This window comes from Piliocolobus tephrosceles, chromosome 7, assembly GCF_002776525.5.
Source record: "Piliocolobus tephrosceles isolate RC106 chromosome 7, ASM277652v3, whole genome shotgun sequence".
Lineage (NCBI taxonomy): Eukaryota > Metazoa > Chordata > Mammalia > Primates > Cercopithecidae > Piliocolobus > Piliocolobus tephrosceles.
Window position 1 is genome coordinate 132791737 of NC_045440.1, and position 72089 is coordinate 132863825.

Below are 72089 nucleotides of genomic sequence, written 5' to 3' on the forward strand. Positions count from 1 at the left end.
GTCTTCTCTCTTTAAGTAAGTTATAAGATCTTTAATGACAGAGGCACATTTTTCTTTTATGTTTTCTTTCCTTTCTCCTCTTACTTTTAGGGCCAGTATGTGGAAAATACAGAAATTGGAACTTACTTTAAGTAACTAATTCAGAAATCAGGCTGGCAGAAGTGTCATACATTCACTGGAAGAAATTGGTGAATATATGGAGAATATAAATGTTATGTATCCTGGAACTTAAAATAAAAATAAAAATTAATAATAAAAAATGTTCTCTCTCCCAAACACTCATTTGATGCTTGAATCCTCTCTCTGACATCCTTACCAAGGATTTGTTCTTCTTATGCGTGGGTACTTTGACTGATGAGAATCTCACTATCTCAGGATGCAGTTTGCTTCCTTTTAGATAGCTCTGTTAGAGCTGCCTTCTTCCAGGGCTGAACACTTCCATAATTTAAATTCCATTTATTAGTTTTAGCCCTGTCCCTTGGGAACTCATAGCAAAGATACTTACATATTAATGTGACATTTTTCAGGTACTTGAGGTTAGTAATTATGTAGCATATGACATAGATTAAACTCATAGACTCAGGAAACAAACTACTTGCTTTCAAATTCTTATTCTGCCACTTACTTATATGTGACCTCCAGAGAGTTATTTACTATCTCTGTAACTTTATTTCTTTATCTATATAAAAAGATATAATAATAGCAGTACATCAAAGGGCTTTTATAAGGAGCCCATGAATTAATATATGTAAATGCACCTGGAACATGGTAAGTGCTCTAAAAGTTTTAGCTATTATTAATCATCATTATTATACAGATCTTGTCAGATATCGGACCTAGGCCATCTTTCTAATTCTTTACTCATTCAGTAGGTGAGCTCATTCACTCCCATGGTTTTGATCACCATCTATATGATTATGAAAAATCTATTTTCCTCCTGAACCAAGAGCTAAATGTAAGTGACCAGTTATGGCTACATGAATTGTTCTGGCCACTATAATTTGGGCGGAAATGGTGCATGCCACTTCTAGTTCTGGCCCCCTAAAATACCATGAGAAATCTTGCACTCCTTTCTCCTAGTTCAACTGAAGGCAGAGAAACCAGTGCAGGACTCCAAGGAAATTCCAAAGAGTGACTGAGCCATGGGTTGGAAGAAGTCTAGATCTGTGCATCAACATTCGGAGAGGAGCTGCCGAGGAGAGCTACCAGAGAGGGACATGTGAGCAAGAAATAAACATTTCTTCTGTTAAACCATTGAGATTTTATAGCCCATCATGACTAATCCAATGAGACCCTAATGTATACCTTTTGCTTAGTCTTCGCTTCTGAAATCTAGAACTTTGTATTTCATTTGCTAATCAGCATTTCTACATGAACCTCAGATAAGTAATAAGTAAATAAGTAATAAGTAAACTCAGGGCTTCTAAGATTAGACTGTGTTGAAATCCTAGTCCTTCCAGGTACAGCTATATGACTGTGGAACAGGTGGGGGTTAAATAAACTATTCATAACTGTATCTACTTAAAAGTCACAAGAAGATGAAATGAGCATACACATATATATATAAAACAGTTACTGGCACATAATAAATGCTCAGTAAATGTCAGGTAATACAGTTATTATGATCATCCCACTCTAAATTTGCTCTTTCTCTGGGTTTTTCATGTTGATAAATGGTACTACCATCCAATAGTTGTTAAAATTAGAAATTCGCAACTTTATCTTGGATCACATTTTTAATCCTCCCACATGGATAAAATCAATCAATAACTGATCGATTACACTCCCTCAGTATTTTTCAAATTCATTTGCTTAACTCTCTCCTCTTCTGTTCTACACTTTTCATCCTAGTTAAAGCCACCAGCCTATGTGACTTTATATTTGCATCCTTACTAGTCTTTTCAAATCCATCCTTGCACCCTTCAGTTTCATGCTTTATACGGAAATGTAAGCATTCTTTTTAAAATTCAATCAGATCTGGCTGCTCAAAATTTTAAATGCATCAACACCTTCTATTGCTCTTTGGTACCACCACATTCCTGACCCATTACTTCAACATACCCTCAAACCCACCACGTGACTTCATTTCTACAGTTCAGCCACACTGGACTTTTGTTGATGTCATAAAAGTGCCACAGATTGTCCCATCTTTGATGTTTTCATGTGTTGGTTACTTTTGCTTAGAATAAACTTTCTCCCCACCCCAGTTTATCTAATTAATTCCTGACCACCCTTTACACTTCTGCTTAAATGTTATACTCTCCAGAAAGCCCTCTTAGCAATCTCTGTCCACACTTCTTAAAGATATGCCTACATAGGACCCACCTTATTTCTTCATTAAACTCTTTGCACTTGCCAGTATTTGTATAATTGTGTCTTCCTAGCTAACCAGAAGGCTTTGTGAGGGCAGAGACCTCATATGTATGGCTTGCTGCCTAGTATATTGACGGCGTATTGGCTTATATGAAGGAGGAGTTTATTAAATACAGTAAATTTTTTTAAAGTGTGAACATGAGTCTGTTAAATGACTGTGTGTGTTTGTACCCAATGTAAATTTTTATTTAGTTGGGTCTAGAAAAATGTCCTATAGCCAATCCATGTACCTAATTAAATTCACTTACAAATTTAGGAAACTCAGCACCTGCCCTATTTGAGTTTAAAACTAGTTGATTTGATAGATATATAAAATAAAAACTCTCTTATAGCATCATCCATGCTGTCATAATAGAATTATCTCAAAACCTCCATTGATGCACTATTTGGGGTGGTCCAGAAAGTAGTATGTTTCTGGAAACAGAATTATGAATGCTCTGATATCCTAAACATCAAAAATCCCTCCTTTCCATAATTTATAGCATATTGTGATGCCAGTTTAGATGAAGAAATGCAGGAGAGGTGATTAAAAGCAAACTGGAGGCCAGGCACAGTGACTCAGGCCTGTAATCCCAGCACTTTGGGAGGCTGAGGCGGGCAGATCACGAGGTCAGGAGATCGAGACCATCCTGGCTAACATGGTGAAACCTGGTCTCTACTAAAAATACAAAAAAAAAAAAAAATTCGCCGGGCGTGATGGCGGACGCTTGTAGTCCCAGTTACTTGAGAGGCTGAGGCAGGAGAATGGCGTGAACCTGGGAGGCGGAGTTCGCAGTGAACAGAGATTATGCCACTGCACTCCAGCCGGGGCAACAGAGCGAGACTCCATTAAAAAAAAAAAAAAAAGCAAATTGGAGTTCAGAATTAAACTAAGGTTTGTGTTTATATGTTGGTCCAAAATTCGGCAAAGGGCATGACTGGGGAAGGAAGAGCAGGTGAATGTTCTAGAGAAAGTGCAATCTAGCAAATGTATTTTCTGTGGAAGGAAACACTGCAGAGCGAACCGAGTGCATGGTAAGTGAGCCTCGGTGAGCGTCTAGGTCCACACCTGCTCACTCTGCTGTTTGTTCAAAGCATAACATTTCTCTCAGTAACATTTATTTTCTCATCTGTGAAATTAAAATGATGAGCCCTAAGTAATTAGATTGCTTTTGATAATAATTGCTGTCCCAAAACCCACTGGGTAGTTGAGGACTTTTCCTGGGGTAGCATCCCAATAATTGATAAAAGTTAGGCTTATGACTCAGTCTGAATTGTATTCCATTAATTCTTAAGGGATTGTCTTCTCCCCTAAAAAGGACAACAAAAATAAGTGGATATTGCCAAGGAAACAAGTTAAGCTGAGGCTAAGTTCTACTTAGTTCCCATAAGCATCTTGAGTTTGAGATGATGTGTGTCAAATTTAAACTAACAGAAGATGTTCTCTGCTTAGAGAGGTTTGTGATCACATTTTCCAGAAAAGCTGAAAAAATAAAGCCAAAATAGTGGCCCAAATTTGACAATACTGGTACTTTCTTCCGCCTTCAGTCAAAGAGAAAGAAACTAAAAAAGAAAAACCAAAAACAAAAAACCCTGATGCAAGCCTCTGGCTAAAGAAATAGCTTTGCATCAGTACCTGAAGTGTGTGGGTTTTCTCTGACTTCTTTGGAGTCATGACCAATAGTTCTGTCGCCTTTGCTGGTTCTAATAAAACTCTGTGATGGGTTTTGGATTACGCTCATTCCAGAAGAACTCCTCGTCAGTCGTCCAGGGGCCTTTGTTGTCCACAGCCGCTTGCAATGAATTTGGGGGCAAAGGTCTCTGGTTACACCCACAGTGAAATCAGATTCAGCTACACGAGGAACACATTATAGGGTGGAATCCAGCATTTGTCCCCATAGGAGGAAGGCAATCGCCTTGCAGTTATTCCCGGCGTCTCCTTTTGATGATTCTATAACCCACTGCGTCTTACATTGGAGAGAGCAAGGATTTCTTAGCAACTCTGACCTGAGCAGAAAATAAAATAGCTGCAGCAAAGGAGTCTTGGAAATGTTTTCTCCAAAAGAAGAGGTCGAATGCATTTAAATGTAAAGACTTACAAAACTCTCCAAGTATATTTTTCACTTTAATAGTCCCAGCCAGCGCCTTGTTATTATTCACTCCATGTTTGAATAATGGAGAGCTTAGATCACTGTACTCATCAAGGGAAAGAAATGCTGTATATTTTAAAAAGCACTTTGAATAGAGCTCTCTCTCTCTTCGAGACCATACCTCACTGAGTTTTCTTAATTGCTAAATGCACAGCTCTGGCTTGAAATTCAAGAATTTGAAGAATTGAACACACACTGCACCAGTGAAATCAGACCATGTCACATTCCCGGGTCTCCATTACCCAAGCAAACCATTCCAGTCTTAGACTATTGCCAATAGTGTCAAAATTATATACACACACACACACACACACACACACACACACACACATTCCAGATTATTGCAAGTAGTGTCAGTTATACACATACATACATACATACATACATATGAATTAGGAGAGAGAAGGTTCTGGTCCTCAGGCTCTGCTACCCACCAATAGAGTGAATTTGGTAAAGCTCTGAGCCTCAGTTTTCTTATCTGCTAAATGGGGAGAATGAATTTCTCCTACTCACTGGTCAGGCTTATTTTAAAGCCCTGATGAAATACTGTGGGTCCTGGGGATTAATAATACTAGAAAGGATAGGTTCAGTAACTTTTGGGAAAGGGAATTTCCTAGGTTGTGTGTATTATCTATCCTGAAATCAAAATCATTCAGGGTATTGGTTCACTGTTAAATCTGTGCCATCTCTGATACCCTCTGTGGAAGCTTGTCAGTTTGCCCAGTGGAGGGCTGAGAGCCCACTCCTCCCACTTCCTGTGTAGAATCATTCTGAAGTTTAGTCAAATGGGTCAATCAGCCTGTTGTTTTACAGAAGCCCACATTTCTTGAAAATCTAATGTTTTAGGTTGATTCCCCCCAGTGAGTGGTAACATTCATTCACTCCAATGCTTTATGAAAAACAAATTAGGGTTCAACATTACTTGTTCCACTTGGCTTATATATAGTTGTACATGCAATAATTCTGAGCATAAAATGTAAATTATTTGAAACAATCCAAATATCTAATCGCTGGAGAAGCACATTCATTGAGTGGGTCATCATACAGCCATGAAATAGTTATGAAACTTTTCTTGCATATGAGGAAGTACTCACGTTATAATCTTAAATAATAAAGCAAAATCAAAAATTGTATAACCTCTATCATATCAACTCTCTGTGAGCATGTTTTATTGGTCATAATGAACTCCAGAGTGTATAAACAGAAGGCAACTTTCTTTTTTCAGCTGTTCCTTTAAACCTGTGCAATGGAACTCTTGAGGCAGGCCTTTAACTTTTCCAGGTCATCTCAGATTTTATATATGTATATGTATTTTATACATATACATATATATGTATATACATTTTATACATATACATATATATGTATATACACCATCCACTAATGCAATTTAAAATTTTCTTTCTGTACCAACTCAGGGTCCTGCTTCATGCTTAGTGTATTATTCAGGGTTTTCTACAGGGACAGAACTAATACGATGGATGTATACATAAAGAGGAGTTTTTAAAGTAGATTGACTCACAGGATCACAATTTGGGGGCCCACAATAGGCTGTCTGCAAGCTGAGGAGCAAGGAGGTCAGTCCAAGTCCCAAAGCTGAAGACCTTGGAGTTCAATGTTTGAGGGCAGGAAGCATCCAGCATGGCAGAAAGATGTAGGTTGGGAGGCTAAGCCAGTCTAGTGTTTTCATGTTCTTCTGTCTGCTTTTATTCAGCTGAGCTGGCAGCTGATTAGATTGTCCCCACCCAGAATGAGGGTGGATCAATCTTTCCCAGTCCACTGACTCAAATGTTAATCTCCTTTAGCAACACCCTCACAGACACACCCAGGAACAATACTTTGCATCCTTCAATCCAATTAAGTTGACACTCAATATCAACCATCACACTTAGGAAGCTGCAATGAGGGAGAGATACATAGTCAGCTGTTTCTCTGTCCCCTGGTCTTTCTCTTATACTCTTTCTCTCCATGAAGCTGCCCTTGGGCTCCCCTAGAGTTGAGGCAAGTGAAGGCAGAGAGGTAAGAGGGACGCTGGCAGGTGCAGACATAATCTGGTCTTTGTGGCCTCTGGGGAAGCAGATTCCCAATAAGGATGATCTCTCCTGGAGGAGCTTCCTATGAGTCCGCAAGAAGTTTCACATGAGCCTCCATCCACAGCTCTAATTACCCTGCCGTGTCTCTCACCCTACCTTTCCCCTTCAAGCCTCAGCCCCTGAGCTTCCAATGGCCACCTCTCCACTGAGTCACTTAGCTCCTTCAAGCAGTCCTCGTGGGTGATTGATGTAATTTGGATGAGTGTCCCCTCCAAATCTCATGTTGAAATGTGATCCCCAATAGTACAGGTGGGGCCTGGTGGGAGGTGTTTGGGTCAGGGGAGCAGATCCCTCCTGAACGGTTGGCGCCATCTCCTTCATGATGAGTGATTTCTCACTCTACTAGTTCACACGGGAGCTTGTTTTTTAAAGAGCCTGGCACCTCCTCCCTTCTCTCTCTTGTTCCCTCTGTCACTATGTGACTCCCCTGCTCCCCTTCCCCCATGAATAAAAGGTTCCTGATGTCCTGACCAGAAGCCGATGCTCACGCCATGCTTCTTTTGCAGCCTGTGGAACCATGAGCCAAATAAACCTCTTTTCTTTATAAATTACACAGCCTCACATACTTCATTATGGCAATGCAAAGTGGACTAACACAGGTGAAGACACTTTAAAAACAGTCAGACTTACTCCTCATACCGGGAACTCCCCTGAACCTCCAAGAACAGCTCCACTCTCTGCCTCTGAGATGCTGAAAGCTTCAGCCCCATTAGGGTCCTCAGGTGGGCAAGTACCAGACACCTGTTCCCTGTGTCTGCATTCTTAATGCTTCTCTGGAAGCTTCTCTCAAACAACTTGGAACGAAGGACAAACACATGCCTCCCTATCCCAGCATGGGGATGAAGGGTGATGGCACACCACCCCTACCACTCTGTACAATTGAACTCTCATTCTGCCTACTTTAACTCAATACTTTTGTATCCTTGAGTAAGATGCCTTCCCTCTACTCTTTTTTTGTCTTTTTGTGCATTTATCTGGATTCAGATATACCAACAAGAACAATGTGAAAAAATACATAGTTAGTGTTAAAAATAACCTATGAGGTTAGGGTTGTGAGTCATTATTATTTAATTTTCTATAGCGTTTTCTTTCTTCCCCAAATATTATACAATGAGCACTTGTTACTTTCATAAAATAATTTTTACTTGTTTAAATAGTAGATTTAAATTATTATTTTCAAATGTGTCCTAAAATTCAGCTTCATGATTCAACTAAATGCCTGAATTGTAATTCAACTTTTTGTTGTTGCTGTTTAGAAAAATAAGTGATCAGTCTTCCCCATCATTTCTTAGTTTTCTTGACAGTGTCTTAGGAGTGAAATGCTATGGCTTCTATATAACATCACATTCAAATCAGATCTGAAGTATTTTAAAGAGCTACTAAATGAATCACCAAATGTATCACTTTGAGCATCCTAAGGAAAAGTAGAACATATCTATCTCAAGTGATGTTACCAAATAATGTCCACTTGTTTCTGCCTCTCTTCTTATCCCCAGGTGAGACAGTGTACCATGGGAGATTCACCAAAGACGGCTAGTCAGGTGAACCAAATGGGAATTTTTGCAAAGCAGAACTGCCCGAACACTGTTCTTTCCCTTTGCAGCCTAAGCAGGAAAGAAAACACATTGCAAAGGAACAATAGGCACTTGTGTGCTCACACACTCTGTGAAGGTGTTGTCTAAACTGAGGAGAGCAGCCTTGGCTCCCATATCCAGTGAGCCCAAGGCCCGTGAAGTCCAAGTCCAAAAAAATAGGTTTCTCCCCATGCAAACTCATTAGGGCTGATGCCATCACTGCTGCATTAGAAAGGAAACCTTATGTTCAACTCACGGTTGCCAGCTTTCCAGCTGCCATCCTATCAGCAATGGCAAGGAGTGCTCTGAATTTGGACTAGAGAAAACACAGTGAGAGCCAGGCTAGTCAATGAATCTGATCATGATAATGCTAATAATAGCAAACCTTCATTGAGCACTTATCATGAGCCAGTGCTGCTGAGAGCAGTCTGTGTGTGTTACCCCATTTAAACCTCACTACTATAATGAAGCTGGAGCTGTTGTGATGACCATTTTGCATGTAAGAATTGAGGCTCGGAGAGGTTAATTTGCCTACAATCACTCAGCTTGAAAGTGGTAGGTAACTACCAGTCCACAGAATGAAAACACAGGGGAGCAATGCAGCTGAGGTGCCAGGAATGTCTCTGTCTGAATGGCTGAAGCACCTTTAAAGGCTGATCTGGAATTCAATGGAAGAGGAGATTGCCTCTGAGCTCCATCTCTCGGTACTGCTAAATATAGTGGACATTTGAGCAGCTTGACCTGTGGGCAGGGGATCTCTTCAGAAGAGATTTTGGGTTTACTCAAAATGACATTATTCTCAGATGCTTGATGCATTGTTGGAAGTGTGATTATTAATCATGCAAGTAAACTATTTGAATATCAAAAAAAAAAAAAAAGAGAGAGAGAGAGAGAAGAGATGCTAGAGCTGGGATTGCATTCAGGTCTGCCTAATGCTTCAGCCCAAGACCCCACCTCCCACTTTCTCTATCCCCAAAGCCCAGTTTCTCAGCAGGGATTCTGGTCCTCTAGGACGTAGCTCAGAAGCCCCTGCTGGGGTGACCTCTCCCCATCACCCCCATGCCTTTTTTCTCTGGCCTTACCAGTTCAGGCCCCAACCCTGATAATATCTTGTATTTCTATGATTCTTTGCCTTCGCTCATCACTTGTGCCTTAAAGGCACTTTCCCTTCTTCTCCACCAAACAAACTCCATAATCCATCAATTCTCCATGCAAATGTCACCTCTTCTATGATGTCTCTCTCAGCTTCCTCCTCCCAACTGTTGGCCTCCTTAACTCTGCTTTCTTAGCACTAAGTTCATATTTTAGTGCAAGGATTGGCAAACTATAGCTTGTGGGCCAAATCTAGCCTGCTGTCTGGTTTTGCGTGGCCCAAAAACTAAACATTGTTTTCACATTTTTTAATGTTTGGAGAAAAAATCAAAAGAGGAAGAATGTTTTTTACTATGTGAAAATTATATAAAGTTCAAATTTCAGTGGACACGAATAAAATTTCATTGGTACATAGTCACACTCATTTGTCAATGTATTGCCTAAGGTCACTTTTGCACAATGGCAGAGTTGAGTAGTTGCAACCAAGACATAGGGCTCAAAGCCTAAAATATTTACTATTTAGCTCTTTATAAAAAAACAATGCTAACCCCTGCATTGAAGTACCATCACAGGGTGTTTCAGAGGAGTGGGCACTCATGTTTTAGTGATTTTTATATCTCCTGCATGCAGTAAAGGGCCTTATTCTTCATAAATAATATAATGAGCACATGAATAAAATAAAGTGATATGAGGGAAAGATGGTGCACCAAGAACAAAGAGTCTTGGACACCAGTGCCATGTCTATCACTTATTGGATCTATCAGAAATACTCAAAGTGGGATAATTTGATACATGCTTTTCAAAAAAGAATGGTTCAGTAGCTCAGAGCTGTTACTGCGAACTTGCTACCATCTGTAGACTGAAAGGAATCATTCAGGATTCCTAAAAAAGAAAATAATGTATTGTCAGCTGGTTTGAGGGTACGTGTGGGCTTCTGCAGAGAGACACAGCCAACTGATAGGAACCCTCAGGGAAGGAGACAAGAAAATAAATACCCCGACCTTATCTTCTTCCTTCTCTTCTGCTGAGTCACCCTACTGGTGAAACCTGATAAGCACTGGAGCCCTGTCAATGGCATGCATGGAGAGTTTGGCTCCTGGAAAAGAGGGCCAATGGAGCAAATAGGCAATCTGGAGGGGAAGGGGAAGATATCCTACACACAAACTTAGTGACAAGTCACATGTATTCTTCAGCCTTCAATTTCTTCACCTATAAAGCAGGCAAGTTGGGTTAGAAGATCTTTACAATAACAATAACTAAAAGAACAGTAATAATAGTAGGAGTTATTTGTTGAGACCTTGTTACATCCCCATCCACTCGTTTTGTCAAATAGCCTTCAGAATAAACATTATTCACATGAGAAAAATGAGGCACAGAGAGATATTGCAAGATACTCATTCACATAACCAATAAATTGTCCAATATGAAACCATACTTTCCTCCCACCTTTTTGCTTACCATTCCTCAAATCTGGTTGCAATGGCTGGGATAATACCTGCTCAATGTTGCTGCCGTCTTGCAAACTAGACTCAGTCCCAACTACTGACGTTTAGCTTACCTGGTCAGCCCTCTTAGATTTGCTAAATGTACACAGCCCTCCCTAATCTCACACCTAGTTTCCTATGGTCATCAATTTCAGTCAGTGTCTACCCAGTAGATGAATTGAGACATCCTGGAAGATCAGAATGCCAAGGAAACATGGTCCTTCATACCAAATCTCTTTCTTGTTATTATTGTGATATAAGACATGGGCAGGAGTCCCTGTAACAGAGACCTCTGATGACAGATGTACCTGTGTTTTCCAGAAAACATGTTGGAGCCTGGGCCCTGAAACATGTTATAGGTCTGAACCCTGACATGTTTATTTATTTATTCTGAGCAATTTCCCCAACCCTAGAAGCCTTGTACATCATAACATAGATGTGCTTTCTTAATTATTCATGCCATTAATAATTGACACCATTAATAACACTGCAATACCATTAATAATTGAGCGCATAAAATGGAATTCTCTGGAATTAATTTATTATCATTAATTTTCTCTGCCAGCTTGCTCATTAGAATTGTAGTCAGGGTCTGTGCCTCAAATTATTTAACTTCTTCAGGCTTAAAAGACCAAGGAATCATGGAATTCACTTCAACCACTTCCTTTTCTTGCTATTAACAGACCCCCTTTCAACCTTTTCACTTTCCAGGAAAGGGGGAACGCTTTTTGTGAACAACTCCACAGCATTCAGCGTATGCTTACTGCTGGCTTATAAAATGTGGTTTCAAGAATACAAGCAAGGAGGCAAGCTGCCCATGGAGACACACAGCCTTGCAACCAACGTGCTCTCAGGATTAACAGTACTCCCAAGCCAGGTCCAGAATTCACCTTCTTTCTTGCCACGGACCCAATGAGTTGTGATGCTCACCATTCCTATTTAAAACGTTGCCATCTATCTGCTCCTCCAGCATCCCTTTTCCTTAAACTGGACAAGGCAGAATATTCCTTCCTCCCCCAGTCTCTTCTTGATGCTATCTTTAAAAACAGGCCCACTGACCCTTTTAAGAATTTCAGAGCCAATTACAATAGAGAAACTGAAAGGAGTGAACAAGAATTACCTATGTAGATAATACACACAGGCTCAATATGATGTTAGAGATCCCTAATCCTCATGCAAGGCACTGAAATTTATTGAGACTAATCTCTTTTTCTAGAAATGGGTATAATAACTACGGCAAAGGTAAAAGTGGTAGTCCTGGAAATGCACTGCCCCAGCACCACATTCTAGGGAGGGACCTGATTCCCAGGTAAAAGAAAATGTTAGCTGAGAGCTTCCAGCTGTCAGCTTCTTCAAGATCTGAGCAGGTGCGCAGAATAACTTGTGTTAGGTTACACACTTCCCAGGTAGGATGACCAACTCATTTGGTTTGCCTGGGACTTCTCTGGCATCAAGTCCTGCATCCTAGGATGGGTCTCTGTGCTAGAGCTTGACCCTATGGGTACATCTGTAAAAGCAAAGACATTTGTCCTCAACATCTGACAAGGACAATCTTTGTGAAGTTCTGGGTTTATTGTCTGGAACAATAGACAGCAGTGAGTCTGTTCTCCCTACCCCCACTCCCTGCCCACACCAGCTGAGCTGAGTACAGCTGCCCACAAAACCCACCGGGATACTCTGACAAGAAAATTAATGTGTTATATTCCTCCTATGAACTCCCAAAACACACCATAACTTCCTAATGGTGCTCTCTACATTTTGTCTTTTATTATAGCTATTGCTGAACTTGTCTTCCTCTCTCTCGGGGACTGTGAGCCTCAGACCTCATGCCAGTTACTGACACATTTGTGTTTGAAGAAATGAGCAAATGATTGGCACACTGCAACCTACACTTCTCTCTCATATGCCCATTAAAGTTTAAGAGAATTCCCAATATCGAGACATTAAACATATGTGAAAACCTGTGACATTCAAACCCAGGTTCTCTGACCTCCACCTGAAATCCTAAAACCTATTTTGCTTAACTCTTAGGTTTGTGCATAAATGAATCTGATAAATAATAGATGCAAAATCACTTTAGAAATTATTTATGTAAAAGGTTAAACCTAGAAATACTTCTATATCTGTGTTTAAACATAGTCCAATCCAGTCTTTAAAATAAGTCAACCTTTGTCAATTTGGAATTGCTATTCCAAATTGTAATTAGGCTTTCTGATAAAAAGAAATAAAGAAACTGATATTATCTAGTACCAGATACTTATTACTAATCTTCTCTTAATGTATTGCATGGTTCAGTTTGCATTTTAGGAGCTTTGAAAATCTTATCTGTGCATACTGTATTTTCCCTTATGCTTCTGCAGGTATCTATAAATAGATATGATCATGTGCTCTAGAATGCAAATTGTGGCTATTTTTCCATCTCTCTGACCTCATTTAACCTTCCTTCTGGATTTAGTCCTCCTGACTAACCTGAGGAACAAAATTCACAGTATCACCTGGATGCTTTGATGAAGGATACTTAACCCCAGTGATAGAAATCATCTTATCTCCATTGAAACTTATCAACTATTAATTAGTTCACTCACTGACCAGGGCTCCATCTGTACCAGATGATATTAAATGCTGTAAGAAAAGTAAACCTCTGGGATACAGAGGCCCTAGAATTTGAAACTGTTTACTTTCCTGTCATTAAGGTTTGAAATTGTTTAGTATCCCAAATTAAGTATAAAACAAAGCTTCAACAAAAAATGTTACAGTAAATATCATCATCGGACATACTAAATATTGATTCATTTATGTGTTTATTGTATATTATCTCCAATATAAATAATTTCAATGAGGTTAAGTATTTATGTAAAGAGTACCTATCACAGCAATTTTTTACTTGCTGAATGAGTAAATGATGAGTTGTGAATTTTCAAACTCGAAACATCTCAAATGGAAAAAACCTCCAAAGCCATCTAGTTCAACTTGCACTCTGCATCTCTATGAGCAGTCATCATCCTGAATGTGAAGCTTTCCAGGAAAAGGGGCTCATTATCTCCCAGAAAAGCAGCTCAGTCATTTTGCTTCAATTGTGCCTCAGATAAGTTTACTCACAGGTCACTGTTTCCCTAACATCATACTGACTTTTGCATTCATTACAATGCTATGAACCTTACAGCTACCTTTGAGGTATAAGTCAAATAAGGTTTTTCACAGACAACATTTATTGAATTTCTACTGTATTCGAGGTGCTTTGCTCACAATAAGGAAGTAATGTTTTGTGTACCTATTTTCTAAATAAGCCAAATGAACTTTAGAGAGGCTCTTACTAAGGCACGCAGCTAAAAAGTGGCAAAGAATTTAGTTCTGAGGTCAGGACTTCCTAACATTTTTATATTCGTTGTTCAAAATAATAATAATTGCAGAACATGTAGATAGCTTACAAAAGACTCACAGATCTCTCTCACTTGAAATTTATCGGCACTTAATAAGTAAGGAAGGCATAATTCATACTGAAGCTAGAGCTTGGGAGACATGTTTAAGACAATAAATAGTGGAGCTGAGTTAAAACAAGTTAACTGGAAATAAATTTCATGTTGTTTACACTAATACCACACCACTAAAAAAAAAAAAAAAAAAAGTTTCACTTTCTGTAAGTTAACTCCTTCCAAAAAAATTGACATTTATTATAATCACTGAATTAATAAATATATCCTTATTGTATTTCTATCAATCATAAGCCATTATTGGAACTGAAAGGGTAAAGATGAAGAAGGTATCGGCTCTACATGCTATGAGTTCACAATCTTGTTGGAGACAAAAAGACATTCACAAAAGGTTCAGGAATATTACAGAAGAGGGTAAGTGTTAGGAGTCATGCTAGCTCTGAGACATCAACACAGCGAAGATATTTCATCCAGCTAGTCTCTGTAGTTACTTGTGGACACATTTTTCTTCTCTATTAGATTGTAAATATCTTAAGGGCAAGAATGATGTCTTGGACATTTTGATATCCTCTTAGCATGTGACAGGGAACTTTGCACAAAGTAAGTGACAATGATGGTGATGTTGTATAGCACAAGCCATGATTTTACACAATGGCATAGTCATTCATCTGTTCAAATAAATCAATATCCTACATGGATTTATTCTTTTGTCAGAGAAGATGATATACACCTGGCAACGAGAGTAAGTACGGTTGTCGAAGGCAAGAGAAGATTTTAACAATATAGAAATACCAACACCTCATTTGTATCAAAACAAGAACTGGTAGGACCAGGATTCAGCATTGCTAAAATTGAATGAAAATGTTTCATATCCTAGGGATAAGATATTTTTAACTAAAAAAAAAAAAAAAAAAAAAAAAAAAAAAGCTTTTTAGTGGAGGTGGCTTTTGATATGGGCCTTGCATGATAAATAGGTGATCAGCAGCCACAGAGTGGAACACAAGAAGAGGACTTGATATTGTTTTGTATGGCTTTTCTAGTTTCTGACACAAGGCATTTGAAGACAGAATCAACAGGACAATTATGTAAACAGAATTCATTCACCTTTGTGCAAGAAAATCTAGTGTGATCGCTTAATAATATATATTTACTCTGCATGAGTCTCTGGCCCCCATTAAAAGAAAATTGCACTTAAAGCTATCTATACCTGCTATAACTATCTCCTTGGCTATAGAAATGTATGCAGAAAAAAAATGACTGTAACTGCATATATAATGTTAAAAGTGTCAGAATTTGAAGCAGATAATCTAGTAGTACTTACTAAGGCTTAGTATTTTAAATTTAAAGAATAGAATCACATTCTTACCATCCATGTGTAACTCAGCTATCTTTGCATTCTTGTTTGTAAAGAGAATATGTCTTACACCCACCAATACCAAAAAGTTCTATATGCTTGCTTTGAGGCAAACTGTACTACTAGAGCTGTAACTGATTAAATCAATTTCAGAACCTGAAATTTTCATTTTTACTAAAGCCTATGAAACAACAATTCTAAAACAGTCTTTCACCTAAAATCAAATCATCCACTTAGGTGCAGACACCAGCTGTAATACCACCCGCTATAAAATACCAAGAGAGCTGAACTCTTCGAACTTTGTGGGTATTCAATGCCAATCTTTATGTATATTCCTTAGGGTTTTCCTGGTTCTTGTATCTTGTGTTGGCTGTTTAAGGGTGATAAGTAGTCATAGCTCTTTTTCCTCTGAGTTCAGTTCAAATTGAGACAAGAATATTAGATTGAACCTGGGAGGCAGAGGTTCAATCTCAACAACTCAACAAGCAAGGAACAACCCCATTAAAAAGTAGGCAAAGGACATAAATAGACATTTCTCAAAAGAAATATACAAGCAGCCAACAAACATAGGAAAAAATGATCAACATCACTAATTATTAGTCAAATGAAATTAAAACCAGAATGAGATATTACTTGCAACGAGCAGAATGACTATTATTAAAAAGTCAAAAACAACAACAACAGATGTTAGCATGGATGAAAAGGAAATGCTTATATACTGTTGGTGGGAATATAAATTAGTACAACCTCTTTGTAAAACAGTATGAAAATTTTTCAAAGAACTAAAAATAGAACTACCATCTGACCCAGCAATTCCACTACTGGTTATATATCCAAAGGAAAAGAAATTACTTTATCAAAAGACACCTGCATTTGTGTATTTATTATAGTACTATTCACAATAGCAAAGTCATGGAATCAACCTAAATGTCCATCAAGGGTCTATTGGTAACAAATTCCATCAGTGTTTGTTTGTATGAGAAAATCTTTGTTTCTCTTTCATTTTTAAAAAATAATTTCACAGGCTACAAAATACCAGGTTGGTGAGTTTTTTTCCCTGAACCCTTTAAATATTTTCTTTCACTCTTTTCTTACTTGCAGAATTTCTGAGGACAAGTCAAACATGATTCTTATCTTTGTTCCTCTATAGGTAAAGTACTTTCCCCACTGGATTCCTTCAGAATTTCTTCCTTATCTTTAATTTTCTGTAGTTTGAGTGTGATATGGCTAGGTCTAGTTTTCTGCATTTATCCTGCTTAATGTTCCCTGAAATTCATGAATCTGTGGTTTGGTGTTTCTTGTGCCAGGTTCTAATTAGCCTAGTTGTGCTAACTCATGACTCAGTGGCCAGTAAAATACTTACGAATTCACAGTTTATTTCAAGCCTTTCACACATTATGCAAATTATGCAAATATATTCAATATACACAATGGGAGGAGGGTTCTAGGGAAGGAACCACAAAGAGTAGCTCAGCTAGGGAGACCAACATGCTGACAGGACAGCACCAATACACTGGGGGTTGGGAGCAATCCACGGACACGGGGTGTTGCTGCTCTTTTCTCAGAGGAGAGCTCTGGCAACAACAGCAGAAGGAAAGGAGGCCTCAGATTCTGTAAGCATCTTGCCATGGTCAGTCTCTTTGCAGTTTTTATGCCCCCCCCCCCCCCCGCCCCACAGGGGTGTCCATGGCCATTATCTTTAGCTGTATTTTGGCTTCACTTTCTTGTCAGGTCTCAAAGGTGTCTGGCCACAGCAGGTGACATCTGATTACCTCAATCCACCATACATACATTCATCATTCTGAGGGTTCAGCAATGTCACTATAAGCTGAATCACTTGTCATAAGTACTCCATTTTGAGATATTTAGCATCGCAAAACATTACCATACATGAGTGTCTGACATTAATTAAGAAATTCTCAGTCATTTTTGTTTCAAATATTTATTATCTTCCTTTCTCTCTTCTCTTTCTGTTACTGCCATTTCATGTATTTACACTTTTTTAAGTTATCCCACAGTTCTTGAATATTCTGTTCCCTTTTTTAGTTTAGTTTAGTTTAGTTTAGTTTAATTTTCTTTGTTTTCCAGTTTGGGAGGTTTCTGTTAATATATCTTCAAGCACAGTTATTATTTCTTTAGCCATGTCTAGCCTACTAGTGAGGGCGTCAAAGCCATTCTTTATTTCTGTTACACTGTTTTTTATCTCCAGCATTTCTTTCTTAGTTCTTTCTTAGGATTTTCATCTCTCTGCTTACACTGCCCATCTGTTCTTGCAATGCTGTCTACTTTATCCATTAAAGCCCTTAGCACATTAAGCATAGTTGTTTTAAATCCCTGGTCTGATAATTCCAACATTCCTACCAAGCCTGGTTCTGATATTTCTTCTGTCTTTTCAAATTGTGTTTTTGCTTTTTAGTGTGTCTTGTAATTTTTTTATTGATAACCAGACATGAGATATTGGTAAAAGGAACTGTTATAACATGGCCTTTAGTGGTGGTAAAATGTAGGGGCATGGGCAGTGTTTATAGTCTTAGAACCAAGTCTCAGTCTTTTAGTGAACCCACACCTCTGGCCCACGAACTTCATAAATGCCTCTCAGGTTTGTTTGTTTTTTTTTTTTTTTTCTTTATTTTCTTTCTTTTTTTTACTTCAGGTATTTCCGTTCCTACGTGGAAAGCTAGAGCTCGCTGCAATTAGATATTTCCCTTCCTGCTGGTCAGTGTGGCTGAGATAAAACTCTGGCAGGCTCCAGTTAGCTAATTTCTCTTAGGACAGACTTTGTTAAGAACAGAGCGCACTGATATATTTCAAAATAGTTCCTTTTCCCCCACCCTGCCAGAATAAGAGGGGACTTTTCTCTCATATTTGCTATGAAAGCCTGGTTGAGTTCCTGGAGATAAAACTCACAAAAGTATGGGGCCCCCCTGTGACTAGGTCCCTCTGGAGTTTTTAAGTCTCACACTTGTCTACTTTGAACTATCAGCAATTTGTCAGTTATGATTCTGGGTTCCCAACTCCAGCACTGGTTCCCATGGAGATTTCTGCTCCTGAGTTTCTGCTCCAGTGAGTTGTGATTCTCTGTATTCATCTGTCTTTCTCTCCAGATTGAGGCAGTAGTTTGCCCTGTGACCTACTTCTCTTACAGATCCAAGAAGAATTGATCCATGTTGATTTTTCAGCTGCTCAGCTTTTCCCTTATTGTTAGGATGGAATGGTGACTTTCAAGCTCCTTACATGCAGAACCAGAAACCAAAGTTCCACGGTAATTTTTAAAGCAACAAAAATTACTAAATATTAAACATACAGTTTTTGATTATAAAAGCATCAACCTTTAAGGAAAATGTACCAGTGAAAAATTTGTATCCACCTAATAACATGGCTTCAAAATACTTTATAAAGCAAGTACTAACAGAGCTAAGAGCAGAAATAGCCAAATTCACAGTCACTTGGCAGAGGTTAATGCAAATGTCTATCAAGTTCCGATTAAAGTAAACAGATACAAATTCAGGAAGGGTTTGGGATATTTAAATAGTATGAATAATAAACATGAATTACTCCACACAGAGAACTATTGATATGGTTTGACTCTGTGTCCCCATCTAAATCTCATCTTGTAACTCCCCTAATTCCCACATGTTATAGGAGGGACCTGGTGGGAGATGTTTGAATCATGGGGGCCGGTCTTTCCCATGCTATTCTCATGATAGTGAATACATATCATGAGATTTGATGGTTTTAAAAACAGGAGTTTCCCTGCACAAGCTCTCTCTCTTTGATTGCCACTATCCGTGCGATATGTGACTTGCTCCTCCTTGCCTTTCACCTTCTGCCATGATTATGAGTCCTCTCCAGCCATGTGAAACTGTAAGTCCAATAAACCTCTTTCTTTTGTAAATTGCCCAGTCTCAGGCATGAAAACAGACTAATACAACTATGAATCTAATAACTGCAGAAAATAATAATTCACAAGGGAATTTGAGGAATGTATAGAAAACATACTTTTGTTACTGTTGATGGTGAATTAGAGAAAGTGCTTTACCCTTTGTCAAAGTAAGCCTTTCAACTACTTCTACCACCACCACCTCCATCACATTAAACTTATCTTCCTGTATTAAGTAGCTGGACAACTGTAGACCTGCCAATGAGGAGGAAGAAGAGAAAAGAAAACCAAAGTTGTATACTTGCGGATATGATTTTCCAAATTCCACATTCAGATCAGGTGCTTCTTTTGTGAGGAGGGTGGCACAAAAAGTCAGAACTGTTTCTGTCCTAATTAATTTCTCTCCTGGTAGAGGAAGTTTCCTCCTGGAAACATGTTAATTAGAAATTGGGTTTCCTTCGGATTCATTCATGTTATCATAAATGACAGGATTCCCCTCATTTTAAAGGCTGAAGAGTATTTCATTGTTTGTATCCACTCATCCGTTGATGGACACCTAGGTAGTTTTCATAGTTGGCTATTGGGAATAGCGCTGCAAAGAACATGGAGGTACAAATATCCCTTCGACATACTAATTTCAGTTCCTTTGGCTATACTCAGAAGTGAGATTACTGGTCCTATGGTAGTTCCATTTCACTTTCTTGAGGAGCCTCCATGTTGCTTTCCATAATGGTTATACTAATTTACATTTCCACCAACAATGTGTGAGTTATGAGTTTTGTTTTCCCCACATTCTCTCCAACACTTGTTATCTTCTCTCCAACACTTGTTATCTTTTATCTTTTTGATAAAAGGCATTCTTAAAGGTGGGAGGTGACATCTCACTGTGGTTTTAATTTGCATTTTTCTCATGATTTGTGATGCTAAGCATTTTTTCATGTACCTATTGTCCATTTTTATATTTTCTTTTGAGAAATCTCATTATACTGAGTGAGGTAAGTCCAGCACAGAAAGAAAGACAAATACCACATGAACTCACTTAACATGTGAATTCTAGTACAGTTGAACTCAAAGAAGTAGAATGATTGTTATCAGAGGGTATGCAAGGGTGGCACCAATAGGGAGTTGTTGATCAAAGGATACGAAGTTTCAGATAAACAGAAGGAGTAGTTTTTGAGATATATGGCACACCAGGGTAACAGTCAATAATAACCTATTACATATTTCAAAATAACTATGAGAGTATATTTCTAATGTTTCATGCTAATAAATGATAGGCAAGCGAGGTGATAGATATGTTAGTTAGCTCGATTTAATCATACCACATTATATAGATGTATCAAAACATCACATTGTCCCCCATAAATGTATACAATGTGATTAAAAAAAGGAAATTGGGTTTCCCCCTAACAGTATCTGAAGGAGATACTGTGATTCAGAAAATGACACAAAAAATATTATTTATAATACTGTTTTAGCACTGACCATACTTTTATTTGTACAAAATGTCTGTATGCCTGGCACCTCATCTCCAGAAACCAGATCTTATTAACATGTGTATTCCCAACAGCTCACATAGTGCTTGGCATATCATAGATGTTCCATAAGAATTTGTTGAATAAATTATGAGTCCCTCAAAATTTGGAACAAGGTGAGGAAAGGCACTTGGCAGAGACTAAAATCAATCTATGAGTAATAAACAGACCTTTACAGAAGTAGTCCTTCCTAAATCACGACACGTAAATGTCTTCCTAAGGAAACTTGATAATCATCCAAACTCAATCGGAGTAGCTGTGTACATCCTCACATCTAAAATGTAACAGAACAGTCATGGTTTCATCTATTGAATTTAAACTGGACAGTCTGAGGCACGATATATTAATAGATCCTTGTGTTATATATGGGAATAGGGATTGAGTCAGGGTCATTAATATAGCACAGGAAGAAACAGCAGCTCTCATTGGCCAATCTGAGGCTTTTGATGAACTAAAGATGGGGACTCAGCATTTAGAGTGCCAGGAAATCCTATTCAATCCCCCATTACAACCCTTAAAGCAGGAATCATTAGCCCTTCGTAACGGAATGAAACACTAAGGTCCAAAGAGAATGAATAATTTACTCATTATTGCTGTTTGAGAATCAAATCTTAATCTTTCTAATCCCCAAACCCTGGACTCTTTCAACTTTCCTAGACAAGTTCCCCAAAATTGCCTTTAAAAGAGGTTTTGGCCGGGCAGGGTGGCTCAAGCCTGTAATCCCAGCACTTTGGGAGGCCGAGACGGGCGGATCACGAGGTCAGGAGATCGAGACCATCCTGGCTAACACGGTGAAACCCCGTCTCTACTAAAAATACAAAAACTAGCCGGGCAAGGTGGCGGGCGCCTGTAGTCTCAGCCACTCGGGAGGCTGAGGCAGGAGAATGGCGTAAACCCGGGAGGCGGAGCTTGCAGTGAGCTGAGATCCGGCCACTGCACTCCAGTCCGGGCGACAGAGCAAGACTCCGCCTCAAAAAAAAAAAAAAAAAAAGAGGTTTTGTGTCTACTCCCTTTGCTTGTTAAGCAAGGTACCCATATGGATTTTACTGTCTTTGGAAATTTCCCACACAGGGGGAAAATGTGATGACACACAAGAACAATTTCATTTCTATTATATTTATATTCTCTTTAATTTATAAAATGGAACCTGGCTTAATAATCAATATCTGATGATATTGCTTAGTCATTGACTGTATTCACTTTTTTTAATAATTTCAGTTTTTATTTTAGATTCAAGGGGAACATGCTCTTTTAGTTCCTCCTTTCTCACTCTCATCTATCTGTTGCCCCTCCTCTGTTGTTGACCCTTATCTTTTTACCACTGCGGAGTTTTTAATTTTAGTAAACCTTACATATCTTTCCACTCAGTCTTTAACCCACATTATTATGGCTTCTATTTCTGCTTCTTTCAAAGTTCACAAGTTGACTCCTGCTTTATCTGACACTGTAATTTAAACTCTGTCCTTTCTCAGTTTCTCTGGCTGTAATCTCTTCTTATCCTTCTAACTATCCATTCTCAGTCTTCTTTATGACTTCTCTTTCTATTTCCTCTGTTTGAACGAGTATTTTCCAGTGATCAGTCCTCTGCATTCTTGCCAATTTTATCTTTGTTCCATTTCTGAATAGTTTCTAGGAGTCCAAGGATTCACCAAGGAGATGTGATGGTATGAAAGAAAATAATGAGGACAAAGGGGGAATATGGCACATCTTCTTTGAACAGTTATTTTTACTAAGGTTTGGCGATAAATTGATAGTTTTTTTTTTTTTTAGGTCTTTCAATTTTTTTAATGAACATATAGTAATTGTACATATTTATAAGGTACATAGTGATGTTGTGATACATGCAATGTATAGTGATCAGATCAGAGTGATCAGCATATCCATCATTTCAAAGTTTTATCATTTATTTGATTTCGGAATATTCGATATCACCTTTCTAGCCATTTGAAACCATATATTGTTAACTACAGTCATCTTATAGTGTTATAGAACACTATAATTTATTTTTTCTTTCTAGTTGTAACTTTCAATCCTTTAACAAATTTCTCTCTATCTCTCCCTCTTCCGCCTGCCTTTCCAAGCCTCTAGTGTCTTCTGTTACAGTTTTTTCTTTCATGAGATCAACTTTTTAAAGATTCCACATATGAATGTGAGCATACAGTGTTAAACTTTCTGTTCCTGGCTTATTTCACTAAACATAATGTCCTCCAGTTCCATCTATGTCGAGGCAACATAGCCTCAAAAGATAGAATTTCATTGTTTTTGATGGATGAATAGTACTCTATTGTTGAAAACATTGGTCGATTCTGTATCTTGGCTGTTGTGAATAGTGCTTCAATAAACATGGGGTGCAGATGTTTCTTTGATACACCAATTCATTGTTCTTTGGATAAATAACCAGTAGTGGGATTGCTGCATCACAAGGTAATTCTACTTGTAGTATTTTGAGGAACCTCTGTAGTGGCTACACTTGTTTTCATTCTCACCAACAGTGTATGAATTCCCTTTTCCCAACATCCTCACCAGCATTTTTTATTATTTGCCTTTAGTAATAGCCATCCTAATTGGTAAAATGATACTTCATTGTGGTTTTTTTTTCTTTTTTTTTTTTAATTATACTTTAAGTTCTAGGGTACATGTGCATAACGTGCAGGTTTGTTACATATGTATATATGTGCCATGTTGGTGTGCTGCACCCACCAACTCGTCAGCACCCATCAATTCATCATTTATATCAGGTATAACTCCCCAATGCAATCCCTCCCCCCCTCCCCCCTCCCCATGATAGGCCCCATTGTGTGATGTTCCCCTTCCCGAGTCCAAGTGAGCTCATTGTTCAGCTCCCACCTATGAGTGAGAACATGCGGTGTTTGGTTTTCTCTTCTTGTGATAGTTTGCTAAGAATGATGGTTTCCAGCTGCATCCATGTCCCTACAAAGGACGCAAACTCATTGTTTTTTATGGCTGCATAGTATTCCATGGTGTATATGTGCCACATTTTCTTAATCCAGTCTGTCACTGATGGACATTTAAATTGATAGTTTTATAACAAGACATAAATGGATATATTATAAAATAAAAAGACACAATTTACATAAAATTTTAAAATGAGACATGAGGCATGAAGAAAAGTCAAAGTCATTGCATATCATTTTAAGTCATGTCTCCAAAATCCCTGGGCATGTTTTTTTCAATATTGTCCATTATCACAAGTACATTTACAGAAAAACAAGTGTGCACAGAACTCATCTAAGATCTTGTTTTATGACTGATAAATTATGTCAATAAATCTAATGAATTTTGAGTCCTGACTTCAAATCCCCAAATGTTTCCTAAATTTTGATGATTACTATTATTTTTCTAATCATTCCTAAGCTGTTGATGCTAATTTGATAGGCACTATTGCACAGAATAGTATAGAATTGTCCTCTGGTAGGAGCAGGGCATTAAAATAGGGGTGACTATCTATCTCCTTGTCCAAAAACTTGCTCTAGAGAGCTAGGAAAACCAGACCCCTGGATCAGGAATGCCTAGTATGTATTTATGAACCAATAGTGGTAAAATAGTGCCACAAATTGTGCCATGGGACTGAGAGGTGTCACCCAGGAGAATGCACTGTTGCTCAACACAGCCAGAACACCTCCAGCCCTCCTTTGCTATAAAGTAGGTCTGCTGGGTTGATACAACGTTAGGAATCCCACACTAGTAGGTCATGATGTAAGCTCTCAAATAGTGGTGATTGCTTAAATTCCAAAAGTAATAAACTCAAATACTAACCCAAAATATTGTGTCTGTTCCTGTGAGAATGAACCACTGGTTTATCTAGAATGGAATGGGCCTGATATGGCCAAATCATTTTCTTAAGGATTGGTGCTATGTCAAGAATTCATTGTTTTATTTCTTTTGCTGGAACATCCAATATCCATTCCCATGCCATTTCAGCAGCTCGTCAGCCTTGGTCAGTGGGAGTCCATGCTGTAGGACTTGTGTGTAATCTCCATCTTTGACACCTTGGCCACATCACTCATGTGCCTATCACACCAATGCTGGGGTTGATGTGATGAAAGAAGCTGGTTGATATCAACTAACTAATCATTTTGTCTCCTTGGCTGGTTAGTGCCTTTCTGATAGTAGGTACTCTCAGGTGGTTGTTCACCTGTGATACAATCGTACATTGGGCCTACTTCCAAATGCACATTCACATGCCTATAGCCCAAACTCCTGCCTCTGGTCTTCCAATACCTTTCTTTCCACATCACTGAACAGCCTGCCAGGCCATTTACACCTGTCCATGTGTCCATATATATTCTAACGTTGGCCAATTATCTTTTCTCACAAAATGGATAACCAGGGGCAATGCTCAAAGCTCTGGTCAGGAGTTTTCTTCCTTGCTATTGCCTTTCAAGATCACTAATGCAATGCCCACCCAACCAAGTCTCAGTCAGCTTGCTGGGGAGTTCTGGAGTTAGTATTACCTGTCAGAGTATCCCTCAGTGACCCCACCTGACTGGTTTTTATGCCTTTACCTCACTTTGTTATAAGATGTAGTCTGCCCAAGGAAGAATGAGACCTCAGATCAGGTGGTTCCTTGATACTGAGGTAGATCCTAAAGAAGCTGATGGCTGGAGGATGTCTGCTGATTCCTGTCCCCTGTAGTCGGTAGCAAGTCCTTCTTGACTTGCTGGACAGTGTATCTGTCTGTCTACCAGTCCTTTTCTTAACACAGTGCCTGGAATATAGTATATCTTGAATGTATATTTCTTTTCTAAGAAACAAAAAAACATGACCACAGTGACTTCTTCTATTTTCTTAGTATGAAAAGATGTCTAAAGTTAGGTGGTTACTTGTGTTGGTTCAATATATCATTAATGTCTACAACTTTCTTGCCATTATCCTCATGGTTGCAAAGTGGCAACTATCACATTCCAGGCAAGAATGAGAAAGTGATTACTTATGTTGGTTCAATACATCAATAGTGTCTTTAACTTTCTTGCCGTTATCCTCATGGTCACAAGTTGGCAACTATCACACTCCAGACAAGAATGAGAAAGGGCATTGCAGTAGGTTGTCCTTCTTTATCAGAAAATCAAAACCTTTTTAAGAATTCTGCAGGAAAACTTCTTTTTCTTAGGCCTCTTTGGGCAGAACTAAGATACACTAGCGCTTCCAAGAATGCTGAGAATAGGATTATCAAGATTAATTTTACACCAATAAAAATTTATTGCTTGGATGTGGACATAACACTTCCTCTCAAGATGAAAAACATCACATGGGCCGGGCGCGGTGGCTCAAGCCTGTAATCCCAGCACTTTGGGAGGCCGAGACGGGCGGATCATGAGGTCAGGAGATCGAGACCAAACTGGCTAACACGGTGAAACCCCGTCTCTACTAAAAAATACAAAAAACTAGCCAGGCGAGGTGGCGGGTGCCTGTAGTCCCAGCTACTCCGGAGGCTGAGGCGGGAGAATGGCGTAAACCAGGGGGGCGGAGCTTGCAGTGAGCTGAGATCCGGCCACTGCACTCCAGCCTGGGTGACAGAGCGAGACTCCGTCTCAAAAAAAAAAAAAAAAAAAGAAAGAAAGAAAAACATCACATGATAGGGCTGCTAACCTGAAAAAAGGAAAGGAAGTTGAACATTAGGTTCCTAACATTACTAACATTATCTGCCCACTTAATAATTATTTATTGAATAGGGAATGATTTTTTGTTGCTGTTACACAACTAATTCCTCCAACAGGAACAAGTTTGACTAAATCATTTCTGAAGTCATTCTTGACCTCATTCTTGAACTAAAGGAAAAATTAAAGGGCATCCATAATTAATAAAAATAAATATCTTAATTATAGCAAACCATCAAGACAGCCAGAAAAAAATAGAGAAAAATTCTTTAGCATCATAGCCAGACTCATTTGGTATCCCCAAAGGAAACTTCAGGCAGCCATTGACTTTCAGAGCAGAGCTGCTGAGGCAAGGGTAAGCCAAAGAGGAATAATAATCACTCTGTCTTTCCAGTGGATCAGGGAAATAATGATCAGCTGTAGGGTCTATGAAACGCCTCAATCTTACCACCTTTAACGACCCACCTCCGCCTTCCTCCCCACCCCTGACGGATTCCCCTGCTCAAAATCTGACGTAAATTGTTTCCTTACCATGGCAAGCTGCCCAAGATTTCTGGGAAGTTTGTTTAAACAGGAGTCCTGCCAGGGCTGAAATCAGCGGTGCTTCTGTGTAGCCTGCAATGTAAGCTGTAATTAGGGATATTGAGATCCCTGAACTTGTAGGCCAAGTAAGTGTGTATATATAGGGTGGGTGTATATACTTGTGTATATAAAATTGTATATGTGTGTGTGTGTATATATATAATTACATAATTATATAAATATATAATTATATATATAATTTTCTATTTATTTATCAACTTAGAATATGAAAAAAAAAAACAAAAGAATTTGTTAGTTTGATGGAGTGTGGCAATCCTCCCAAGTCTGTTTTCTCTCTCCTGTATTTTCAATCGTTCATTAGCTCATTTATGCATTCTTTCCATTAAAGAACTATCCTTGGGTCAAGAGAGGCTAGCAAGATAAATACACACTGCATCCTCACAGAGCTTATGGTGAAAGGATAACTTTAACCCAATATTTAAAATCATTTTTCAATAACATCTACTCTTTTACCTCCTTCTGCTTTTCCTATTCTTCACTATTTCAGGGTTGAAGTAAAATATTGCCTGCTGGGATGATATAGTTGAAGAAGTAGGAGCTAGGGAATAAAAAGATTTTGATCTGAATTCCAGCTGAACCACTTGCAAACTGTTGGACCTTCAGCAATTTACTGAACCCACATCAGTTCCTTTTTATTTTTCATCTGAGCAGGTGCCCAGGTGTCTATTCACATACTGATATACCTCTTTTTCATTCTTCATTTTCTTAGCTATACTTTCTTAAGTCACGCCAAACCTTGTTGGTAATTTCTCATGAAGTCATCTCTCTTCTTGGCATACAGAGATATTTGTTGTGTCCTAATGACTCCAGTTCTTTATTTGTTAAACTTAGTAAAATTGTATTGAGGAATAACATACATACAGAAAAGTATACAAATCACATATGTGCAGTTTTATGGATTTTCATAAACTTGAAAAAACCTGTATAACCAGCATCCATACCATGAAATTTAGTATTATCAGCTTCCCAGAATCCTTTGTACCCTCATCTGGCCTCAGCACCCAAAAAGTAACTATTATTCTAATTTCTAACAACAAGATAACTTCTAATTCTTGCTAAACTCTGTATTAACGGGATTATACTGTAGGCACTCTTTTGCTTAGGGCTTCTTTCACTAACTCAATGTTTATAAGATAAATTAATGTTGCTGACTACAGTTGCACATTTCATTCTCATTGCTATATGTTTTATTATATAAACATATCACAATTTGTCTGTCTTCCTGTGGATAAATATTTAGATTATTCTACTTTGTGACCATTATAGTGTTGCTGTAAATATTCTCAAAGATGATTTTCTTTTGTTGATATATGTCAACAAGTTGCAGGCAGTGTGCAAGAGTTTCTGTTGCTCAACATGGTCACTAACTTTAGATATGTTTGCCTTTTTCATTTGAACCATTCTGATTAATGCATAGTGACATTGTATTGTGATTTTAACTTTCACTTCCCTGACGACTAATGGAGTTGAACAACTTTTCTCTTGCTTCTCTAGTTCTTTTAATTGTGATGTTAGGATGTCAATTTTGGATCTTTCCAGCTTTCTCTTGTGGGCATTTAGTGCTATAAATTTCCCTCTACACAATGCTTTCAATGTGTCCCAGAGATTCTGGTAAGTTGTATCTTTGTTCTCATTGGTTTCAAAGAACATCTTTATTTCTGCCTTCATTTTGTTATGTACCCAGTAGTCATTCAGGAGCAGGTTGTTCAGTTTCCATGTAGTTGAACAGTTTTGATTGAGTTTCTTAATCCTGAGTTCTAGTTTGATTGCACTGTGGTCTGAGAGACAGTTTGTTATAATTTCTGTTCTTGTACATTTGCTGAGGAGTGCTTTACTTCCAACTATGTGGTCAATTTTGGAATAAGTGCGATGTGGTGCTGAGAAGAATGTATATTCTGTTGATTTGGGGTGGAGAGTTCTGTAGATGTCTATTAGGTCCGCTTGGTGCAGAGTTGAGTTCAATTCCTGGATATCCTTGTTAACTTTCTGTCTCGTTGATCTGTCTAATGTTGACAGTGGGGTGTTGAAGTCTCCCATTATTATTGTATGGGAGTCTAAGTCTCTTTGTAAATCTCTAAGGACTTGCTTTATGAATCTGGGTGCTCCTGTATTGGGTGCATATATATTTAGGATAGTTAGCCCTTCCTGTTGAATTGATCCCTTTACCATTATGTAATGGCCTTCTTTGTCTCTTTTGATCTTTGATAGTTTAATGTCTGTTTTATCAGAGACTAGGATTGCAACCCCTGCTTTTTTTTTTTGTTCTCCATTTGCTTGGTAGATCTTCCTCCATCCCTTTATTTTGAGCCTATGTGTGTCTCTGCATGTGAGACGGGTCTCCTAATACAGCAAACTGATGGGTCTTGACTCTCTATCCAATTTGCCAGTCTGTGTCTTTTAATTGGACCATTTAGTCCATTTACATTTAAAGTTAATATTGTTATGTGTGAACTTGATCCTGTCATTGTGATATTAGTTGGTTATTTTGCTCATTAGTTGATGCGGTTTCTTCCTAGCATCAATGGTCTTTACATTTTGGCATGTTTTTGCAATGGCTTGTACCGGTTGTTCCTTTCCAGGTTCAGTGCTTCCTTCAGGGTCTCTTGTAAGGCAGGCCTGGTGGTGACAAAATCTCTAAGCATTTGCTTGTCTGTAAAGGATTTTATTTCTCCTCCACTTATGAAACTTAGTTTGGCTGGATATGAAATTCTGGGTTTAAAATTCTTTTCTTTAAGAATGTTGAATATTGGCCCCCACTCTCTTCTGGCTTGTAGAGTTTCTGCCGAGAGATCTGCTGTTAGTCTGATGGGCTTCCCTTTGTGGGTAACCTGACCTTTCTCTCTGGCTGCCCTTAACATTTTTTCCTTCATTTCAACTTTGGTGAATCTGACAATTATGTGTCTTGGAGTTGGTCTTCTCGAGGAGTATCTTTGTGGCATTCTCTGTATTTCCTGGATTGGAATGTTGGCCTGCCTTACTAGGTTGGGGAAGTTCTCCTGGATATATCCTCCAGAGTGTTTTCCAACTTGGTTCCATTTTCCCCCTCACTTTCAGGCACCCCAATCAGACATAGATTTGGTCTTTTCACATAATTCCATACTTCTTGGAGGCTTTGTTCATTTCTTTTTCCTCTTTTTTCTTAGACTTCTCTTCTTGCTTCATTTCATTCATTTGATGTTCAATCGCTGATACTCTTTCTTCTAGTTGATTGAGTCGGTTACTGAAGCTTGTGCATTTGTCACATATTTCTCGTGTCATGGTTTTTATCTCTGTCAGTTCATTTATGGCCTTCTCTGCATTGATTATTCTAGTTATCCATTCTTCCATTTTTTTTTTTTTTCAAGATTTTTAGTTTCTTTGCGCTAGGTACATAGTTCCTCCTTTAGCTCTGAGAAGTTTGATGGACTGAAGCCTTCTTCTCTCAACTCATCAAAGTCATTCTCCATCCAGCTTTGATCTGTTGCTGGCAATGAGCTGCATTCCTTTGGAGGAGGAGATTCGCTCTTATTTTTTGAATTCCCAGCTTTTCTGCCCTGCTTTTTCCCCATCTTTGTGGTTTTATCTGCCTTTGGTCTTTGATGATGGTGATGTACTGATGGGGTTTCAGTGTGGATATCCTTACTGTTTGTTAGTTTTCTTTCTAACAGTCAAGACCCTCAGCTGTAGGTGTGTTGGAGATTGCTTGAGGTTCACTCCAGACCCTGTTTGCCTGGGTATCAGCTGCGGAGGCTGCAGAAGATTGAATATTGCTGAACAGCGAGTGTTCCTGTCTGGTTCTTGCTTCATCTCAGGGGTGTACCCCACCGTGTGAGGTGGGGGTGTTGGTCTGCACCTAGTGGGGGATGTCTCCCAGTTAGGCTACTCAGGGGTCAGGGACCCACTTGAGCAGGCAATCTGTCCGTTCTCAGATCTCAACCTCCATGTTGGGAGATCCATTGCTCTCTTCAAAGCTGTCAGACAGTGTCTTTTACATCTGCAGAGGTTTCTGCTGCTTTTTGTTTAGCTTTGCCCTGTCCCCAGAGGTGGAGTCTACAGAGACAGGCAGGCCTCCTTGAGCTGCTGTGGGGTCCACCCAGTTCTAGCTTCCTGGAGGCTTTATTTACTTAAGCCTCAGCAATGGCAGGCGCCCATCCCCCAGCCTCGCTGCTGCCTTACAGTTAGATCTCAGACTGCCCTGCTAGCAATGAGGGAGGCTCCATGAGTGTGGGACCCTCCCAGCCAGGTGTGGGATATAATCTCCTGGTGTGCTGTTTGCTAACAGCTTTGGTAAATCACAGTATTAGGGTGGGAGTTACCTGATTTTCCAGGTGTTGTGTGTCTCAGATTCCCTTGGCTAGGAAAAGGGATTCCCTTCCCCCTTGCGCTTCCCAGGTGAGGCGATGCCTCGCCCTGCTTCAACTCTCGCTGATTGGGCTGCACCAGCTGACCAGCACCGATTGTCCGGCACTCCCCAGTGATATGAACCCTGTACCTCAATTGAAAATGCAGAAATCACCCGTCTTCTGTGTCACTTGTGCTGGGAGCTGGAGGCTGGAGCTGTTTCTATTCGGCCATCTTGCTACAACTTTTCTTAAGTTTATCGGTGATTTAAATATACTCTTATGAAGTTTCTATTCAGGCTTTTTGCCCAAGTTTTGCTATTGAGTTGTCTTGTACTTATTGACTAGTAGCAGTTCTTTATATATTTTGAATATAAATCCTTTCTTAGCATGTGTTTTATAATTATCTACCCTTACCCTGTGGCTTACCTTTGGTTTTGACTCATTTTATTCATTACTGAATATTTTGCAATATCCTGATGTTGTGAAAACATCAGTAAAATCATGCCTCTGCAACTTCTTTATTGTGGAAATTCAAATGTGTTCATTATCTTCTCTAAATCTCAGCTTCCTATCCACAAAATGAAAATAATGACCTCTGCGTAACCTACCTCATACTGTTTTTGGGAGGAACAAGTAGATACTACATGTGCAATAGTGTGAGAATTTATCCAGTATTTAGGTTACAAATTATAACTATGCTTTAATCACCTTTATGGATTACTTTTCTTACTATTAGTAGTCATTAAGTTGTCTCCAGAGAAAGAAATAATCAAGTTTTGTGCTGCATAGAAAAATAGAATAGGTAGAAATCCCCTGTGAGAGTGATATCCTTGTTCGTAGCTGTGGGATGAGAACTTTTAGTTATGCCACCTATACAGGAATAGAATCTCGTAAGACTGATATAAATTCCCCCAGATATGAGGCTCAGCACTTACATAATAAATATTTTTAGAACCTGACATTCTTTATGTCTCATTTCTTCTAAGTTCTCTTACTTTCAAATTAATATATCCAATCAGGCAAGAATATCTTCCCCAGGAAAGTGGTGCCATTCTCCAGGAATCTGGAATGAACCTGTATCAGAATGAGGTTTTTAATCTATTTTATTCCCACAAAGCAAGTAGCAATTGACTTTTCTTGAGAACTTAGTGATTTAGGACTGTGGGAGATAAAAGAAATATGTAATTAATAAGAGGTCAGATGCTGACGCTTTGAGATCATCTCATCCTACCTCCTACTTTCATACCTGGGAAAACAGAGGCTATGAGAGAGAATTACATACCTAAGGAGGTACCTGAAGTAAGGGAAGGACTAAAGACTAGAACTGTGCTTTAGAGATTCTGGAGGCAGTCTGTGCATCTGGAGGCAGTGTCTGTATCTGTTTTATTCACAGCTATGGGATGTGGTGCACCAACACAATACCTGTCCATCAGCCTGCCTGCTACTTTTTATTTTTTTAATTTATTTTATTTTATTTTATTTATTTATTTATTTATTTTTTTGAGACAGAGTCTCACTCTGTTGCCCAGGCTGGAGTGCAGTGGCCAGATCTCAGCTCACTGCAAGCTCCGCCTCCCGGGTTCATGCCATTCTCCTGCCTCAGCCTCCCGAGTAGCTGGGACTACAGGCACCTGCCACCTCGCCCAGCTAGTTTTTTGTATTTTTTTTAGTAGAGACGGGGTTTCACCGTGTTAGCCAGGATGGTCTCGATCTCCTGACCTTGTGATCCACCCGTCTCGGCCTCCCAAAGTGCCTGCTACTTTTTAAACACAAAACTCATTCCCATCTTCAAGGAGAACTAACTTAATAAACACTTAGCTATTAAAAATATATAACAAAACAACTAATTGTACAGGAAACGTACACAGCTGGGAACATTTGTACAAATGATTACTTATGAGATCCCACTCATGTTCCTCAGAGAATCCTTCCAAAACCACCCACACCTTAAGACAAGAGTTAATCTGTATTATCTTAGCAATGTTCTTAATTTGATCACGGTAGTGTGTGTTGTACTACCTCATATTATACATAGCTATTCATGTTTTTAAATCCACTGGACCGTGACTAATACAGACCTTGGTAAAATAACGTACATTTTAGTAAATAGCATTTCCACTTCTTATTCTGAGTCTTTAGGGAAAAAAAAAAATGTCAGACTTTGGTATGGCCTGGTTGTGGCCAAGTGAACTAGGTACCTGGTAGGTGGTCCATAAAGAGCTGTTACAGGAGTGATTTAATCAACCAACAAACATTTAATGATTGATTTGTATACTATTCTAGTATCTCAACCTATATTACCAGTGCTACTCAAACAAGGAAAAGTTTACCCCTTCCCCCAGGAGAGATTTAGATATTTTTGGTTTCCACAGTTGTGGGGGAGTGGTTGGTGGTACTGAGTTCATACAGGCATCTAGTGGATAGAGATCAGCGATGCTGCTGGGCACCCTACAAAGCACAGGATAGTCCCTACAGCAAGGACTTATTGGGCCCAAAATGTCAATAGCGCCAAGGTTGAAAAACCCTGCTATGTATCCATTGTGACTAAAGTATTATCTAATGGCCTGCATAGTCCAGAAGAAAGACTATAATTGGTTTAATTAGGAGATACATCTCCTTTATGGGGAAGAAGTTTGCAATTATGCAGCTCTCTTTCTTTAAACCTTGAAGTAAATGAGCCAGCCTTGTTCATCTGTGGAGATTCAACAATGAGTGTTCTGATCCAATTGAAAGGTTACCTTTGAATCATTGAAGTCATTGAACAATTACTTACTGTATGGCTAACAGTTGCCTGTAGCACTGTACTAAACTAAAAGACAAGGCAAAATAGAAACAATTCCCATGGAATTACTGCTTTCCACTTTTCAAAACATTTTTACTTTTTGACCTCACAACTCCACTTTAAGATAAGGAGGACATGTATTATTGGCCCAATCTGACAGGTGAAGAAACTAAGACACACAGCTGTGTATAGATGGAGCCCCTATCTGCCAAAGATTAGAATTCTTTCACTAATGTAAATGTGAAACCATTGCTTGTATAAAATTGGCAACAAGCAACACAATGAAACCTATTACAATGGCATGGACACTTTGTAGTTGCCTATTTGGAGTCAAAAAAGTGGTAAAGGAAAGCAATACTAACTCTTCCCCGGGCACCTCTTTGGTAAAACCACCCATTGCAATCAGGATTAAGAAGCTCAGCTGAACTAACTAGTCCTAGAAGGTTCTCCCTATCTGGGTGGATCCGATGGTCCCATTAAGATCAGCACACCTCATCATAATTGAACTAGTTTCTGTGAGCTATCTTATAAGACTTTATCATTTAAAATAAGTACAAACATACATAAAAATAATAAATGCACATTTTGTCAAATAACAGGACTTATTTTTCTGAATTTATTGATGAAGATACTAACGCTGTTAGTAGTTAGATGACTTGCCCAAGGCCACATGTTGGCATGGTGGTGATTACATGACATGGCCTTTTGAAACTGACACTTTCGTTCCTGAACTCTCTCCTCTTTTTAAATCATCATTACCACTTCTCTACCCACCACCCTAAATTTTCTTTAGCAAAAAAAAAAAAAAAAAAAAAAAATATGCTGGTAGAGGGAAGCACAAACTCAGAAAAGTATGATGCCTCTAGGGGTTTTTTTTATGACTCACTAAAATAACTGAATGCATCCTCTGGGAAACAGAGTCAGAGTAAAGAATGTGGGAAGATATTCTCCTTCCTCTGAACCAACTGGATATGACATTCTCTGATTGACGTTTTTAGATTCCCAAGGGGAGAACAGAACTCTGTGTTCCCTAAGTATGAAGCCCTGAGATGACAGGCATCTTTATCTTTTCCAAGAAAAAATGGGATCACCGTGACCAAAAAAATAGCCTTTCCTCTACCAAGAGGCACAATTGAGACAAGGAAATGTTCCCTGCAAAGGAAGCCAACACCCACAGATTCCAAGCCTGGCTACGGTCAAGTGGACCAGGCACACTGAATTCTGGTCATTGCATCTGCTAGGGTAGATGGTCCTTGATTTAATTTCAAACCATGTCTATCAGTCTCAACAATAATTTGATATATGAGACACATATAATTACACAGTAAATTTTATGTTTTTAATAGAGTTACTCATAATATGTATTCCCTAATGGTGTTTTGAGCATACAGAATATTAACAAGTAGAATCATGGCTATTCTTCTCAGGATCATCTCTGATAAAGGAGCATTATTACACTCCTATAGCTTGGGGGATAGTGTGTGATCAATAACGGTGTTATGTTTATGGAGCAAGGAAATTTTTCATTTTGTATAATAATATCAACAACAGTTGAGAGCCTTTCATGAAACTACATTAGTACTAGAGAGAGGAGAAAAATCAGATACAATTTCACTCTCATAAGATAACTGACTATTTGATTCTATTAAAGTAATCATTGTAATTACTTATCATGTATGTGGTTCTGTGCTACACACAGGAGGTATAAAGAGGAATTTGAGAAGCAATCTCTATGCTCAAAGAGAGACAAACCTACTCCTAAGTAACTTCATACCATGGTGATAACACCATAGTAATTGTTTGCATAAAGTGCTATGTTAGTGCAAATGTAGGAGTGACCAGTCACAAAAGTTATTAAACAAAGGTTGTGAAAAAAATGTAACAAATGTTTGAGGCTGTTGGGACTTCCAGTAAGACCAATCAGTCTTATTCCTATAAGATGGTCATCCAAACCCTAACTCAATGACCAGTGGTTGATTCAGTGACCACACACACAGACTTATTTAACTACCACCCCATCAAGGCACAAGATTTGTTTCACTGGGAAAGTTTCTTTGTAGGGCTATTGTATTCAGTTCTCTGCTTTCATTTCATAAACTGAGGTCAGGAAGCCAGTCCAGAATATGAGTAACTCTTAAGTCTTACAAAATTTCATAAGAAGGAAAGATAATTGCATGTGTGTGCAGGGCCAGATTCCAGGGAGGCGATAGTCTTACTAGTCTCAATGGAGACAATGACCGAAACTATTACTACTCAGTCTCTGCTTCTTCCAGAACAGCTGAGCAAAAGCGTTCTGACATTTAGTCTTTTAAGCCTAGATCGGCATTATTTCATCTAACTGATCAAGAAGTGTATAAGTGTATAAAATGATGTGTATACTTATGTAGTAAACCTTTAGTCTCTGGCCTCTTAAGACCAGTTAAACCTTCCCAATATCCCATGATCCATCAATAAACTGCCCGGCCTTAACTTACATTAAGCCCTGGGGAATCAATAACAAATAAGCCATAATCCCTGTCTTCCAGCATTGCACACTTCAGGGAAGAGAAAAGTACCTAAACTGGCAATTAAAAGTCTGATTCCAGGGTGCTTCATGAACTGAGGAAGGGTTCAGAGTGCAGGCCCTGGAGAGCTGAGAGGTGGAAGGAAGACTTCCTAGATGAAGTATTATCTAAGCTAAGTCCTGAAATACACGAAGGAGAATCTAAGTGAAAAAGGATTAGGGAAGGGCACATTTCAGGCAAAGGAAGCAATAAAAACTAAGGCCTAAGAAGGAGAAAAAGGCAAGGTACTGTCAGGACCCTAAAGAAGTTCTTAATAGATGGAATATAGCAGGGAAGACATGAACGATTGGGAGTGGAGAGAGATACTGCTAGAATTGTATGCTAGTCAGTTTCTGTAAGTTCAGATTTATTTCAAAGGCAGTAAAATTTTGAAGGTTTTTAATAGGGTAGTATATGAGTGTGGTGTGGTGTGTGTGTGTGTGTGTGTGTGTGTCGGTGTGTGTGTAAAGAGTACCCCAAAGGCTGGGGAAAAGTGGATTAGTGGGGATCAAGACTAAAATTAGTAGACAAACTAGGAGGCTGTTTTGTGTCCCAGAAAGGAAACGATGGAACATTGAAATAAGAAGAATGGCAGTGTATTAGAGACACATTAGTGTAATAAAGAATGTTCAAGGACTTGAAAAGGAGAATTGGCAGTTGATTGGATGTTGAAACTGAAGGAAAGGGAAGGCTCAAGGATATTTAAGTTTAGATTTAGAAATTGGATATATAATGGTCCTATTTACTGACAGCAGTAATACTTTTAATTTTTTTTGCTTTTTTCCACCCAGAAGCAGATTGTTACTGGAGTAATTTGGCAAACAAATTAAATGATTTTTCTACAAAAGTGATTTATTAAATACTGGTTTTCTCTCTATTACTAATTAGATTTATTATATATGAGGCTGCTCAGGAGAGTGTAGTTTGATCTAAAATTGTAAATTGTACACTTATGCTGTTTAGCAAAGATAAAAACATGCAGGAGAATCTATGAGTACTGAATAAACAACTGTTAATTGACATATGCAAGACTATTGGCAAGTCCTTCCACACATACATACTTAACCCAGAGTAATGCAAGGTGCTGTGAAAAATAGATCAAGTAGAAGAGCTTTGGCTGCCTGTGCTTTTTGGGCCCCAAGAAATTATTGCCGAGACCAATGTCATAGAGATTTTCCCCTTTTTTCCCCCTTTCTAGTAGTTTGATAATTTTAGGTCTTACATTTAAGTCTTTAATTCATTTTGAGTTGATTTCTGTATATGGTGTTGAGATAAATATAAAAATCTCTTTCTTCTTCAGATATCCAATTTTCCCATAGCAATTTATCAAGGACACTTTTCTTTTCCCATTGTGTGTTTTTGGTGACTTTGTTAACAATCAAGTGATCATAAATATGTGAATTTTCTTCTGGGCTTTCTATTGGTCTATGTGTCTGTTTTTAATGCCAGTATCATGCTGTTTTCATTACTATAGCTTTGTAGTATATTTATAATGTTTGTTTCCATATTTTCAGTACCTATCTCAAATAAGTGCCCATCTGGGGTTCCTAGAACAACAGTTCTGGAACCAAGTTATCTTTTCACCTGATGTTATGTTACCTAATTCTGGTTTCTTTATTGTATACAGGAAAGAAGCTGGACACAGTCACACAGTATATCATTTCATTTATATGAAATATCTAGAATAGGTAAATCCATACAAACAGAAAGCAGATTAGTGATTGCCACAGGGTATGGGAAAGGGGGAAAGGGAGTAACTGCTTAACCGTTTTGACGTTTTCTTTTGGAGTAACAAAAATATTTTTGAGCTAGAGAGACATGGTGTTTGTACAACGTTATGAATGTACTAAATGTCACTGAATTGTTCACTTTAAAATGGTTAATTTTATGTTACGTGAATGCCACCTCAACATACCTTTTTAAAAATATGCACAGGGGAGAAATAATAATGTCAAGGACAAAAGCTCCAACTTCCCTTGGCTACAGTTCTCATCTAAACCTGAGGGATATTTGATTTCTGGTCTTCCTCCACCCTTTCAGGAGATCATCATTTCCTTACACAAACATAATGTTAAGCCTGATAAGTCGCTGTGACAATTAGAGAAATAGTTGAAAGTCTGAAGTATGTATAGAGTTATGTAAATAACTTTAAACTTATAAAGTAAATAGCAGGCTCCTTTTTAACCTTTAGTCTTCATGCTATAAAATCTCTTTGACAAGTTAGTGATTTAACGTGGGGAGGGGCATCCGTAAATATGTCGATGTTCCTGACTGTCTGGAAGTTTCGTTTTCTTTCTCTTAAAGTCATGTTTTCCATTGTCTTGTGGATCTTTTAGCCAAAGCTAGAGCATTTGTTGTGGGGATCACCTTATGGCCTCCCCTCCCATAGTAAGCTGTCTCAGTGGCTCTCCAAGGACATGCTGCATTTACAGCGTATCCATTTCAAAGATTGACTAATTGCTCCACAGGCTGCAAAAAGTGCACTCTCAAATCATAAAAGGGAAACATTCTGGCTTTTCCCAGGCCACAAAGCATGACCAAGTTGATTAGGACCCATAATTCACACTGCCGATACCTGAGCTTGATCCTCCAAGAAACAGCTGCCTTATAAAAGCAAAGATAGAGAATGTATATCACACTGTTCAGGCAGCCATAGTCACAGCTTTGCATTCACAAAAAATGGCTTCAAGACTGTCTGGCCAGGGCTGCACTGGAAATGAAACAATAAGAGTGGGAAATAGTCTTTATTGAGTTCACTACCCTAAACATCAAATCAAAGCCCAGCCTACACAGTTCACAGAATCCAAAGAACTGAAGATGAAAAACACTTTGGTGGACAAGTGATCTATTCCCAGAAGCTGGCACTGAACATTCTCCCCACAGGATATTTGTCAGTGTCCAGATCTCCAATATTTGAGTGAGGAAGCAATCAGTACTCTGCTGTGACACACATCATTTAGGGATGATGGGCCTCGCCAATGCCTGTTTGAGTTCTCGTGGCTCAAAAAGGAGCTACTGCTTGCAATTAGAAGGTAATAAAAAGAGGCATCATGATAAACATTACAAAAAGGAACATTTTGTGGCCATATGTGCCAAGCTGGGAGATACAGAGTGAAAGAAACCATTTCATAGCTTAGGGGATAGTCATATTCTGTGGGAAAATCCGGTGAGTGAATGCTCTTCTGGAGAAGATACAGCCGGTCTTGGAATTTATATGTTGTGATAAATCAATCTCTTGCTGACAAGGAGCTCTAAAGTGACACTGTGTATCAGGAGGTCGGACAAACAAGCTTTAGAATTACCCAGATGTTGCTTTGAATCATAGCGCTATACTTCATTCATTCAGTCAATCATCCAACATGTATTTCCAAGTGGCTACTGTGTGCTTAAGGATCAAGCAGTGGATGAGCTAGGACCCTCCTCTCAAGCTTGTCACCCAGGGTATATTGAACAAGAAAGCTGGCATCATAATACAGCTGAGAAGTGCTTTGATGAGATGTGACACAAGGTGGGACTATAAAGGAGAAGGAATTGACACTAGGGAAGGCCAGGATTCCTAGAGAAACTGACATCTAAGCAGAGGCCTGAAAGCCAAATGGAAATTAGCAAATGGAAATTAGCATACATGGAGATGTAAGATGGGAAACAAAGTGTGTATGAAAAGACCCAGAATATAACAAGTATCACGGGTTCAGAGAAAAACAAAATGGGCCTGGACTCGGTAGCATCGTGAGAAAGAGTTCTTACAGGCAGAAGGTAAAGAAAAGAGACTTAAGAATTATATGCAGAGATGTGACACAGGAACATAAACTGTAGGAAAATGTTACTAATCGGATAACTTTTAATAAACCACTTAATCCCACTAAGCCTCAGTTTTCAATATGGATAAAACTACCTACTTTGCTTTGCAAATTAAATGAGATAATGTATATAAATTCCTCAGTGCCTGAATCCTAGAAACTAATTACTCAGCAATAGCCATAACAAAATATACGAACTGAATGTTGAAATAACTTTTAACCTTTATTTTCGTACAACTTCTACTGTTTTATAAAATGTTTTTTGTAAATTCAGGTCCTAAGTGGTTAATTTAATATTTCAGCTTTTGGAGAGTTGGAGAGATTCATTTCTTCAATCAATTATTCAATATATTTAGTAAGCATGTTTTCTGTGCTGTTCACTGAACTTGTCATTGGAGTTGTAATGATGAAAATGTTGATTGAATGATGTTTTCGTTAGAAGAAGAAGCAGTTGCTTAAATTAAGTATCAAGCAAATTAGTGGGGCAGTGTGGTTTGAGGTTTATTGCAGAGGCTACTGGTTGCTGCCAAGTATCTATTCTCCTTTCTTTATGAAAATAATTCTCATTTTTGGTGTTGATACTGTTCTGTTTCATGACCTGGGTGTTGTTTACACAGATGGACTTCCTTTGAGAAAATTTGTAAATATATACACTTATCTGGGCATATTTATCTGGCTAAAAAGATTACATTTGTAAGACTCCCTTGCAGCTAGGAATGTAATATTACTGAGTTCTAGCCAATAAAGAATAAAGGCCGGGCGCGGTGGCTCACGCCTGTAATCCCAGCACTTTGGGAGGCCAAGGTGGGCGGATTACAAGGTCAGGAGATCGAGACCACAGTGAAACCCCGTCTCTACTAAAAATACAAAAAAAAAATAGCTGGGCGCGGTGGCGGGTGCCTGCAGTCCCAGTTACTCAGGAGGCTGAGGCAGGAGAATGGCATGAACCCGGAAGGCGGAGCTTGCAGTGAGCTGAGATCTGGCCACTGCACTCCAGCCTGGGCGACAGAGCGAGACTCTGTCTCAAAAAAAAAAAAAAAGAATAAACACAGGCCAGGCGTGGTGGCTCACACCTGTAATCCCATCACTTTAGGAGACTGAGGTGGGCGAATCATGAGGTCAGGAGTTTGAGACCAGCCTGATCAACATGGTGAAACCCCATCTTTACTAAAAATACAAAACTTAGCCACGCCTGGTGGCGCACATCTGTAATCCCAGTTACTCAGGAGGCTGAGGTAGGAGAATTGCTCGAACCCAGGAGGAAGAGGTTTCAGTGAGCCGAGATAGTGCCATTGCACTCCAGTCAGGGTGAGAGTGATACTCTGTCTCAAAAAGAATAAAAATAAATAAATAAACACAGATGTTGAGTGGTATTGCTGGTAAGTCTTCTTAAAGGAATATGGAAGTGATTGTCCCCAATTTCCTCCTAAATACTGAGTCCAAGAAACACATATGATGTGTATGTAGACTATCTTGAATCATGAGGACAAAAATCATACCCTAAGGATATTTGAGAGGTTAGCTAGAAAAATCCTTGGCCCTGCCTAACAACTTTTCACAACTGCTATGCCTCCAGATTTACTTTACATGAGAAAGAATGGGAAAAAGTAATCTTTTTTTGTGAAATGAAGTCTCGCTCTGTCGCCCAGTTGGAGTACAGTGGTGTGATCTCAGCTCACTGCAACCTCCGTCTCCTGGGTTCAAGCAATTCTCCTACCTCAACCTCCTGAGTAGATGGGATACAGGTGCCCACCACCATGCCCAGCTAATTTTTGCATTTTTAGTAGAGATAGGGTTTCACCATGTTGGCCAGGCTGGTCTTGAACTCCTGACCTCAGGTGATCCACCAATCTGGGCCTCCCAAAGTGCTGGGATTACAGGTGTGAGCCACCACACCTGACCAAAAGTGTTCTTTTTAAAAGCAGTTACTTCGGGTTTTCCTGTTAATTCGGCTGAAATTAATACTAACCCATACAGGGTTCAAAGTTGAATTCTGTTCAACCCTTGCTTTCACAGCCAAGAAAACCCAGGTGACTTTTTAAAAATTACCTGAAAGAGCACCTAGAAACAGCAGAACACTCAGAGTCTTATTTTAAATTCTGGCTTTTTTTTTTTTTTTTTTTTTTTTTGAGACAGAGTCTCACTCTGTCGCCCAGGCTGGAGTTCATTGGTGGCAATTTCAGTTCACTGCAACCTCCGCCTCCCAGGTTCAAGCAATTCTCATGCCTCAGCCACCTGAGTAGGCAGGATCACAGGTGCATGCCACCATGCCTGGCTAATATTTTGTGTTTTTAGTAGAGACGGAGTTTTGGCATATTGGCCAAGCTAGTCTTGAACCTCTAACTTAAAGTGATCCATCTGCCTCAGTCTCCCAAAGTGCTGAGATTACAGGCATGAGCCATGGCACCGGGCATGTCTGGCTTTTTTATTGTTTAATTGCAACTCCATATTCTCAAACATAATATGGTGATGAAAAGTCTATGTTTTCTTCATTATTAGCTCTCTTTCCTGGCAGTAGCCCAGTCTGAATCTAGTTAACTTAAAAAAAAAAAAAAAAAAGGAATGTATTGGAGTGCTGACAAAGATCTCACAAAATAAATTGATAGGCTAGTATCCAAGCTTAGAAACAAAGCAAAAATCAGAGTCAAAAATCAAACTAGGATCCCCGCAACAAGAGCCAGTCTATCATCTCATTAGAGTGCCATACCTAAAGTGAAAGACTCCATTTTTCTTTGTTGTGAGTCACTTGATTCCACATGCAAAGTTCTGGGAGAAAGAGTGTGATTGACTCAGCATAGATAAAAAACCCCTGGACTTCTTTGAAGCAGTGAGAGAAAGAGTCTGGAGGGAGGAGAGTATACTAGCCTTCAGGGACCTCTAGTTCTCTATTGGAAGGGCAGTGGACATTGATTTATAGTCCCACCGAGAATGTACAAAACGGGGGCTAGTTAGGTCCCTCAAATTAATGGATGCTAGATAGTCATAAATTAACAAATATCCATTCTTTCTACCTCACAAGGCTGTCGAGAATGGAATAAATTAGACAAAAACTCTGAAAACTGAAACCCACTATGCAGATATTCATTGTTGTCATTATTATTGTTGTTGCTATTAATATCAGAATTTATGAAAAAGAAAATATTTTTCAAATTATGGTCATTTTAAATTTTAAGGAATTCCCCCCTTTATTAAAGAAATCATTTTATTAAGTATTAAGCACTAAAGTAGTGACCTGTCTCTCAAATTAATAGCAGACAATGGGTGTAAATAATGTTGACAACCAGTAAGCAAAAAACAATTCTCATTTTTACACCAGTTTGGAAGGTCATATTTCATATTATTTGGGCTTTAAAGAGGATCATGGAGAATGAGCCAATGTAAATTTCTAGACAGAAATCATCACTTAGAAAGGAATTCTTAGCAGAGAGCTTTGAGTGAATGCATAGCTTCAGAGAGAATTACAAAATCTTGAAATTTCATGTAAATATTTGGTTTGCTGCATGTAAAAGTATATGTATAGACACACACAGAGAGAGAGAGAGAGAGAGAGTCAATACCTTTCTCAGATTCAGTTGTTGAAAGATGCATGACCCTAAAAACACCAAGAATCATTAATTTTTAATGCAAAGGGAATTCCTACAATATGAAATCAGAAATATCTGGGTTCAAATTCTGGATATCTGCCATAAGTTCAAAACTGTGCCAATCAATGTAAACCATTGTATACCAATGTAAACTCATAAACCCTTCCTTATTCTTCAGGAACTTAGACTCTCACATGAAAGATAAGAATAGGTATATCAATTAAAATACCTTGGGCTACAAATAGCCCAAATAACCAAACTGAAGTTAGCTTAAATAATACAGAAATGGTTTGTGAAGCTCCCGGTAATAGACATTGAGAGGTAAGGTGGATTTCAGAGATGGCTGAATGCAATGGCCTTCCTTGCATTACTCCGCGCTGCTCTTGGCTCGGCCTTCCTCTCTGTTTTGGCTTCTTATTTAGGCTAACATCTCTTGTGGTTACAAAATAACTACGAATGTCCCAAACTGAGTGGACAAAAATAATATCCAACCAAGTGCATATCATTCATAGTTCAGCTTTTCCCCACTCAGAGAACCCTGCACAATTAAGTAATCAATACATATCTTTTAATAAAGAAGTGATTGGATAAATGCATGAAGAGTTAAATAATCATCCATGGCGGGCATGAGGAAATAAGCATTTTAGAAAAAATACATAATAGATCAAAGAAAGAAATTATAAATTGAGGGAACACAGAAAACATCTAAAGAATCTCATGCTTTGAATAGATAAAGGGTAGCAGACATAGCATTCCAGGTATATACAGCTGGTACTTTGTTTAAAGTAAATAAATTCATAAATGAAAAAAAAAGATATGCAATTTCAGGAAAACTTTCCATCCATTCCAAGTGGTTTCATATTTTGAGTTGCAACATTAAGAAGTTACTAGGACATTGGAAGTTTCCATGGAAACTTGTATCCTGCAGAAGCTCAAATTACCTCATGCAATAATGATCGTGACCAACTAAGGTAGTAAGATTAATACATATGATGAAATTGAGGCTTAAAATTTTTCACACAATGAAACCTCATTATATTTCTTATTCTCCACTATTTTTATAGTTCTTTTAAATATTCATTGAGTGCTTTCCATATGTTGAGCTCTGTGTTAGGTACTTTCAAATGATGTTTTTTTTAAAAAAAAAAAAAACTCAGAATGAGGTTATTTTCATTATTTTTACTTTTTACCATTTAACTAACAAGTAACCAACTAATAAGTATCAGAGCTGGAATTATAATATATGAATGAATATATATGAGTTAATTTTAACTATTTATATTCTATGTAAAAGACTAAACTACTTTTAACTATACTAAAAGTAACACTTTATACAGGAGCAAATGTTATAATGATTAAAAATAACTTTAGGCTAGTTATGTGGGAAAATCTACTAGCTATTCCCAGTACCCTTCTTCTAGGCAATTTTTGGATAACAGAAAAATACTTAAAGAATATATGGGCATACTTTGTTTTATTGTGCTTTGCTTTATTGTGCTTCACAGGTATCAGATGTTTTACAAATTGAAAGATTGTGGCAACCCTGTGCCAAGCGAGTCTATGGGCACCATTTTCCAACAACATGTGTTTGCATTATGTCTCTGTGTCACATTGTGGTAATTCTCACAATATTTCAAACTTGTATTACTATTATATCTGTTATGGTGCATTAGTTTATTATCACATTGCTATGAAGGAATACCTGAGACTGAGTAATTTATAAAGAAAAGGGGTTTAGTTTGCTCACAGTTTTGCAGGCTTTACAGAAAGCATGATGCTGGCATCTGCTGGGCTTCTGGGGAAAACTCATGAAACTTACAATCATGGCAAAAGTCAAAGGGGAAGCAGGCATATCTTACATGGCCAGAGCAGGGGGAAGGGGGCGGTGCCAAACACTTTTAAACAACCAGATCTCTCAATAACTCCCTCACTCACTATTGTCATGACAACACCAAGGGGAATAGTGTTAAACTATCTTACATGGCCAGAGCAGGGGGAAGGGGGCGGTGCCAAACACTTTTAAACAACCAGATCTCTCAATAACTCCCTCACTCACTATTGTCATGACAACACCAAGGGGAATAGTGTTAAACCATGAGAAACTGCCCCACAATTGGATCACTTCCCACCAGGCCCCATCTCCAACGCCGGGGATTACAATTCAACATGAGATTTAGGAGGGACACAGATCCAAACCATATCATATGGTGATCTATGATCAGCTATCTTTGATATTACTCTTACAATTGTTTGGAGCACCACAAATCACTTCCATATAAGAGAGTGAACTTATTGATAAGTACTGTTTGTGTTCTGGCTGCTCCACCATCTCTCTCCCTCTCCTTGGGCCTCCCTATTCCCTGAGACACAGCAATATTGAAATTAGACCAATTAATAACCCTACAATGAAGTCTAAGTGTTCAGGTAAAAGGAAGAGTCATGCATCTCTCACCGTAAATAAAAACCTAGAAATGATTAAGGTTAGTGAGGAAAGCTGAGATAAGTCAAAAGCTAGGGCTTTTGTGTCAAACAGCCAAATGGTGAATGCATAGAAAAAGTTTTTGAAGAAAATCAAAAGTGCTATCCAGTGATCACATGATTGATAAGAAAGCAAAACAGCCTTATTGCTAATATGGAGAAAGTTTTAGTAGTCTGGATGGAAGATCAAACCAGCCACAACATACCCTTAAGCCAAAGCCTTATCCAGAGCAAAGGCCAAATGCTCTTCAGTTCTACAAAGAATAAGAAGGGTGACAAAGCTGCAGGAGAAAAGTTTGAAGCTAGCAGAGGTTGGCTGATGAGGTTTAAGGAAAGAAGCTGTCTCCATAGCATAAAAATGCAAATTGAAGCCACAAGGGCTAATGAAGAAGGTGCAGCAAGTGATCCAGAAGATCCAGCTAAGCTAATAGATAAAAGTGGCTACATTAACAGATTTACAATGTAGACATAACAGCCTTCTATCAAAAGAAGATGCCATCTAGGACGTTCATAGGTAGAGAGAAAAAATAGTGCCTGGCTTCAAAACTTCCAAGGATGGGCTGACTCTCTCATTAGCAAATAATGCAGCTGGTGACTTTGACTTGAAGCCACTGCTCATTTACCATTCTGAAAATCCTAGAGCCCTTAAGAATTATGCTAAATTTGCTCCACCTAACTGTATATATAGATGGACCAATGAAGCCTGGATGACTCCACATCTGTTTCAGCATGGTTTACTGGATATTTTAAGCCCACTGTTCAGACCTACTGTTAATTTTAAAAGATTCCTTCCAAAATATTACTTTGTAATGACAATGCATCTTATCCTCCAAGAACACTGATGGAGATGTACAAGGAGATTAATGTTGTTTTCATGCCTACTAACATAATGTCCGTTCTTCAGCCCATGGATCAAGGAATAATTTTGACTTTCAAATCTTATTATTGAAGAAATTCACTTCAAAAGGCTATAGCTGCCATAAATAGTGATTCCTCTCATGGATCTGGGCAAAGTAAGTTGAAAATCTTCTGGAAAGGATTTAGTATTCAATATGCCATCAAGTACATTGGTGATTCATGGGAAAAGGTCAAAATATCAATATTAATAGGAGTTTCGAAGAAGTAGATTCCAACCCTCATGGATGAATTTAAGGGGTTCAAGACTTCAGTGGAGAAAGTCACTGCAGATTTGATGAAAATAGCAAGAGAACTAGAATTAGAATTGGAGTCTGAAGATGTGACTGAATTGCTGCAACCTCATGATAAAAATTTCATGAATGAGAAGTTACTTCTTATGAATAAGCAAAGAAAGTGATTTTTTTTTGAGAGGGAATCTACTCTTGATGAAAATGCTACGAGTGTGTCAAAATGACAACAGAGTTTAGAATATTACCTCAATTTAGTTGATAAAGCAGCATCAGGGTTTCAGAGGATTGACCAGTTTTGAGAGAAGTTCTACTATGGATAAAATGCTATCAAAAAGCATCACATGCTTCAGATAAGTCTTTTGTGAAAAGAAGAATAAATTAATGCAGCAGACATCATTGTTTTGATATTTTAAGAAATTGCTACAGCCACTTCAAACTTCAGCAAGCACCATTCTGATCAGTCATCAGCTATCAACAGTGAGGCAAGACCCTCCACCAGCAAAAAGATTATGACTTGCTGAAGGCTCCGATGATTGTTAGCATTTTTAGGAACAAAATATTTTAAAATAAAGGTACCTCCATTATTTTTAGACATAATGTTATTGCACACTTAGTAGACTACAATGTAGTGTAAATATAACTTTTGTATGCACTGGAAAATCAAAAAAATTTGTGTGACTCACTTTATTACAATGTTCACTTTATTGTGGTAGTTTGGGTATACCTGTAATTATTTTCTTGGAGACTATTGACAGGTCACATTCTCCTCTCTTAATCAAAAACAAATGTGGTATACCAGGAAGGATTTTGGTTGTGGTGCAAAGAGAAACACAAGTCCAATCTTGAATTTTGCAAAAATTACGTAATTTATTTGAGCCACAGTTTTCGTATTTGTAAAATAGAAGTTTTAATTGCCACTATAGAGGATTGTTGTGGCAATAAAAGGAGATGGGATTAAAGTGACTTTTATGCCCTCATAGGTGCCTAAGAATTATTACCTCCCCTGTTTTTCTTCAACTTGGCTTGTTTGCCGAATATTTCAAATTATAGAGAAGGCAAAGAAAATAAAACAATTAAGAGATGACTTTGTGTCAGGCTCATGATTCTTATTTATTCTTAATGAATATCCAGCTTATGAATTTAGAATATTTCATTGTGGCATTCTGGAAATGATGAAATTAACAGTATTGTAGGGGTAGCTCATTTTATAAAACCACTGAATTGAGACATTTGTTGGCCTGTGTGTTGGGCTTCTAACTTTTCTGTTATGTTTGTCATAACTCTTTTTGTTTGAAAAGAGAAAAAAAACCTCAAACTGACTTAAAACATACAGGAAATTTTATTTGATTCACATAATTAAAAGTCCAGAAATAAGATTTAGGGCTATTTTTTAATACTGGGATTCTTTTTTCATTTTAAATATTTAATTGACAAGTGAAAATTAATTATATATATTCGAGGTATACAATGTGATGATTGATACATGTGTGCATCATGTCCTGATAATGACAATCCAATTAATCAACACATCTATCATCATTCATAGTCACCATTTTGTATATGTGTTGATGAGGACACTTAAAATACCCTCTCATCAAAGTTCAACTAAACAGCACAGTATTATTAACTATAGTCACCATGATGTACATTAAATGCTCAGAACTTAACTGAAACTTTGCACCCTTGGACAGCACCCCTTTTCCCCATTTCCACCCCTGGTCACCATCCTTCTATTCTCTGCTTCTATGAATTTCACCTTTTTAGACTCAACATATGTAAATGAGATCCTACAGTGGATGTCTTTCTGGGTCTATCTTATTTTAGTTAGCAAAATTTCCTCCAGTTCCATCCATATTGTCACAAATGAAAGGATTTCCTTCTTTTCATGACTGAATAATATTATATTGTACACATACACACACACACACCACATTTTCTTTATCCATTCTTAGATGATCAATGGATACTTAGGCTATTTTTATATCTTGGCTGTTGTGAATAATGCTGCAAAATATATGGGGGTGCAGACCTCTCTTTGACCTACTGATTCCATTTCCTTTGGATATAAACCCGTAAGTGGGATTATTCAATTGTATGGTAATTTTATTTTTAATTTTTAAAGGAATCTTTATACTGTTTTTTGTAATGGCTTCACTGATTTACAGTTCTCATTTCTCCACACTCGCAATTGATTCAGGGTTGGTTTGACTGAGAGATTTAACAATATCACCAAGGACATGCATGTATGTGCATGTGTGCATGTGTGTGTGTCTATTACTGTACTCTCACCTTTGCTGTGGGTTCAGTTTCATCCAAAGGCAGATAAACCCCCATGAATTGCCTATAGCAATTCCAAGGTGTTCACATTCAGACACCATGTCTTCTGTTTTCTTACCTGAGAATAATAAGCAAGATTCTTACCTCAGTGACCCTGATAAATCCTCAGTTTTCAACTAACTGGCTTAAATTGAGTCATGTATGCCCAATTGGGACCCAAATCCTGTGTATCATAATTCCAAGAGCTAGCTGCCTTTGGTCTACATTACCTGAACCAATAACTCCACAAGACTGAATGGATTACCCTGACTGACTTTGACCATCAAAACTTCCCCATGGAGCTTGGGGATGGGTTTAACTTCCCCAGTGATAAATGGACTAATTAAGAAATACGTGGATCTCTTAAATTAAGAGATATATGGATTCATAATAAAATGTCAAAACATGATACATGTTGGAATGGTTTGGTAAAAACAGGAATGCTTACACACTGCTGGTGGGAATGTAAATTAGTACAATCCCTATTCTACCTCTAGGGCAACAGTATGGAGAGTTCTTAAAGAACTAAAAGTAGATCTACCATTAGATCCAGCAATCCCACTACTGGGTATCTACTCAAAGGAAAAGAAGTCTTTATATCAAAAACACACCTGTACATGTGTATTCATCACTTCACAATTCACAATTGCAAAGCTATGGAACTGAGGCAGAAGAATAAGATCTAGCATAGGGAATCTAAGGACTTCCTAGAACTAAATCAAACAGAAAAACCCCAATTTTCCATGACTAAGTAAATAAGTCTATAACTGTGCTTCATCTATGACAGGAAAATGTCCTCTTCATTTGCACAGGGTATACACCAAGTAAATAACTTCATAACTTCAGCTTCTTCATTTACATAAGGCATATACCAAGTAAACAATGGGAAGTCTCTATAGGATATTTAAACCCCAGAAAATTCTGTAACTGAGTTCTTGAGCCACTTGCTCAGGCCCACTCCCACCCTGTGGAATGTGCCTTTGTTTTCAAGAACACTCTGCCTTTGTTGTTTCATTATTTCTTTGCTTTATTTATGCATTTTGTCCAATTCTTTGTTCAAAACGCCAAGAACCTGGACACCTTCCATCGGTAACAGAACCAACTTAAGTGCCCATTGACAGATGAGTAGATAAAGAAAATTTGGCATATATACACCGTGGAATACTACTCAGCCATAAAAAACATGAAATAATGTCTTTTGCAGCAACTTGGATGGAGCTGGAGGTCATTATTCTAAATGAAGTAACTCAGGAATGGAAAACCAAATACTGTATGTTCTCACTTATAAGTGGGAGCTAAGCTGTGGGTACACGAAGGCATGCAGAGTAATATAATGAACTGTAGAGACTCAGAAGAGGGTGGGAGGGGGGGGGGGCATGAGGGATAAAACACTATGTATTGAGTACAATATGTTGTGCACCCACTACTCAGGTGACAGGTACACTAAAATCTCAGACTTCACTATACAATTCATCCATGTAACCAAAACCCACTTGTACCCCAAAAGCTATTGAAATTAATAAAAAATATATTTTTTTAAAAGGTGAAACTTAAAAAAAGAGACAGATGGATCCAAATACTATAAAAAGCAGGGAAAGGAAAATGGTTCCAGATAGATAAGAAAAAATGTTCACCTCCGTAGTCAGAGAGTTGATGAACTAGATAAGACAGAGATATGGTCATGGACATAAATGTGCATTAGTTATGTACATAGATATAGACACATGAAAAACAGTTTATCCAATTACAAAAATGTATGTAAGTTTAAGTATGGTAACTACAGAAAAGCATCAATAAAAATGACCCAGAATATTGCCATTCAGACATAATTACTCTTAATATTTTGGTGTATACACTATACTAGTATTTTTCACATACACAAGTTATGTATAACACATGTGATTATTTTTTAAAATTGAAATCACACTACACATTTTGTCTCCATTCTGCTTTTTTCACTTATCAACACATTATGAACATTTTCATATGCCTGGTATTATAAATCCATGGTATTTATATTCTTATTTTTATTACTCTAAAATATAAGTTTTAATAGCTACATAGTAATACATACTATGGATGTATTATAATTTGTTTAAGCATTTATTTATCATCATACAGCCATTCTTTGGTGTCCATGAGGTATTCCAGTACCCCTTGTGGATAACAAACTCTGCAGATGTTCAAGTTCCTTATATAAAATAGCATAGTATTTGCATATAACCTGTGCATATTCTCCTGCATATTTTAAATCATCCCTAGATGACTTTTAATGTATCTAGTACAATGTAAATGCTATGTAAATAGTTGTACACTGTTTTTTATTTTTATTAGTTTTTATTGCTGTATTATTATTTTTATTGTTCTTAATAATATTTTTTAACCTTGGTTGATTGAATCTATGGATGCAAAACCCATGGATACAAAGGGCCAACAGCACTTTCTAAAATCACCTCCTAATTTTCTCTCTCTTAAAGTATTCATCAATAAACACTAAGTTCATTAACTGAATTCTTATCCAAAGTTTGAGACCCTAAAGTCAGACAAACCTAGACTAAAATTATGACTTTACCACTTATTAGCCATGTGATCAGAGGAGGTAAGTTGTTTACCTTCTCTGACCTCAGTTTCCTAGGAATAATAATAGTACTGTCCACATAGACCTGTGGTGGTAACTAAATGAAGTAATGCATCTAAAGTATCTGACACATAAAAGGAACTCAGGGGTTACATCCTCAATCAGAATAGAGAGTTCCTATATAACAAGAAAAAATAGTTCCTCCCCTAAGCTAATCTCATCTATGGGAGATTGCTAGTGGAACTGACTTTATATACTAAGTATGTCTTTGTTCTCTGAATCTATCTTCATGCCAATGAGCAATAGGTAACCTAATAATTGACGTATTTGCAAAGTCAAGAACTTTTGACAATATTACTTCTTAAAGATTATTGGCCATTTAAAATATTACGAATCTAATGTGATGTGGAAAGACAATGCTGATATTGCTGAATTTTTAAATACAGTAATTGAAAGTGACATTATTTCTAAAACTAGAAATTCACTGACTTCAAGAACTAAAAGGAAGCTCGAGATTGACTAACCTTTTGCCCATTTTTATATATGGAGGCAACAGAACACATGCCCATGGTGGGAGATAACAGGTGGCTCTGACTCCTAAAGGTTATTTCTTAGTGGTCTCTACAAAGGATATGAAGGTAAAACACTAAAATGATTCAATAGCTAAAAAATCTCAACTTAGTAGAGAAGCATTTGAAATTCTTTTTCATAGCCATTGTGAAGGGTACAATCACATACCTAGGCCAGGTTTTCTTAGTTTTACCACTACTGACTTTTTGGGCTAGATGATCCTTTGTTGTGCTGTACATTGCAGAGTATTTAGCAGCATCCCTGTCCTATACCACTAGATACATCCCTCCCTCATTTGTGACAACCAAATTAGCTCTAGGCATACCCATATGTCCTTCAGGGAATAAAATCAACTCCGATGAAAAACCACTGAATTAGGTTGCAAAGAATACACAGTGGTGATTCTGTTCCTCATTTATCTTATATACACAGATAATATAAAGTAGTAAGTATGTGGCAAGAAATGTTCTCCACCTTTCTCCCCTGTCCAAACTAGAATTATAGAAGGGGGCCATGTAAATCAAGACAGAGAAAGAATGGAGACATGTGTGTTATATTAATTCGCTAGAAATTTTCTGACAGAAAGTCAATATGGTCAGTAACATGTCCTCTTGTCCACCTCAAATAATACTTTATTCTTTTTATCTCTCCTTTTGTAGGACTCATTGTCTATTTCCTTATCCTATTTAGTATAAGCTCCAGTGACTTAATAATCTAACTCTAGGATGTGAGAGTTATCTGGCTCTGACATCTGTCACTCCACTGATTGCCAGGATTGATTTGGCCACCTGATCTGGCTGGCCAGGATGTGTCTGCTTTCTCCCTCACTGCTCCATGTGTGTCTTTCCAGAAGCTGCAAGCTCAGTCAAAGAGGACAACCTTCTCCAAGAGCGGAGGACTGTGCCTCTGTCAAGGTGTATGAGTAGCTGTGCTCCCCTGCTAGAAGCTCCAAACAAGCTCTCTACGTCTAAGGACAGGGAGGGCAAGGGGAACTAGGAGAGAGATCAAATGGGTACAATGGATCCCACACCCATGACAGTATAAGGTGATGATAGAGAGTCCAAAGAGATGTGGTTTCTTTTTGACAGAGACGGGCAGTATTATGGGTTAAATTGTGGCACCCCAAAAAATGTATATGTTAAGGTCCTAGCCCTAGTACCTCAGAATATAGTATTATTTGATTAGGGGGTCATTGTAGATATAATTAGTTGAGATAGGAAAAGGTGGGCCCCTAATCCAATATGACTAGTGTCCATATAAGAAAGAGAAGTTTGGATACAAATGCACTCCCAGGGAATAGAACACCATGTAAAGATAGGAGTTTCCTGCCACAAGCCAGGGAACCACCAGAAGCTCAGAGAGACGCCTCCAGGAGATCCTTAGCTAGCACCTTAAGAGGGAGCACGGTCCTGCCAACACCCATCACAGACTTCCAGTCCCCAAAACTACGAGACAATAAAGTTCTGTTGCCTACACCATTCAGTCTGTGGTGCTCTGTTAGGGGAGATCTCACAAAGACAGATGGCCATGACTAAAGAAATGTAGTCACACCAGGTGAGGATTTGCTGAGGGAAGCCAAATGAAATAAAGGGGTCCATCACAGGTTCCCACTTTCTCTGACGTGATATGGGTATATATTTGGGTTGCAATATATAATGAGTATTTATTTTTACATTCTTCTGGAATCAATGTCTGGCAGAACATAAAATGTATTTGTTAATGGATGTTTGCTATCTTCCTTTCTACTGATTGTTGATTTTTAGTAGTCACTATAATTTTAGGGATATAGTACCATATCTGAATATTCTGGGTTTCTGAATTCTGTGCCTCCTTCTTCAAAGATCAAGAAACTCAAGTTTAAGTTCCAAATCAGTCACCTCCAAGAGAGAAGCCCATCAGGTTTAGGAATATAATGAACTAAGAGTTGAAAAGAAAATATAATTTCCTCTTATTTTCCTAATTGCAGCCCACCCCTCCAATAGTACTTTCACCTCACAAACTGCAAAGTGTTTTCACATACAAAGATTCACCTGTTTCTGTCAACAACTCAAAGAAGTAAAAGAGAAGGCTATTACCATTGCACAGATGCAGAAATGGAGGCCTAGAGAAATTATGACTTTCTCAAGGGGACTGACACAGCTAGTTGAAATGGTCTGGTATCCTTTTCTTTATACCAGAATGGTTTTTTTGTTTTTTGTTTTTTGTTTTTTTTTTTTTTTTTTTTTGTCATGAGAGAAATATTCCAGCACACATAGATAAAAGATTCACTCTGCCCATTCTCTTTAAGAAAACAACACTTGATTTACTGTTATATGCTCTTAGGGATGGGGGCCAGTTTTGGGATTTGGTCCAGACTTATGATCTTGATTCCCAACCATGGCCTTTTGGCTTCTTGACCCTCCTATTAACTTACCAGACTTGAGTCATAATTCTGGACGATCTTGCACAGGATCTTTGACTCAAGAGAGTCTCATAAAAGCTCTTCTGGGAAACTACACACTAATGCCAGAGTTTCACACAATTGAGGTATCTTTATAGAGTCCCGGATAAATGTTACAAAATGTTACTTCCCCACCACCTCCTGCCTAAAGGCCCTAACATAAAAAGATTCATTTCTCATTGAGATGCAGTAGTTTTCATATCTCCATTTGTCTTTGCCAAACCAGGTCAGGAAACCAGTCCAGAATGTAAGGTTGTGGTTTGCTTTTTTAGACTCATAAAATGTTAATGCTGCAAGTAAGTGATCTAAGAGATAGTCTGTTTTAACATCGTCTTGCTAAGAACACTGAGACCCTTAGATCACAGCAAATTTGGCCAGTGACATTTAAGAAGTTAATAACACGGCTGTTATTCTAATCTAGGGTTCTTAATTCCTAATTCAGTATTCTTTGCAATATGTTATCCTGTATCTATTGACACAAATATTTCCAAAACATCATTATTGACCTTCTACTCCCATTTCATGGATAAAAGGAGTCACCAATGTTTGGTATGATTTGTCAAGCATGGTTGAAAACTTCAAACTGATCCCAGGTCCAACTCTGTTGTCTGAAGTGGTGCCTGCTTCTTCAGCATGAATTACTAAATAATCTATTTCTATATTCAACAAACATTTATTTAGAAATGACTGGTCTTACTTATCTTGGTCACCTCTGATAATATGAAGGTCACAGTACAGTAGGAAATGTGTATTTCTATAGAATTAAGAAAATACAATTTGGTAGAAATAATCACATAAGAAGTGAGATTTGGAGCATAAAGGAAGGAGTGACTCACTGTTCTAGGAGTAAATTATGGGGATAGGGAGAAGCTTTGCAACATAGGTGATACTGGAGTTGAGCCTGAAAAGCTAAGGAGTTTGTTAGATGGAGAAGATAAAGAATATGCCAGATAGGGGAAACAGAGTAATCAAATTTTAACAGTCTGAGATCGCCTAAACAGAGTCACAGAGTCCATAGAAGAGGGAGAAAAGGGACATGACTAAAAACTTGGGGTAGGGCGGCCAGGCGCGGTGGCTCATGCCTGTAATCCCAGCACTTTGGGAGGCTGAGGCAGGTGGATCACCAGGTCAGGAGATCGAGACCATCCTGGCTAACATGGTGAAACCCCCGTCAAAAAATTAGCCAGCCGTGGTGGCAGGCACCTGTAGTCCCAGCTACTTGGGAGGCTGAGGTAGGAGAATGGCATGAACCTGGGAGGTGGAGCTTGCAGTGAGCCGAGATGGTGCCACTGCGCTCCAACCTGCGCAACAGACCGAGACTCCTTCTCAAAACAAAAAAAAGTTGGGGTAGGGCTAGGCAGTTCAGGGGTTTTGAAGTCCATGAAATAAAGCATAATGAGGTTGAGCTTTGCAGTGAAGATGCTAGGGAGCCAATTTAAGCAGAGTAATAACAGGTTAGACATGTGCTTTTAAAGGTCACTGAGATTCTACTGAAGGCTCAGATGTAGCAAGAATAGGGTCAGGAAGACCATTTCAAACATTTTAATCCTCTTGGCAATAGATGATGAAAGTCTAAATAGAAGTGAGCTTAGAAGGCAATTAAAGTTTAGAAGATATCAGAAGATAGATTCAGTTATATATGGGACACTGATGATGAGAGAGGGAAGAGACCTAGATGTAACTGGTGATTCTAACTTAGGTGGCTGCTACATGGTCATGAAACTACTTTCCTAGAGTACATTTTTGACTCTTCAGAGTCACTGGGTTTTTCTAAAATCTGATAGAAACTCTGGGGACTCTACCCAGAAAAAGGCACACATGCACATATACAAACAATTTTTCATGCAATTTTAGATGTTTCATGAGCTCCCTGAAACCCATGAATGAATGAGACTGCAGATTACAAAGCTCTGTTTTACTGGAGGAATTGAAATAGGAAAACACTGGGAAACCTAGATTGTCAGTTGCTAATGTCATAGAATGAATCCATTTCCTTCTGACATTGTTAGTTGGATATTTGTATGCTAATGTGGCAACTGGGGATAAGATTGAAAGCACTTGCTAGGTGGTGACCAGGGGTGGGAGTTGGGGGAGGGAGCCCCAGACTAGGAACAAAGCCCAGTGGGGGATGAGAGAGACAATCATCACCATCACCTCCCAGGTTTCCTGAGTCAGAGCAGAGTCATGGTGCTGAATGAATCAATTACATCCTTCCACGTCTGAGATTTTATTTAATATTCACAATAACCTTGTGACGTTAGCAAAGGAACACTAGTAGATCCATGTCACAGGATGAAGCAATTGAAGCTCAGAGAAATTGAGTCACTTTCTTTCCCAAGGTCACACACAGTTAATGGCAGAGATTGAACCAGGTCTGTTTCCTCCCTTTTCAAGGCTGGTTCTTTTACGGACAAGCAGGTCTGAGACATCAAGATGAAAATCTCCCTTCTAGTCTGAGTGCTAATCCAGGCTTTCTAGCTTACACTGATAATGCTGTTAAGAGCATAACATGAATATCCAGAGCACCGTTGAGCACACAGCTTCCAGGAGACAGTGGGGAGGACTTAGGTTGGAGTCATTAAAGACATTGTTTTCAGTTTTAGACAGTTCAAATGTCAACCCTGCCACTTATATCTCCATGATCCTGCCTACACTACATAGTCTCATTGGCCTTGAGTTTCCTTGTCTTTAAATCAGGGATAATAATATTAATCTTCATCCTTGCCAGGCTTCAATGAGACTGAGTTAAAATGCCCTCTGTAAGTGCTAGCTCCTCTTGTGAGGGCTTCAGCAGGCACAGTCATTTCTCTGAGATTATGGATTCTGTCTCCAAGCTCCCGACATCAATCCGTTTCTCTTATTTCACTCACTGGTGAAAACCAGCCTGCCAGAATGGTCTACTGACTGACCTGCCTGGAACACACAGTTCTTGTCTATTATCAATGGAATAATAGGTGCCAAGAACATCTGAGACCTTAATACTTAAAGGAACAGTCTTTACAGACTTAGTGATGGTCTATTTTTAAGCACACAGGATCAGAAATAGTGAACAATATGTTTGTGATATGGAACATTTCTGATGAAGAGTGTTTTTGCAAGGTCTGTGTCATGGAACATTCCAGCTATGTTTTCCATTCTTATAGAGCTTAAACCTATTCACATGTTTATATGGTCACTTGTAAGATTTGAAGGCCAACCATCTATCAAGAAATAAAACTAATGCATGTATCATTCCAATAAACAACCTAGCTAATGCAAAATTGCCAACAATGATTTTTCTTCATTTATGTAGTTGATGATTCATCCAGCATGAGTACATCTTGCCACAATAAAGGAGAGTGTTTGTCCACACCATTTATTACAGAGAGGAAAAGAAAAAATGGGTAAGTCAAAACAAAACTAAACTAAAACATAGTCTTTGATTTGTGATGCCCATCTACTTGCTAACTTTGTGACTAGACAAACTGGTTAACTTCTTTGAGCTTCCAGTTCTTTCTTTCTCCACTGGGGATGTAATGCAGTGTATTAGTTTGTTTTCACATGACTACAAAGGACTACCTGAGACTGGGTAATTTGTCAAGAAAAGAGGCTTAATTGACTCACAGTTCACATGGCTGGGGAAGCCTCAGCAAACTTACAATCATGGCAGAAGGTGAAGGAGAGGAAGGCACCTTCACAAGGTGGCAGGAGAGAGGGAGCAAGGGGGAAGTGCCACACTTTAAAACCATCAGATCTCATGAGAACTCACTCACTATCATGAGAACAGCAAGGGAGAAGTTGGCCCCCATTATCCAATCACCTGCCACTCAGCCCCTCCATCGACACATGGGAATTAAAATTCAACATGAGATTTAGATGGGGACACAGAGCCAAACCATATCATGCAGGTTCAACACCCTTACAAACTCTTATGAAGAAGACTGTAAATCCCCATGTTTAACTGAGGGATTGTTATTCCCATTCTGAGCTTCTTTCTTGCATTCCATTGCTTACTATCAAAGTGCTCAAGATTCATTATATTCAAGGACACACACTATGGTTGCATTCCTGGGCAGCACTTGCTATTCTGGATTCTACTGTTATTCCTCGTTTCCATTAAATGTGAACAATGGGATCTGTGTATGACCCACTTCCACAGATGGGTAATATGGTGGCAAAACATGGGTTTTGTAATCAGGTAGGGTCTTGTAATCCTAGTTTGATCAACCCTGTGTTTTATGTGGACTTACTTACTTCATCATTAAATAATATGGATAATAATTTTTTAGGGTTGTAGTTTAAGAGCTTTGTTGAGACATTAATTTATACATCATACATTTGTCTCACTTAAAGTGTAAAACTAAATTATTTTTCATATACCAACAGAACTGTGCCACCATCACTACAAACTAACTTTAAAACATTTCATCACACTGATAAAAGAAACACCATTACTTACTTCTCCTGACAACTTTATGAAACAACTAATCTATTTTCTGTCTTTACAGACTTGTTTATTCTTGCTATTTTATACAACTGGAAACATACAATATGTGATCTTTTGTGACTAGCTTCTTTCACTCAGCATAACATTTTCAAGATTCACCAGTGCTTTAGTATCAAAATTTCATTCTTTTTCATTGCTAAATAATATTCTATTGCATAAATATATCACATTGTTTTTACCCATTTATCAGATGATGAATATTTGAGTTGTTTCAGCTTTTAACTATGATGAGAAATGCTTCCATAAATATGCATACAAGTTTTTGTGTGGACATGTTTTCATTTCGCTTGGGTTATATATCTAGAAGTAGAATTACAGGGTCATATGCTAACTCTATGTTTAACTTTTTGAGGAGCTGCCAAAATGTTTTCAAAGGAGCAATATATTCCACCAGCAATATATCACTGTTCCAGTTTCTCTACTTTCTTACCAATATTTGTTATTTTAGTAGAAATGAAGTGGTATCCTATTTAAATTTTCATTTGCATTTACCTAATGACTAAGCATTTTTCATATGCTTATTGTCTATTTATATCCCTCTCTTTGAGAAATGTCTATACAGGTCCTTTGCTCATTAAAAAAATAGGCTATCTTTTTATTATTGAATATTAGTATTTTGTATATTCTGGATACAAGTCTCTTAGCAGATATATGATTTGCAAATAATTTCTCTTATATAGATTGTTCTTTTCACTTTTTCGATGGTAGATTTTACAACACAAAATATTACACTTTTATGGTTCAATTTATAGTTTTTTCTTCTTTGCTTGCTTTTTGAATTGTAACTTCAAAAAAAATTGTATAACCTGAGTTCACAAAAAGTTATTTGTAGGTTTTCTTTTAGTAAGTGAATACTTTAAGCTGTCACATTTAGACCTGACATCCATTTAGTTTTCTTGTTTAGTTAGTTGGTTGGATTTTTGTTATTTCTATTTGCTACAGAGCTAGAACCTTTAATTTTATACTTTTTAAAAATAATTTCAACTTTTATTTTAGATTCAGGGGGTATATGTACAGTTTTGTTATAGAGGAATATGGGCAATGCCAAGGTTTGGGGTATGATTGATCACATCAGCCATTTACTGAGCAAGATAGCCAATAGTTAGTTTTACAACCCTTACCCTCTTCTTTAGGAGCTCCCATTGTCTGTTATCGCCATCTGTATCTCCAGGAGTATACACTTCTAAGTGAGAGCAAACATGCAGTACTTGGTTTTCTGTTCCTTTTGTTAGTTTGCTTAAGATAAAGGCCTCCAGCTGCATCCATGTTGTTACAAAGGACATAATTTCCTTCTTTCTTGTGGCTGCATAGTATTTCATGGGTATATGTACCACATTTTCTTTATTCATTCCACCACTGATGAGCGCATAGGTTGATTCCATGTCTTTGCCATTGTGAATAGGGCTGGGATGGACATATCAGTGTGTGTGTGTTGTGGGAAGTCAGGGACCCCAAATGGAGGGACCAGCTGAAGCCATGGCAGAAGAACATAAATTGTGAAGATTTCATGGATATTTATTAGTTCCCCAAATTAATACTTTTATAATTTCTTACGCCTGTCTTTACTGCAGTCTCTGAACATAAACTGTGAAGATTTCATGGACATTTATCACTTCCCCAATCAATACTCTTGTGATTTCCTATGCCTGTCTTTGCTTTAATCTCCTAATCCCATCATCTTCATAAACTGAGGATGTATGTTGCTACAGGACCCTGTGATGATTGTGTTAACTGCACAAATTGTTCATAAAGCATGTGTGTTTAAACAATATGAAATCTGGGCACCTTGAAGAAAGAACAGGATAACAGTGATGTTCAGGGGACAAGGGAGCTAACCATTATGTCTGGCTGCCTGAGAGCCGGGCAGAGCAGAGCCATATTTCTCTTCTTTCAAAATCAAATAGGAGACCTATCACTGAATTCTTTTTCTCAGCAAGGAATGGCCCTGAGAAAGAGAATGCATTCCTAAGGGGAGGTCTCTGAAATGGCCGCTCTGGGAATGTCTGTCTTATACAGTTGCAGATAAGTGATGAAATAAGCCCCAGTCTCCCATAATGCTCCCAGGCCTATTAGGACAAGGAAATTCCTGCCTAATAAATTTTGGTCAGACCGGTTGTCTGCTCTCAAACCCTGTCTCCTCATAAGATGTTATCAATGACAATGCGTGCCCAGTGGGACATGAAACTTCATTAGCATTTTTTTTTTTTTTTTTTTTTTGTATTTTTTAGTAGAGACGGGGTTTCACCGTGTTCGCCAGGATGGTCTCGATCTCCTGACCTCGTGATCCGCCCGTCTTGGCCTCCCAAAGTGCTGGGATTACAGGCTTGAGCCACCACGCCTGGCCTTCATTAGCATTTTTAATTTTGCCTCGGTCCTGTGATCTCACCCTGCCTCCATTTGCCTTTTGATATTTTATTACTTTGTGAAGCATGTGATCTCTTGACCCACAACCTGTTCATACACTCCCTCCCCTTTCGAAAATAATAAAAACTTGCTGGTTTTGTGGTTTAGGGGGCATCACGGAACCTGCCGACATGTGATGTCTCCCCCGGACACCCAGCTTTAAATTTCTTTTTTGTACTCTTTCCCTTTATTTCTCAGACCAGCCGACACTTAGGGAAATAGAAAAGATCCTATGTTGAATTATTGGGGGTGGGTTCCCCAATATGTGTGTGTGTGTTTTGAGAAGAACAATTTTTTTTCTTTAGATATGTATCCAGTAATGGCATTGCTGGGTCAAATGGTAGCGCTGCTTTCAGTTCTTTGAGATATCTCCAAACTGCTTTCCACAGTAACTGAAGTAATTTACATTTCCACCAAAACTATATAAACATTCTCTTTTCTCCACAGCCTCACCAGCATCTATTGTTTTTTGACCTTTTAGTAATCTCCATTCTGACTGGTGTGATATGGTACATCATTGTGGCTTTGATTTGCATTTTCTGATGATTAGTGATGTTGAGTGTTTTAAAAATATGTTTGTTGGCCACTTATATGTCTTCTTTTGAGCAGTGTCTGTCCATGTCTTTTGCCCACTTTTTAATGGAGTTATTTGTTTTGGGCTCACTGAATTAAATTTCTTATAGATTTTGGATATTAGATCTTTCTCCAATTCACAGTTTGTGAATATTTTCTCCCATGAGAAAATTTCCGTGAAGAAGCTCTTTAGTTTAATTACATCTCACATGTCAATTTTTGGTACTATTGCAATTGCTTTTGAGGACTTAGTCACAAATTTCCCAAGGCTGATGTCCAGAATGGTGTTTCCCAGGTTTTCCTCTATCATTCTTATAGTTTGAAGTCTTACATTTAGATCTTATAATCCATCTTGATATAATTTTTGTATGTGGTGAGAGAAAGGGGTCCAGTTTCATTCTTCTGCATATAGCTAGCCAGGTATCCCAGCATCATTTATTGAATGGGGAGTTCTTTCCTCATCACTTACTTTTGTCAACTTTGTCAAAGACCAGTTGCCTGTAGGCATGTGGCTTTATTTCTGGGTTCTCTATTCCATTCCATTGGTCTATGTATCTGTTTTTGCACTAGAACCATGCTGTTTTGGTTACTGTAGCATCATATTTTAGTTTGAAGTTGGGTAATGTGATGCCCCCAGCTTTGTTCTTTTTCCTTAGGATTATTTTGACACTTCTAATTTATGTAATTATTTTTGTAGGAATTTTTCTTTTTCTTTTTTTCCCTATAATTTAAAAAAATATTTTAGTCACTTTAACTTTTATTTTTTAAAACTTGTTTTCCTTCAATAGGTGTTTGGGGAACAGATGGTGTTTGGTTACATGAATAAGTTCTTTAAAGGTGACTTCTGAGATTTTGGTGCACCCTTCACCAGAGTAGTGTATACTGTATTCAGTGTGTAGTCTTTTATCCCTTGCCACCACCAATCCATTCCCCTGAGTCACTGAAGTCCCATATATTGTTCTTATGCCTTTGCATCCTCATAGCTTAGCTTCCACATGTAAGTGAGAATATACAATGTTTGATTTTCCATTCCTGAGTTACTTCACTTTGAATAATAGTCTCCAATTCCATCCAGGTTGCTGCAGATGTCATTTTTTTATTCTTTTTTATGGCTGAGTAGCATTCCATGGGGTATATACCACATTTTCTTTATTCACTAGTTGATAGATGGGCATTTGGGCTGGTATCATATTTTGCAATTGCAAGTTGTGCTACTATAAACATGCATGTGCAAGTATCTTGTTTGTATAATGACTTCTTTTCCTCTGGATAGATACCCAGGAGTGGGATTGCTGGATCAAAGGTACGTAGACTTCTAGTTATTTAAGGAATCTCTACACCATCTTCCATAGAGGTTTTACTAGTTTACATTCCCACCAACAGTGCAAAAGTGTTCCCTTTTCACCACATCCAGGCCACCATCTATTATTTTCTGATTTTTTAATTGTGGCCATTCTTGCAGGGGTGAAGTGATATCACGTTGCAGTTTTGATTTGCATTTCCCTGATCATTAGTGATGTTGAGCATTTCTCCACATGCTCATTGGCCATTTGTATCTCTTCTTTTGAGAACTGTCTTTTTATGTCCTTAGACCACTTTTTCATGAGATTGTTTGTTTTTTTCTTGATGATTTGTTTGAGTTCTTTGTAGATTCTGGATATTAGTCCTTGTTGAATGTATAGACTGTGAATATTTTCTCCCACTCTGTGTATTGGTTGTTAACTGTGGATTATTTCTTTTGCTGTGCAGAAGCTTTGTAGTTTAATTAAGTCCCATCTATTTATCTTTGTTTATCTGGCATTTGCTTTTGGGTTCTTGGTCATGAAGTCTTTTCCTAAGCCAATGTCTAGAATCTTTATGGTTTTAGGTCTTAGTCTTAAGTCTTTGATCCATCTTGAGTTGATTTTGGTATAAGATGAGAAATAAGGATCTAGTTTCATTCTTCTACATGTTACATGTAGCTTGCCAATTATCCCAGCACCATTTGTTGAATGGGATGTCCTTTCCCTCACTTTATGTTTTTGTTTACTTTGTCAAATATCAGTTGGCTGTAAGTATTTGGGTTTATTTCTGGATTCTCTATTCTGTTCCATTGGTCTATGTGCCTATTTTTATACCAGTCCCATGTTGTTTTGGTGACTACCGCCTCATAGTATAGTTTGAATTTGAGTAATGTGATGCCTCCAGATTTGTTATTTTTGCTTAATCTTGCTTTGGCTATGTAGGCTCTTCTTTGGTTCCATATGAATTTTAGGATTGTTTTTTCCAGTTCTGTGAAAAATATTGGTAGTATTTTGATGGGAATTGCATTGAAATTGTAGATTGCTTTTGGCAGTATGGTGATTTTCACAATATTGATTCTACCCATCCATGAGCATAAGATGTGTTTCCATTTTTTGTGGTATCTATGATTTCTTTCAGCAGTGCTTTGTAGTTTTCCTTGTAGAAGGCTTTCACCTCCTTGGTTAGGTATATTCCTAAGTATGTTTTTTTTTACAGATACTGTGAAAGGGATTGAGTTCCTGATTTGATTCTCAGCTTGGTCACTGTTGGAGTATAGCAGAGCTGCTGATTTGTGGACATTATTTTTGTATCCTGAAACTTTGCTGAATTCATTTACCAGTTCTAGGAGCTTTTTGAATGAGTCCTTAGTGTTTTCTAGGTATATGATCATATCATCAGCAAACAGCGACAGTTTGATTTCCTCTTTACCAATTTGGATGCCCTTTATTTCTTTCTCTTGTCTGACTGATCTAGCTAGGACTTCCAGTACTATGTTAAATACAAGTGGACAGTGGGCATCCTTGCCTTGTTCCAGTTCTCAGGGGGAATGCTTTCAACTTTTCCCCATTCAGTATAATGTTGGCTGTGGGTTTGTTGTAGATGACTTGTATTAATTAAGGTGTGTCCCTTCTATGCCAATTTTGCTGATGGTTGTAATCATTAAGGGATGTTGGATTATGTCAAATGCTTCTTCTGTGTCTATTGAGATGATCATGTGATTTTTGTTTTTAATTCTGTCTATGTGGTATATCACATTTATTGACTTACGTATGTTAAATCATCCCTGCATTCCCGGTATAAAACCCACTTAATCATGATGGATTATCTTCTTGATATGCTGTTGGAGTTTTTCGCTAGCATTTCGCTGAGGATTTTTGCATCTATGTTCATCAGGGATATTGATCTGTACTTCCTTTTTTTGTTATATCCTTCTGGTTTTGGCATTAAGGTGATGCTGGCTTCATATAATGATTTAGGGAGAATTCCCTCTTCCTCTACTTTTTAGATTAGCATCAATAGAGTTGGTGCCAGTTCTTTGTCTGATAAAATTCAGCTGTGGATTCATCTGGTTCTGGACCTTTTTTGTTGTTGGCAATGTTTTTTCATTACCAGTTCAAGCTCACCACTTGGTATTGCTCTGTTCACATATTCTGTATCTTTCTGGCTTAATGTAGGAGTGTTGTATATTTCCAGGAATTTATCTGTCTCCTCTAGGTTTTCTAGTTTGTGCACATAAAAGTGCTCATAGTATCCTTAAATAATCCTTTGTATTTCTGTGGTATCAGTTGTAAATCTCCCATTTTATTTCTAATTGAGCTTATTTGGATCTTCTCTCTTCTCAGTTAGTCTCACTAATTGTCTACTAATTTTATCTTTTCAAATAACCAGCTTTTTGTTTCATTTTTCTTTGTTTCAATTTTATTTAGTTCTGCTCTCATTGTTATAGCTTTTCTTCTGCTGGGTTTGCTTTGTTCTAGTTTCTTTAGTTCTTTGAGGTGTGACCTTACATTGTCCATTTGTGCTCTTTCAGACTTTTTGATGTAGGCATTCAATGCTGTAACCTTTCCTCTTACCACCACTTTTGCTGTATCCCAGAGGTTTTGATAGGTTGTGCCACTATATTGTTCAGTTCAAGTTTTTTAATTTCCATCTTGATTTCATTGTTGACTCAGTGATCATTCAGGAGCAGGTTATTTAATTTTCATGTACATGCATGGTTTTGAGGGTTCCTTTTGGATTTGATTTCTAATTTTATTCCACTGTGGTCTAAGGGAGTACTTGATATACTTTCCATTTCCTTAAATTTACTGAGACTTGTTTTGTGGCCTATCATATGGTCTATCTTGGAGAATGTTCCATATGCTAATGGATAAATATATATTCTGTAGTTGCTGGGTAGAATGTTCTGTAAATATCTGTTAAGTCCATTAGCTGTAAGGTATAGTTTAAGTCCATTGTTTCTTTGTTGACTTTCTGTCTTGATGACTATCTAGTGCTGTTAGTGGAGTATTAAAGTCCCCCACTATTGTTGTGTTGCTGTTTTTCTCATTTCATGGATCTAGTTGTAATATTTTTTATTCATTTGGAAGCTTTAGTGTTAGGTGCATATATATTTAGAATTATGAGATTTTCCTGATGGTCTGGTGCTTTTTTCATTATATAATGTCCCTCTTTGTCCTTTTTAACTGCTGTTGCTTTAAAGTTTGTTTTGTATGATATAAGAATAGCTACTCCTGCTCACTTTTAGTGTCCATTTGCATAGAATATCTTTTTCCACTCTTCTACCTTAAGTTTATGTGAATCCTCATGTGTTAGATGAGTCTCCTGAAGACAGAAGAAACTTGGTTTGTGAGTTCTTATGCATTCTGTCATTCTGTATCTTTTAAGTGGAGCATTTAGGCCATTTAGATTCAATATCTGTATACCGAGGTGAGGTACTATTCTATTCATCATGCTGTTTGTTGTCTGAATACCTTGTGTTTTTTTCTTTGTGTTATTGTTATATAGGTCCTGTGAGATTTATTTTTTAAAGAGGTTGTATTTTGGTGTATTTCAAGAATTTGTTTCAAGATTTAGAGCTCCTTTCAGCAGTTCTTGCAGTGCTGGCTTGGTAGTGGCAAATTCTCTCAGTATTTGTCCGGAAAAGACTGTATCTTTCCTTCATTTATGAAGCTTAGTTTCACTGGGTACACAATTCTTGGTTGGTGAATGTTTTGTTTAATGAGGCTAAAAACAGAATATCAATCCCTTCTAGCTTGTAGGGTTTCTGCTGAGAAATCTGCTTTTAATCTGTTAGGTTTTCCATTACAGGTTACCTGATGCTTTTGCCTCATAGATCTTAAGATTCTTTCCTTCATCTAGACTTTAGATAACCTGATTATTATGTGCCTACACAATGATGTTTTTTCAATAAATTTCCTAGGTGTTCTTTGAGCTTCTTGTGTTTGGATATCCAGATCTCTAGCAAGGCTGGGGAAGTTTCCCTGTATTATTTCCTCAAATATGTTTTCCAAACTTTTAGATGTCTCTTCTTCCCTGGGAACACCAATTATTTTTATGTTTAGATATTTAACATAGTTTCAAACTTCTTAGAGGCTTTTTTTTTTTTTTTTAGTTCTTTGTCCTTTGTCTTTGTTTGGTTAATTTGAAAGTCTTATCTCCAGTCTCTGAAGTTTTTTCTTCTGCTTGTTCAATTCTATTGCTGAGACTTTTCAGTGCATTTTGCATTTCTCTAAGTGTGTTTTTGATTTCTAGAAGTTGTGATCTTTTTTATTTGTGCTATTTCACTGAATAATTTTTCTTTCACATCCTGTATCATGTTTTTTATTTCTTTTAAATTGTACTTCACCTTTCTCTGGTGCCTCCTTCATCAGCTTTATACTTGACCTTTGGAATTCTTTTCTGGCAATTCAGAGATTTTGTCTTGGTTTGGATTCATTGCTGCTGGTGAGCTGGTATGATCTTTTGGGGGTGTTAAAAAACCTTGTTTTGTCATATAACCAGAATTGTTTTTCTGGTTACTTCTCATTTGGGTAGACTATGTCAGAGGCAAGATCTGGAATTCAAGCATTGCTCTTCAGATTATTTTGTCCCATGGGGTGCTCCCTTGATATGGTGTTCTCCTGAATGGGGCTTCCTGAGAGCTTAATTGTAGTGATTGTTTTTGCACTTCTGGGTCTAGCCACTCAGCGGAGCTACTGGGCTCTAGGCTGGTGCTGGGGGGATGTCGGCAAATTTTCCTGTGATGTGATATTTCTTCAGGTCTTGTAGCCATGGAGACCTGCACCTGCTCTAGTGGAGGTAGCAGGGGCGTGAAGTGGACCCTTTGAAGGTCTTTGGTTGTGTTTGTGTTTAGTGTGCTGGTTTTGTATTGGTTGGCCTCTAGTCTGAAGGTGGCACTTTCAAGAGCACATAAACTGCAGCCCTATAGGAAAGACACACACTTTCCCAAGGGACACCTAGCTAGGTATTCAGGTTTCTCAGGTGGTGGGTAGGGCTACAGAACTCCCCAGAGATATGACCTTTGTTTTTGTTTACCAGGTGGGTAGAGAAAGACCACCAGGTGTGGGCAGGGATAGGCATTTCTGAGCTCAGCCTCTCCTTGGGTGGGGCTTGCTGCTGCTGCTGCTGCTGTGGAAGATGGGGGAATGGTTCCCAGTCCAATGGACTTATATTCCCAGGGGGATTATGGCAGCCTCTGCTGAGTCATACAGGTCACCAGGGAAGTGGGGGAAAGCTGGCAGTCATAGGCCTCAACCTGCTTCCACACAGTCCATAGTTCTTTTTTTTTTTTTTTTTTATACTTTAAGTTCTAGGGTACATGTGCATAACGTGCAGGTTACATATGTATACATGTGCCATGTTGGTGTGCTGCACCCATCAACTCGTCAGCACCCATCAGCCAATCTCACTTCCACCGTGTCCCCGTAATGGCACCAAGTCTGCTTCCAGGCAGCTGGTGACCAGAATTGAGAACTTGCTCCAGATCATGAGCCTCCCCATTGAGAAACCAAGCGGACTCAGTTTTTCGGCATCTCAAGGAGCCTGCAGCAGTGATCCAGTTCCTTCAGAGAGTCTGTGGATTCTCTCAGCCTTGCAGGTATGTTCCTGCGGTAGTTCTTGGAGCAAAAGTTCATGATGTGAGTCTCCATACACTGGTCTGTCATCCCAAATGGGGGCTGCAAGCTAGTCCTGCCTCCTATCTGCCATCTTAATCCAATCTCTTCTCTCTACATTTTTTTCTTTCCTTTTCCCTTTCCCTATCCCTTGGGAATGTGACTGTTGGGTAGGGGATTTTGGCTGTGATTCTATAGCCCTGTGCACTTGTGTTAGCAGTCTTTATATTGAGGTATGCAGTTCAAACTATGAGCCAGTAGATGGCGCTTATGGGTAAGAGCCAACTGTAGACAATGCGAATGGTTATATACTTGATCGTTGCTCCCTGGGAGAAGGTCTCTATTGCATAGGTGTGATCTGTGGAGTACACAGTGGTCTGAGCCCTCTGCATAGCCTCAGGGGATTGGGAGGGCAAGATGGGTGAGACTGGACCAGTCAGGCCTATCTACAGGTCCCTCTGTGGCAAGCACAAGCACCAGCATTGAGGGAGAATCCAGTAGGCAGTCAACAAGCCCCCAGAGGTGTACCTAGGCACAGAGCTGAAAAACCTCCTTGGCTCCAAGTTCTAAGCATGGGGAGAGAGAGTGGCCTAAACTCCTAATCCAGAACACTGGGTGTTCCAAATGTCTAGAGATTTGCCTGTGTGTGGAGTATAAAGGGCCCTGCTGTACCATGGTCTCTGCACAGGAGAGGTGGGCCAGCTCAGGCTGATGATTCAGGCAAGCAGGTTCTCTGACTACCTGGAGATTTACCTGGGTCTGAAGCAGAGAGGGCTCCACTTTACCACAATCTTTGCACAGGAAGGGTGAAATGGCTCAGACTGCTGACCTGGGCAAGTGGGTGCTCTAAATACCTGGAGATCTGCCTGGGAATGGAGCAAAGAGGGCCCCACTTTACCATAATGTCTGCATAGGAACGGTGGGGTGGCTCAGGCTGCTGGTCCAGACAAACAAAGTGCTCTGAATGGCATGAAATGGGATACTACTTTGGAGGCTGGTAGCCAGTAAACTTGACAACTGATGTTCATATGCAAAAGGCCTCTATTTCACTGAACTTTAAGATCTCACACTCTTTAATCTTCTTTCTGCTATCCATTATGAGTTGACTTTCATGTATGGTGTGAGGAGATGATCCAACTTCATTATTTTGCATATTAATATTCACGTGTCCCTGTTTTATTTTCTTGGTACAAATTAAGTGACCATACATGTATAAATTTATTCCTGGAATCTCCATGCTCTTCCATTGATTCGTGTGTCTTTGCTTATGTCAGAACCACACAATCTTGATCTTGTTATCAAGTTTTGTAGTAAGTTTTTAAATCAGAAAGTGTAAATTCTATTTTGGTTTTGAAGATTATTTTGGCTATTCTGGGTCCCTGGCATTGCCATTTGGATTTTAGAACCAGTGTGTCCATTTCTGCAAAAAAGAAAAAAAAAAAAAAAAACCTAGCTATATTTTGAAAGAGGTTGCACTGAATTTGTAGATCACCTTGGGAAGTATTGCCATCTTAAGTATATTTTACTCTCTGATGTGTAACTGTAGTGATATCTATCCTTTTACTTAATTATTTAATTACTTTTACCAATGATTTTTAGTTTATAATGTAGAAGTCTTGCACTATTTTGTCCCCAAGTATTTTATTCTTTTTGATATTATCATAAAATAAATTGTTTAGAATTTCATATTCAGAATGTTCATTGCCAGTGTATAGAAATATAATCAATCTTTGTACGGGGGTGTTCTTATGTACTGAAACATAGAAAACTTGTTTATTGGCTTTAACAGATTTTATTTGATTTTTAATGATTTTTTCAAATACAAGATTATACAATCTGCAAATAGAGGTAGTTTTACTTCTTCATTTTTAAATTGGATGCCATTTATTTCATTTTTTTCTGACCTAATTCTCCTGACTAAAATCTCCAGTAAAATGTGAATAGAAGTAATAAGAAAGGACATCTTGACTTTTTCTGATCTTAGGGGAAAAGCATACACAA